Source organism: Malus domestica, chromosome 08 (assembly GCF_042453785.1).
Source record: "Malus domestica chromosome 08, GDT2T_hap1".
Taxonomy (NCBI): domain Eukaryota; kingdom Viridiplantae; phylum Streptophyta; class Magnoliopsida; order Rosales; family Rosaceae; genus Malus; species Malus domestica.
Window position 1 is genome coordinate 1586746 of NC_091668.1, and position 54835 is coordinate 1641580.

Consider the following 54835-nt stretch of genomic DNA (forward strand, 5'->3'; position numbering starts at 1 on the left):
TAAACATGTTAATTGACATTTAAGTAATAACTTAATCATTAGTAATCATGTCATCTGATTTACAAAATATAGTTTAAATTGAGGGTCTCTCTAGCATTACCGGTAACCATGTGATCGAAGTATCGATACTATGATTTATTTTGTTGGTTTTAGATTTTTGGGTAAAAGACTGTTTACTACTTTCATGTTTCGTGGTTTTCAACATTTAGTACATCAAGTTTTTTTCGTCTCAAAGTCATACCTAAAGCGTAAATTTTGGAACAGTCTCATACATCCGTTAGTCAAACTGTTAAATTTGCCGTTAATTGTGACATGGCGCCCATGTGGACAATGACTGGGCGCCACGTGTCAGCCACGTTTTTTCTTTTTTTTCGTTTTTCTTCTTTCTTTTTCTTCTTCTTCTTCCTCTTCCTCCGACTGCAACTTTTTTTTTTCTTCCTTCTTCTCCTTCTTCCTTCCTCCTTCTTCCTTCCCCTTCTTCTCCTTCTTCCTTCTTCTTCCTTCTCCCTTCTCATTCTCCTTCTCCTTCTCCTTCTCCTCCTTCTTCCTCCGAATCTGGGGAAGTTTTTTTTTTTTTCCTCCTTCTTCCTTCTTCTTCTCCTTCTTCCTTCCTCATTCTTCTCCTTCTTCCTTCCTCCTTCCTCTTTCTTCCTTCTTCCTTCTTCCGAATCTGGGGAAGATGAAGGCTTCTTCCGAATCTAGGGAAGATAAAGGCTTCTTCCTTCTTCTTCCTCCGAATCTGGGGAAGATGAAGGTTTTTTTTTTTTTTGAGGAAGATGAAGAAGGAAGAAGGAAGAAGGAGAAGAAGGGGAAGGAAGAAGGAGGAAGGAAGAAGGAGGAAGAAGGAGGAGAAGAAGAAAAAGAAAGAAAAAAATTACAGTCGGAGGAAGAAGAAGAAAGAAGAAAAAAGAAGAAAAAAAAAAGCCGAATCTGGGTAGATTCTGAGGAAGAAGAAGAAGAAGAAGAAGAGGAAAGGAAGAAGGAGGAAGGAGAAAGAAGAAGGAGGAAGAAGGAAAAAAAAAACTTCCCCATATTTGGAGGAAGAAGAAGAAGGGGAAGGAGAAGGAGAAGAAGGAGAAGGAAGAAAGAGGAAGAAGGAGGAAGAAGAAGAAAGAAGAAAGAAAAAAAACTTCCCCAGATTCGAAGGAAGAAGAAAGAGAAGGAGAGGGGAGAAGGAAGAAGAAGGAAGAAGGAAGAAGGAGAAGAAGGGGAAGGAAGAAGGAGAAAGAGGAAGCAAAAAAAAAAAAGTTGTAGTCCAGGAAGAAGAAGAAGAAAAAGAAAAAGAAAGAAGAAAGAAGAAAAAAAAAAACATGGCTGACACATGGCGCCCAGTCATTGTCCACATGGGCGCCACGTCACAATTAATGGTAAATTTAACAGTTTGACTAACGGATGTATGAGACTGTCCCAAAATTTACACTTTAGGTATGACTCTGAGACGAAAAAAACTTGATGTACTAAATGTTGAAAACCATGAAACATGAGGGTAGTAAACAGTCTTTTACCCTAGATTTTTTTATTGTTTTTATTTTTACATAAGTGATACGTGGATTAGAAATTTGAACTCAACACCTAAAATATAAAATTGAGTATTCTTAATCGACAAAACTACAAATTTTTATGGAATAAATTCTAATGTTAACATGTAGCATTAGAGAAGGAGAAAGTTTAATCGGTGAGGGCAAAGAAATGCTCTTTACCAATTAAGTTGCACTGCCTAAATTTGAAATATTCAAAACAATTATTATTTCAATATTTTTCTACTAACTAATGTGATGTATAACATAACAAAGTTCGTTGTATACAAAAGGTGGGATAATAGTTGGTTCTAGGGATGGGCAAAATACTCAGGGGTATGAGTATTGTCACATCCCGGCCCGGGCCCCCACCACATCCCAGGCTCGACTCCGCCGTAGCACGATATTGTCCGCTTTGGGCCCCGACCACGCCATCACGGTTTTGTTTCTAGGAACTCACACGAGAACTTCTCAGTGGGTCACCTATCCTGGGATTGCTCTCGCGCTAACTCGCTTAACTTCGGAGTTTCGATGGAACCCGAAGCCAGTAAGCTCCCAAAAGGCCTCGTGCTAGGTAAAGATGGGAATATACATATAAGGCCTATAGGATCCACACCCCTGGGCGATGTGGGATCTTACAATCCACCCCCTTTAGAGGCCCGACGTCCTCGTCGGCACACTTCCGCCCAGGGATTGGCTTTGATACCAAATTGTCACATCCTGGCCCGAGCCCCCACCACATTTTGGGCTCAACTCCACCATAGCACGATATTGTCCGCTTTGGGCCCCGACCACGCCCTCACGATTTTGTTTCTGGGAACTTACACGAGAACTTCCCAGTGGGTCACCCATCATGGGATTGCTCTCGCGCGAACTCACTTAACTTCGGAGTTCCGATGGAACCCGAAGCCAGTGAGCTCCCCAAAGGCCTCGTGCTAGGTAGAGATGTGAATATACATATAAGGCTTACAGGATCCACATCCCTGGGCGATGTGGGATCTTACAAGTATACAATACTTGAATTCTTGATGTAGATGCTACATAGTTGGTTCTCATCCTCTAGAGATTACGAGTGTAATAAGAGCATCTGTCGACAAAATGATCACCCTAAGATGATCCTCTCATGGCTAACAAACCATAAACCATTTATTTTAATAAAAGCACTTTTCTTAACAGTGATTATGAACATAAGTGCGTTTTGGATAGAAGCGAGCAACTGATCATTTACGCTTTTAATTTTTCCAGCAAAAGTTCAAGAATTGCATGTGTACACGATAGGGAAAGAGGCATGTGTGTTTTGATCAAAACTTTTCCGAGAAAAAAGGCGACAGGTACGAGGCATTCTTAGCTAAAAAATCTTTCCCTTTCTCTCTCCGTGAGAGACCTTCCTTCTGTGTGAGGGTTAATCTCATCGATTTGTGTGAGTGATTCCCGATCGAGTCCATTTCCGGTGTTGCCGATCCTAGCTCCGGCTGAGATTGGTGGGTTTTCTTTTGTTTCTTTCTCCTCTTCTTTCCGTTGTTTTCTTCCCTGGGTTTTTTGGCCGATCTGCCATATTCTCTCCCATTTGATGTCTCTCATCCATTTTCATCCAATTTCCCAGCTTCCGTCACCCTTTATCGCGATTTGTTGCGGTGTTTCAAGTTGGTGTGCTTTAATTTGGTGTTGGCACTGGGTCGGGTGTTCCTTGCACCCCCATCTTCTCTTTGTTGTCTGCTCTTGTTAGCAATGTTTCTCGTGGACTGCCATGAGCTTCTTTCACTTGGCTGCAGGTTCTCTAGGGTCTGTAGTTGTGATGGGCGTGAAGCTTGGAATTGGCTGCCGGTGTTGGTGAGGCGTGGCTTTGTTTGGAGACTGAATTTGACTGGATCGACATGTACTGCTGTTATTTTGGTGGTTGCAGCGGCAATATTGGCAGAGTTTGCGGCGACTCTGGTTGTTATCGTGTGTTCTTTGTTTTGGGCTCAACTTTTGGTTGGGCCTCTGTTGGTTGTTTGTGTTTTTCGTTCCTGGACCTCTATGTTGTAAATTTTGGGCCTCTATGTTGTAGTGTTTGTATTGTTTGTTATTGGTAATGTATGTTACCTTTGCTCCCAAAAAAAAAATATACAACTTCTACTTTGGAGACTATGGTCATATTTCAGTTCGGGAGCTTATCTAACATACGAGGACACTTATATGGCCGTGACTGGAGAAGATATACTCCCATCAATCTCACTTGCTACACTCTTGTGCTTTATGTATGTGTGTGTGTGTGTGTGTGTGTGTAGACATCATGGTCCCTCAACAATCCCTTCAAATTAACTTTACCAACTAATAAATGGGTAAACGGAAAAAAAAAGATAAATAGGTAAAAAATAGTTAAACGGTTACGGTTAAATGAGTACACAGTTATGGGTATGATTAATCGTTAATAAACGGTTATGGGTATAAGTATAATCGTTTAGCCAATTACCCTACAGGTAAATGGTTACATGGGTAAAAACATAAACGGTTATGTATAAATAACCGTGGTTACTCGCCAATCATAACCATTGTCCATCCTTAGTTGGTTCATCATTAATGTTCAGTTAATTTACAATTCACGCGATTATTTGCTACGAAGGTTTCATTTTTTACACTATTTTTACAATTTAACTGGTATGAAATTCAAATGACAAACTAGCTCTTAGTATTACTATAAGAGATTCTGACTTCGAGTGCCTTCTCTTGAACCTAGCAAGTTGACATACCACTATATATATTATAGGTGTTACTAGCACAAATTGAATATTTCCCAAGAAACCACAAGCTTCAATCTAATAGAAATTTCTAGATCAAAATGAGGTTAATTGTAGAGTCCTTACATGTCATCGGTAGCAAGAAATTGAAGAAGTTGAGGTTTCATCATAAAACCAATGGGTAATATAGGGAATTGTCCAACTATTTATAAGCACATGTAAGGTCACTTCTCTCATGCCCCCTCATGTGTGGCTAATTTTCAAGCCTAACAAGTGAACAATACAACTCGGGTGACGTGGAGTACGTGTGACCGTTAGGCTTTACATGTGAGACAACTTGCTCTGATACTAACTACTTATAAGTAGTTGTGAGGTCCATCCTCTCATCAACATGGGAAGTAAGTAACCCAACTACACATGTAAGGTTTATCATCTCATCAATGTGTGACTCATTTTCAATATAAACGTCATATAAGTTACCTTTTTATGTCATATAAAAATGAGAGCAAGAAGCTAAATCCAATTTTAGGAAAATTACATGGAATGAGTTTATCGTCCTGCTTCAAATGACATTACATTATCCGATTGAGAAAGCCACAATCATGATAAACTCGTTACAAGGAAGTCCTTCCCCTAACTTAAGGTGTCGAATAATACTTTATCACGTGCAATCAATATTTAAAAAGTACTCGTACAACAAGTCTACTCGAAACAAGTTACAATATGTCGTTACTTAGTCATTCTCATATTAATCCGAGCCGAGCTCGAGACCTCTTTCGACTAAGTGGAGACCTGATGCCGCTAACGAATGCCCCTCATTACTGGTCCAACCGTATCACTACGAAGAGGGTCCCACTACAATCATACTTCATACCAAAAATGTCCAATTTTTAATGGTCTAGACCCTTGAAGAAACTTCCTCCAATTGGACAACGTCTATACAATACAAGTATACGGTCCTCCATACTTCTAGCTATACAAAGGCAACCAACAACCCCTCGAAACCCCAAACCCAGCACAATGAACCCCTTCGTCTTTCTTTTTCTCCTCCCAACTCTCCTCCACCTCTCCCACACCTGCCTCTCTTCTCCGCCGCAAACCGCCGCCTCCGAGCTCTTCGAAGCTTGGTGCAAACAGTATGGCAAGTCCTACCCCTCACCGCAAGAAAAGCTCCGCAGGCTCAGTGTGTTCGAGGGCAATCTCAACTTTGTCACCCGACACAACGAAATGGGGAATTCTTCTTATACCCTTTCTCTCAATGCGTTTTCTGATCTCTCCCACAGCGAGTTCAAGGCCTCCCGATTAGGCTTCTCGCCCTCGTTCATCGGTCTTAAGCGTGAACCGGATAGAAAACCCGGTTTATTGGCTCGTGATGTTCCTTCTTCGATTGATTGGAGGAAGGAAGGGGCGGTGACGAAGGTTAAGGATCAAGGGAGTTGTGGTAAGCTGATTTTTGTTCTGAATATTTAGGTTTAATTTAATGAGAAGTGCGTAAATTTTTGGGTTGACTTTTGTCTTTTAGTTAATCATTTGCTTTAATATCTATGATTGCAATTTTGATATTGTTTGTGATTTGAGTTTGCCTGAAATCTGGTTTGTTAGCACCAAATGTTATGAGAAATGAGGCAAAAATTGTGGTAACCATTTCGTCGTTTAAGTTTTTAGTTTTCATTTTTGTTAGTAACGATAACGAGAGTACTCGGGGGAATGGAGAGGTGAAGAAGGGTGGAGGCGAGTGTTGAGAGTGAATCCTACATCGGGGAATTACAACGTTGCTTAACAGTTTAAATGATAGTCAACATCTCCCTAACTCCGCCTGTGTAACTTTATCATACGCTGCTGGTCCCAAGCTTGGATAAAGGAGGGGGAGTGCGTTAGGTAGTGTGCAGTAGACACTTTGTTCTTCATGCCGAATTCCTATGATATTGAACCTCGCCCTGGTATTCTCCAACTGGTTCTTGGTTGGTCTCACATTTTACTAGAAGTATGGTTGGAGGGATTGGGGACGAGAAATGTATGTGAAATGGTACGCGAAATGAAAACTCAAAAACCAAAAACCATCCTTTCTGATTTCTTGAAAGGGGTTTGTTTCATGCAGTTTTTACACCTTGTGGTTTTCTTGACGTAAATTCTGAGTAATGCCGTAATGCTTGTTGTATTTTTGCATAGGTGCTTGTTGGGCATTCTCAACTACTGGTGCCATCGAAGGTATCAACAAAATCGTCACGGGTTCACTTCTCAGCCTTTCCGAACAAGAGCTGATTGATTGCGACAGAGTTTATCCAAACAGCGGCTGCAGTGACGGACTTATGGACGATGCATTCGAATTTGTCATAGAAAACAATGGGGTCGACACTGAGGACGATTACCCGTATAAAGGTTCGGATGGCACCTGCAATAAGAAAAAGGTATTCAACTCGTTGGAGAAAAGATGTTTTAATGGTACAGATGCTCTGTTTCTTACATTGTTACTAATCCTCTGGTTATTTCATACATTTTAGTTGAAGAGGCATGCTGTGACCATAGATGATTATACTGATGTGCCGCCAAATGATGAGGAACAACTACTACAAGCTGTGGCAAATCAGCCTGTGAGCGTCGGCATATGTGGCAGTGACATTGCATTTCAGTTGTACTCGAAGGTTCGCCTTAATCCTCTACACCAATCCTGTTAGGTCAATGACGGATAATCATAATCGTTAGATGTCTTAAGTGTGTTAACTCATGTTTATGTTGGTGTTACAGGGAATTTTCACTGGTCCATGTTCGAATTCTTTGGATCACGCTGTTCTAATCGTAGGTTATGGTTCAGAAAATGGGGTGGACTATTGGATTGTGAAGAACTCATGGGGAAAAGGTTGGGGAATGAATGGCTACATCCACATGCTACGTGATCATAGCAATTCCCAAGGGGTCTGTGGCATCAACAGTTTAGCTTCATATCCGATAAAGACCGGGCAAAACCCTCCTCTTCCTCCGCCTTCTCCTCCTCCAGGTCCAACCAAATGTGACCTCTTTACGCACTGCGCAGCAGGGGAAACCTGCTGTTGTGCCAAGAGGTTTATTGGAATATGCTTTGCTTGGAGATGCTGTGAGTTGAACTCTGCTGTTTGTTGCAAGGATCACGATCACTGCTGTCCCCATGATTATCCCATCTGTGATACAGAAAGGGCGCTCTGCCTCAAGGTTTGTACGAATCTTTCCTCGTAAAACATAGAGAAATGATTTCCGCACGCTAATCACTATCATTTATCAAAATGAATAGATTCTTCAATTATTGTACTAAATTTAGTCCATTGTTGCATTGCAGAGTAGCGAACAATCAACGCAATCCCAGGCTACTTCGAACGTAACAACAAAAGCGCTCATGGGCAGAAGCGTTTTGAGGAAGTCGAGCCAGTAACTTAGTTGAGGGTTGGATCCTTTGAACTTCCTTTGCAGAGTGTAGTAGTAAATTTTTAATGACATGGTGAGGCACATTTCTTTGCCACAGGATACAGATTCTGTATATAAATTGCAAACGAACAACTCCTGTTGCACTCGCAAATGCCAATTTTGCCTAAATTATTCATTGTTCATGTAATGTAATATGTAATATTTACTCAGTCCATCTGAATAAAATTTAAGTTCACCTCGCAACAATGAGAGTAGTGACCTCCATTCTGTCTCGTCCGCCTGCTGGCCCAAGAACCAGCAGGCGAGACGGACAGAGAACAAGCAGCAAAGAGTTGTGTTTTCGTTTCTTTGCTTTGTTGAAGGGTCGGAACTTCTAATACAAAATTGTCTTGTCAAATAACATATTTGTTTGATAACCATTTCGTTTTTCGTTTTTTTAGGGAGGGATTATAGATGGTTAGATTAAGAGTTCGGTTTATAACCATTTCGTTTTTTGTTTTTATACGAGATCAACACACATGAATGCCATATAAAGTAACGAAAGTATGTGCAAAATGAACTTGTAATTATATCTAAAAATCTAGGAAAAAAAGAAAGCAAAATTGAAAATTTTACAACTTGATTGCTTTTGTTCATCCTTTATAGAGATTGCAGTGGTACATTGGGTGCAATTCCGAGACCTCAATCCCAATTTCCGTTCATTTTTCACGCCGACGGGAAGACGTCTTTGACGGCGGAGGCCGCCGTCAAGTAATTAAGCGTGTTCCTCAGAGTCTCCTTCTCTCTCTTAAGCCGCGCCGCCGTGTCCTCCAGTTCCAGCAACGCCTGCTGCTCTCTCGGCGCCCCTTCGAAAGTGCTCCCAACGAAAAACGAAAACGGCGTCGGAAACAGGTTCCGCCGCAGGTCCTGCACATCCTTCTCCGGCTTCCCGCCCAACCGATTTGACAACCGAATCACATCCTTCATATACGACTCGACCTCGCTGGCCAACGCCTCCAGGTCCTCCTCGCCGTCGTTCGACGGCCGGTCTTCGAGCCATTTGACCTCGGCCACCAGGTAAGGTTTGGTACGGACGAGGTCGGTGACCCGGAACCGCTCCTGGCCTTTGCAGATGAGGAAGAACCGGTCGTCGACGAGGCGCTCGTGCTTGACGACCTCGCCGACGCAGCCAACGTCGGCGGTGCCGGAGACGGCATCATTGTAGATAACCCCGAATCGGAGATCGGTCTGGAGGAGGGAGTGCATCATGATACGGTAGCGGAACTCGAAGATCTGAAGTGGGAGGATGGCGCCGGGGAAGAGGACGAGGGGGAGGGGGAAGATGGGGAGCTCGACGACGTCGTCTGATTTGGGCTGATTGGTGGGGTGGCGCTCAGAGAATGAGGAGGCGGAGCATCTGAGGGAGCCAGGTCGCTGGCGGCGGCGGCGGAGATGGGGGGAGAGGAAATTAGGGTTAGGGTTTAAGGGGGAGGGGATGGGATTGGGGTTGAAGGTGGGTTTATGGGGGAGGGAGGAGGAGGAAGGGGAGGGGATGAGCTGAGGTAGAGCCATTGGAGTGGTGTTTGGGAGGAGGAGGAGAGAGAAAGTAGTCAGATTGCCATGTTTTTCTGGAAAGAGTGAGTGAGAGTGGGAGTGACTAATTTTTTTTTTCTGTTTTTCTGTTTCTCTCCCTCTAAATTTTTAGAAAATGTGGAAAAATCTGGTGGCTTTGAGGCAGCGAAGGAGAAGTGGATAATATGGAGAGAGAAGGCAATAGAGGGAGAAATTTTCTTAGTGGGTCGGAAATACATTTCGAAGTAGTTAAAAATAATTTTTTTTAACTATTTAATTATTTGTATTATAACATTTAATGTATCGAATCATGTTTTCAGCACATTAAAAATCTCTTCAAGATAGGTGGTCGGCTTAGCAATAGCTTATTTGGTCTATCATTTGGTGAGAAGTACTGGATGGAGTAGGTTCACCACCATATAGGGTTTTGATTTAAAATTATGTTTTTGTGTGTAAGTTTTTCACCACGCGCGGTAATTCAATATTATATTATTGTGTTTAAGTTTTTTGTCATAATACATTATATTATTGAATTACGATGTTAATGAACTCATTTAATGTAAATTGTTGCTGTAATTTGATAGATGGGAAAGGAATTGGAAATATGGAGAGTGTTTGGGATGTGGTTTTAGATTTCCCACGTGGAAGTTGGGCAAGTGGTTTTTATGGTTTGGTCTATCATTTTCATTCAAACACAAAAATCCACAACCCCTTTTTTATTTGTCCTCATTTCCATCCTATAATGTGTTAATAATGTTGATATTGTTAGGATAACGAGATCTGAACTCCAATTTTTTATTTATCATTTTTTTTTCCTTCTTTTGATTCACAGAGGTTGAAAAATTATATATTTGACGAAAATTTAACGAAATGACCACATTAATATGTGACCGTGAAAATGATCATATTGTTGTGTGGTAGTCAGATCGATTGATTTTAAAACTCAGAAACCAAAACAAAGACTTAAGTCTTTATTAGAGATAATTTGCGATGAAAATCTTGATATTTGTTTTTTTTGTTTTTATTAAAAACGTCGTTTCCCCATTTAATTGCCGTTTATGCAATGGGCCTAAGCCGATAATGTTGATAGATAGGCGGAGAAATAAAACGGGCCGACTCTGTGATGTCCAGTCCATTTATATAAATGGGCTGGAAAGTTTTAAGTTTTAACTCTTTTTCTGTTTGAAGAGAAAATCCCATTGTCCAATTTAGGTTTAAAGGAAGTCCTTCTATGTATTTTCTAAAACAAACATTCTGATTTTAATAATTTTTGTTCAACTTTTGGGTATTTGATATTCAATACTACAGTTTGGTGATGTTTTTTTTCGTTTAGAAGTGAGAGGTTTTAGGTTCGAATCTTATGGATGGCAAATTTAATACCAAATTAGGCTGTTTATTGTGTGGCTTAGCTAATCCTTCATTTCCCTAATGTAAAAATATTGATGTACTTAAAAAAAAATTAAAAATAAAATAAACCCTTCTCTGAAAGTTACATTATCAATTCAAAAAAATTTCAATTTATAATTATCATTGTCACCATCAATATCAATATTTAGTAACAAAGAAAATAATAATTGTCAATTACGTACAACTAAGCAGATGTGATTGGATAAGGTTGTGCAGAAAATGTGCTCGCCCTTTTTCACTAAACTTTAAATCCATCTCGTTTTATATTAGAATGGTTTTTAAAAAAATAAAAATAAAAACACCTTTAAACCATGGGAGTTTTAATGAAAAACTTGCGGCACTGTTCATTTTAACAAAAAATTACATTTTTACATTAAAAAGTCAAACCTGTTACTATTCACTTTATCATTTATTTTATCCTTATTGTTAAAATTCAAAATTTTAAACCTTTTTCATTATTTTTCCTTTCAAACATAGCTAAAGTAAAATAAAGATCAAAATCAATCTTCATTTACGTTGCATTTTTTTTATATACAAACGATATTCAAGAAGTAAAATAAGCTTAAAACTTAAATTCAATTTTTAGTGCTAATAAATCACACAATAATAACGAAAATACGGTGAAATGTCCATGTGAGCTCCATTTACGACCGCGTGGAATATTATTCCATTCAACTTGGGCCTATCTGTGCAGGGAAGGATTCCTTTCATCAAATTCGTCGAATTAATAGTTCGGATTCTTAAAATTTAATTCAACGGTTAAAAACAAAGATTTCTTTAAAAATTATAATAACTTTAATTATGGGTCAAATTTCAAGAATTTCGATTAATTGATTGGGTGAATTTGGATCATCCGTCTAGATTTATTCTGTACCTTCCTTCACTACACGACAAAGTACATTAACGTCACTGCGTATGGGTGCTATGCCTCCGCCGCACCACGTCCGCTGTTGACACCCGCGATTACCGTCACCACCGCACACGCTATTCACACCGAGTGGCAAATCCGCAATAAACCTCGAAACATGACCCCTTTTGTTAAGGCCGGCCTATATATACGCGGAGCTCCGATCCCATTCCCAAATCATCGCGAAAGAATTGAGGTCTGAGAAAACCTAGATTCGCTTCGGAAAACATTTGAGAGAAAAAGAAGAAGAAAATGTCGGAAGAAAAAGTCATCGGCTGCCACTCTGTTGCCGCCTGGACCGAGCACCTCGAGAAGAGCCACGTCAGCAAGAAACTGGTATATTTTCAAATTTTCAATCGTTTATTTGCTACTTTTTTTTTTCTCGTAGACGGTAAATTAGTGAATTTGTATTGTTATTTGTAGTTCTGTGATGCTGTGGCTAAAAATCTGTTGGGATTTTGATTTTTGTTTCACCGTTCTGGATTTGCGGCTAAAAATCTTGGTCAAATTTTCAAAAGAAAATGACTGTTCAAACACTTATTTTCACGTTCGTACACTCTTGTTAATTTTTTATGTTTTTCGTTGAATCTAACTGTTGAAAATTAAGAAAATTTAAAAGAGTGAAAAATTGATTTTTTTATCTGACGGCAGAAAATTGAGAGGTGTGTACTGGGAGCTGTGTGTGAGAAATAGAAATTGACGTGTGGTTTTCAAAATCAAGAACAATAATTGGGTTTGTTGAATCTGATGGTTGAAAATTAAGAAAATTTAAAAGAGTGAAAAATTAATCTTTTTATCTGACGGCAGAAAATTGAGAGGTGTGTACTGGGAGCTGTGTGTGAGAAATAAAAATTAACGTATGGTTTTCAAAATCAAGAACAATAATTGGGTTTGTTGAATCTGATGGTTGAAAATTAAGAAAATTTAAAGGAGTGTAAAAAATTGATCTTTTTTATCTGATGGTAAAAAATTAAGAGGTGTATTGGGAGGGGTGCGTGAGAAATAAAAATTGGCGTGTAGTTTTCAAAATCAAGAACAATAATTGGGTTTCTTGAATTTGATGGTCAAAAATTAAGAAAATTCAAAAGAGTGTAAAAAATTGATCTTTTTTATCTGATGACGGAAAATTAAGAAGTGTGTATTAGGAGGTGTACGTGAGAAGTAAAAATTGGTGTGTGGTTTTCAAAATCAAGAACAATAATTGGGGTTTGTTTCATATTCAAGAACAATAATTGGGGTTTGTTGCATATTACAGTTTTGAAAAGATGCAATTTGGGTAATGGTTGGAAGACCTAGGGTTTATGGCTGTTTATTTTGCTCCCTTTATGTTGGGATTGCTTTGGTACATTGCTTAGCCTATTAAATATGTTATAGTTTGTGGTCAATTTTATTCTGAGTCAATAATACAATGTCATGTGTTGTAACGGTCTTATATGACATTCTATTAGTGGTACGAGACTCCATGGTGGCATCCAGGGTGTATATAAGTCTCTCTTCTTGTTTCGTAGCGCTTTTAGATACGTTTTTGGGTTCCAATGTGCTTCCTCAATCGAGCTCATAGATTTTGGTGACGCTTTGGGTTTGAATTTATTAAACTTTTGTCTTAAAGACCGTTTGGAGAATAAAATGTCATTTTTTCACGATTCATTGCTTTAAGCTGCCGACCCCACTTAGCGGGATAGGTTTGGTTGTGGTTTTCATTGCTTTAAGGCTTTATGCTAATGACTGCTTGTGAATTTTTGCATACCAAGTGGTTGATTTCGTGTGTCTTTATACAATGTTTAGCAAATTAAGTTAAAACTAATTTGGTGTATATTTCAATAGATTGTGGTCGACTTCACAGCTACATGGTGTGGACCGTGCCGGTTCATTGCCCCCATCTTCGCGGAGTTGGCCAGGAAGAACCCGGAGGTGACATTCCTAAAGGTGGACGTGGATGAGCTGAAAACTGTTTCCGAGGAGTGGGGAGTGGAGGCAATGCCGACCTTCTTGTTCCTCAAGGAAGGCAAGGTAGTCGACAAGGTTGTGGGTGCTAAGAAAGATGAGTTACAGCTCAAAGTTGCGAAGCATGCAACTGCTGATGAGCCCGCTACTGCTGGTGATCCCGCGACTGCTTCTGCTTAACTTTTCGCGTTATCTTTCGAGAATGTGAACCTCCTACTGTGCTTTGCTAGACGTTTATAACTTTTATGGGTTTCTTCAAGACATATGAATGTTTTATGTATACGACTGATGCCTCATGGCAAGTATCTATGAATGCTTTTATTTTGATGTTAAGATGGCATCACATATATCGCTATTGAGATGAATTTTCGTGACGAATCATATTTAATTGAGATGCTTCGAATTCAATAGTAAGCGTCGGGATTGCCCGTTCCCAATTATGTCGTTTGGGAGTTCATTCGAAATGATAGAAAACGCTTTTATAGAAAATGTCTTCAGGTTTTAGAAACCTGAAGTGCTTTCTATAAGAAGCATATGACTGATGTTTATTAGAAGCACTTTAAGTGTTTTTTCAAGATTCACTTGCATTTTTGCTAAATTGGTACCAAAAATATTTTTACTAAAAGCACTTTTAGCAATTTAAAAGCATGTCCAAACGAGCCATAGGCCGTAGAACGAGTCAAAATCTGAGCCATCTAATCAAACACAAGGTAAAAGCACGTGCTTGTGTTTTAGTACTTAAGGCAAAAGCACTTGCCTATGCACTCATATTTTGTGAAAACCAAACATTAATGCCTTCAATCTGCCTAGATTTGTATGTTTTATAAAGTACATGGTGTGGTGTGCATATAATGTCATCTGTGTGTTGAGGTTTTTCTCCACCTCCTTTTGCAATATCTTCATGTCCTCGAATTGGCTTCATCGGTCGTAACTTCTGTCGAACAAACAGCTTCAACAGACAGCCGCTTGAGTACGTTCGGACATGGATCTGTCTCGAAGGCGCTATTCGATACAGCAACTGAGCAACTCTCGCGGCCGATACAATTCTGCAAAACATGTTAACGGATATTAGTAAACCTGTGTGTGTGGAAGGACAAGAAAAGAAAAGAGTAAAAGATTATAGATGGGGAAATGCCTTCTCCACAACGGCGTGTGAGTTGCTCGAGTGACATGTTCCTTGCTGGAAACTCCCACAAGTTCCGCTAGGAGTTCCGAAACTTGCAAACTTAATGCTCGAGATAGACTGCCCTGGTGCACAATGCAGATGAACCTGAGCCTGATGAAGCGTTTTAGAATCTTCATTAGCCTCGACATCAAAATTTTCAGCGTTCGGGTGGTTCTCATGTAAGTCACCACATACACCGGTCACTGATCTCCTCACTAGGGTTATCTTCGATGGATCTCCGCCTAGTTCCTCAAACACTACCACCAAATTTTGCGTTGGCTTTAACCATGAACGAGGAACATGGTACCATCGTTGAGTTGGTCGGCCACAGTGAAGTTGACATTTCGTGGGTCGGAATGTCCCAATGTAACTGCACGAACTGCAGTCGCCTTTGGCATAAGCCATCCAGTATCTACCGATGCTTTGCCCATTGATCCATACTTGTCCCTTTCCCATCCTCCTCATGTCCAACGCCAACGGCTCGTTTCCTCCAGGTGCATTGAAATAAGCCTGCACAATCCGAGATAACATTTAGTTTAGCTTCCAAAGCCAAATGCTTGACTAATTTTCATCACCATCTCGAGATCCTTACCTTGTACCATTTCAACGTCTGCTTGGTTTGAGTAGCTTGTGACCTTCGAATCCAACCAACCGATGATGCTCCGTTTGGAGAGACCAAATTCATTGCTTCTCCCTTAAGGCCGACCTGTTTGAAAGATTTTAACGAGATCAAAACCTCAGCGAAAGGTAGAGAGGGTAAGAATAACAAGTGACAGAAATGTATATTCGGCAGGTTGTCTGACCTTGTTGAACCACTTATGCAATGTTAAGTCTTTCTTTCCGTTGCCAAGACCATCCAGAAAAACCGGACCTTGGATTCCTGTTTTCCATGACTCATAATGCAACCCGACATTCTTCAACACCAAAACAAAGAGTTTATGAGTTCGTTTACGGGCATCATCATTGAGTTTATGTGCACAAGTTTTTTGGAGTCAATGAGCTATGACTCTATGAGTAAGGCTCTAACCGGTAATCCAACAGCCATGCTGAGCAGTGCAATTCTGTTTATTCCAGCGCGAAGGTTGACTGGTTCAGCAAATGTAAATTGCCTCTGCTCCCTAGTTCCAAACGCCGACCCTGTAGAAAATTATGACAATGTTTTAATTCCAGTGGAGAGTATATTCCTGCTTGCTGTTGGATAACAAAAATTTGACAGCATACCTGAAAACTGTCCGTTGACGAAGACATGGAGGGCATGGCCAGCTGACTGCACAGTAAGAGTAGGCTTTTTTCCTCCGCTGAGGTCTGAAGAACTGATGTCAACACTGAATAGCATGGAAACCGAAAATGTCAAAGTGTGACATAGCTTAAGAAACGATTTTTGAAAGAAAGGATTGCGTGGCTGCTCACTTCGTCATGTACCACAGATAGTCACTAGTATCTCTAGTAACATTTATCTGCTCAATAAGTCCGACAGCTGGTATGCTCGATCTCTCGTGTACAGAAGAGATATCTTCATCGTAAGCCTGCCATGAAAACAACCGACTGTTCGTTGGGATCATCTGCACATGTGATGTTTGAACTCCCACCTTGATGGAAAGCCAGTTGTATCAGTAAATTGAGAGATAGAGATACGAATTTATGAATAAAAGGACTCGCAATACGAGCGCCAACATCTTTGCTTACCTTTGCAGTGTTGTATACTTCATTCCTGCAATCAGGAAGGATGCTAACAGACCAAGGAGGCAAATCATAGTGCTTGTTGTTAAAAGTCACCCTTGCTTCTACTGAATGGAAGTTTGAGAGAAACGCTGCGCAGCTTCTCGGTCCTGAATTGAATACATAAGCCTGGAAGATAACCAAGATATGTAAAGATTTTTCCGTAAGGTTGATAATGTAGCAGGGATCGTGCAATTGATGCAAGAAATTATGCGCATTCAAGAAGCCAAACCTGATGATAGGTTCCGAGTGAAGTGACTGTAGGCTCTGAAGAGAGTAAAGAATGTTCACATAATTTGATAGCCTTGTGAAGCTCCTTCAGATGACCGTATTTCGGTTGTCTGATCAAACCTAAAAACAGTTGGGTGATTAGTTCCATGTACGATCATGAGACAGAAATCGAAAATCAACTGTATTTTGAATTCATCGAAAAAATTTAGACTTTCATACTAAATTTGTACCGTATTCATCAATGGGGGCATCATAGTCGTAACTGGTTGTGATGAAGGGGCCTCCAGCAGTGCGTCCAAAGTTTGTTCCTCCATGATACTGTCATAAACCATAAACGGCGAAACTCAAATTTTCAGCCGGCACTCTTTTAAAACTAGGAACTGATGAACAAGGAAACTAACCATGTAGTAATTCACAAATGAGCCGCCCCTTTGTATGAATCGAGCAACTGCGAATGCTAAATCTTGAACAGGTCGATGGTGAATTGTGCCACCAAACTCCGTAAACCTGATAAAATTTTGTTGCATTGATGGAAAATTAGAAGAATGAGCATTAATACACTCGGCTAAATTCCGAACATTGGTTAAGATCGACTTACCAGCCGCTCCAAGCTTCCGTCCACATGGTAGGCTTGTAAGGTTTGTTGGGAGTGAATCCATCGCAGTAAAAACCGTTGCATGCATTGATCTGTAACCAAGATATAGTAACATCGAGAAAGGATTACGAGCATCAGAGTTATCCAATCCAATCCAATCCTAGCGCACCAAGAAAACCAAAATCAAAAAAGACAGCTAACCATAGGGTCCGGGGCATCATCTTCCTTGCACATCACCCATGGTACTCCCGTATCCAATCCAACCGCCATTTTAGCAGCCCAGTTAATGTAGTTCTGTCCAGCAGCTCCAAGTGCCTTCCGCTCCGGTCCATACTCATTCTCAATCTGCACAACACAAAATTCAAAGATCGAGTCGAACAAGTTCATCAAAGAATTCAAACATTTCCAAGCAAATGTAGTCGAATTCCAGCGGATCAAGTTAATCGAAACTCGAATACATTACCTGGGAAAGGATGATAGGACCACCTTGTGATGCAAATAGCTTCTCATTTTTCATCATCTGGACAATCTTCTGGGTAAACCCTTGCATTGCCATCTTCACCCACAAAACAAAAAGAACAAAGTTCTAAACTACTGTAATCTACGGAAAAGGGACGAGCACACTGCTCTAGCCAACTCACCTAATCCACGTCTGTCTGCGACTAACCCTCTGATTTCATCAAAATCTAACAAAATCTAGATCTTTCAGTAGAAAAATTTCAAGAAGAAAAATACCTTGAATGGCTCATTATCTGTTCTGAAACTGATGCCAGGTACATATTTCAGCCAAACAGGAAACCCTCTGCACAAATGGGAGTCAAAATTTAAGAACTAAAGTTAAAAGATAATAAATATGGAATATCAGAAAAACTAAAATAAATAAACAATTCTGATATCTGAAGCATTTATTCCTCACTGCATCAGACAGAATGCAGATATAACTCTAGCAAAAATAAACTATAGGGATTTATGAATACGGACTGCCAGCTGTCGACTATCTAACGCTTTCTTCCTCCTTTTTTTATCCGGATTTGAGACCAACATCGTAAGATAAACGAAGTTTCTAACAAAAATAGATAAATAAATGAAAGGGAAAGTACGGTACCCAAAATTCCACTCTGCACAAACATAAGGTCCAATGCGCAGATGAAGAAAAAGCCCTGCTTTCTGTACTGTCTTTATGAACCGTACCAGATCGTATCTCCCTTCAAAATAATACTGAAAAATACAAAATTATTAAAAAAGGAAAATAGGAAGAAAAAAAAAACTAAAATTTGAACAATTAAGTGAAAATTAATAGGAGTAGGTAGGAGTAGTAGTAAAAATAGTACGTTGCCAGGAGAAGGTTCATGGCCGTTCCAGAAAACGTAGGTATCGATCACATCCAAGCCTCCATCTTTGGCTTTCTGTATGAGGCCTTCCCACATCTACAGAAAAACCCAATTGCCAATTCATGATTTCTCAAAAAGACCACAAAAAAAAAAATCACAAAATTCACATTTTTATGATTTTGGGATAGTGAAGGACAGAAGTACTGTAAGTGATTTTCGCACTCTTTTTTCTGCATATGCACAATGGCCGTGTTTATTTTTTAAACTTTGTATTAAATAAATCAAACGAGAATTAAAAGACATAAATAAATAGAATTGTGTGAGATGAGAAAACTAGAGTGCAGAAATCATTTTCCAGACAAAAAATGAGAGAGAGAGAGAGAGAGAGAGAAATACTTCAGGGGTACTTCTGGGATAGTGAATGGATCCAGAAATGAGCAATCTTCTTTGGCCATTGATGAGAATGGCCTTCTTGTCGTAGGTGACGGTGGTGCAGTGGATCAGCTCGGAAGCTATGAACAATGTCATCGTCAAGAACAAAACTAAGAGCTTGGAAACCGAGTGAGTTTCCATCTCTGGAAATGTTGGAGGGAAATTTGAACCTAGAAAATGTGTTTGTGTGTGTGTGTGGAAACTGGAAAGAGGAAAGGCAGAGTGGGTGAGAGAGAGAAGTTCTGAGCTTAAAACTCTGAATTCTGATCCATAAAACTGTGCAGTGACAAGATGACACTGACAGCAACACAGGTTTTGGTTTGGATTTTACTTGAATTAGCTGTGTGATTCTTACTTTTAACTACATTATTCAATATTTGATGGGTTCAGCTGGGGAGGTGGAAAATTGAGTTTAATCAAGCAATTATTTGAAATTAATGCATATTACTTTGGCGGATGCATTGAGGGGCAGGAGGGGGGGGTTGTCAGCTGATCCCCGAACTTCAACGTCTATGGATACTTTAGATGCTAACCCTCCGAATTTTTCATAGATAACTCAGGTGATGTCATTTTGAAGATTAGAGTTGGCCTTATACATGCCCTCCAACTGACTTCAGGCCTACCAAGACTTGGTGAATGTCCATGGATATCTTGAGTGCTGCTCCTTTGCATACATTAACAGGTGTGCAATATGTATTTCCAAATGATTTTAGATCTACTAAGATTCGATGAAATGACGATATACATGCTATTTCTGGTAAAAAAAATTTGCGTGTTGCGCGATGCACGCGCTATTCTTACTAACCTCTAGTATTATTTTCTGGAAACGCTACTAACTTTAAGTTTTAGCTTTTGGATTGTTAGGTAAACAGAAATTTTCTGTGCATCGCGTACGTTTAAAATGCATCATTGATATATTTTCTTCATAATTTTTTATGTTTTGTATTTTCTTTAACAATTTATACTGTTTAAATTTGGTTTAGATGTCTGACAGGGACGTGGATGCATTTTTATTGGGAGCTTTATTCTTTTCAATTGCTTCGAAAGCGAAGCTCGTAAGAATAACCACCGATTATCAAACTCCGTTGTGTAATCTTGCTCGCTTAATCTATTAGTGACGCTTTACTTCATTATTGTATAACTTTCCTTATCAATAAAATCACATTAATCTTTAGTAAAAATAATAGACGTCTGTTTCATAAACAGACTAATTAACAGATTAGGTTACTAAAAATAATTTTATTTTGAACTAACAAAACACAAATATATATATTAGTTTTTAATGAGGTGGATTAGGTTCATGATGAAGCCAGCTGTTTTTTAAAAACATGTAAAAACAACAAATCATGCTTTCTTTTCCATGCCAAACAAAAGATGGATGTGAAAATATTTAATAAAAAAAAAGGAACCCCATAAATTTCCCATCAAAACGATTGTGCTTTTTGTTCTGTAATTGTTTGCTTTTGCTAGCACCGACATCAACCTGCCATACCAAAACCATATCTCATCAATTATTTAAGCAAAAGTCTTGCCTTCTATGTCCTATGGGTGTACTGCACCATGTGGGCTGTCTTGTTTTGTCCTCTATTTATAGCATTCATCATGCAAAACACTTTGTCCTTCCACATATCAAAACCCTAACCCATACCTTTTAAAATCCAAATGTGGTGGATGGGTTGGACGATGGTCATGAATTTTGAGAGCAGCTTATATGTAAAAGGTTTATTGTCATTGTAGTGTTTTTTATTTTAACAATACAATATTATGCAAAGAGAAATCTATATATGACATTATAACATTAGATAAGGACGACATGGTGTAAACACATTTCATGTAAGTCTTTCTTCATAAACTCGTGACAAAGAGTTAACAAAAAAACATGTGAAAGAGAGTAGTTCTTGTGTGCCACCATATAAATTGTATTCATATATCTCTATTCACGTGATGAGAAATAATAACACACGAATATATACATTTGTTAAGATTTGCCGATAGCAACTCTAACTTACGCACCTGCATATATGCACCATCACCAAGGCAGATGATGCGGGTTTGATTCCCACCAACTTTCTTTCACTCTAACAACTAAATATTTAATGCATTAACATTATTATTTGTTAAAATATATAAAATATATAATAATGTTTAAGGTATTATAAATTCTGCCCCATTTTATTTTCTACCTGTCTCCCATATATTCAGAAGAGAAAGAAAGGACGTTGGATGGAGGCGGAAATCGAAGAAGGTGCGAGAACACTGAGTCCGTGGGCGGGGCCATAGATGCATGCTGATCGAATATTGTCGACACTGTTCCACCCCTTTGACTCTTGACTCGCTTTCTCTGTAATAAAAATCCTAACCATAATTCTATTTTGGTTTTTTAGCTAAATATTTTTCAGATTGATATAATTCCGCATTTTGTTTTTTGAGATTTGAAATCAATAAAAATACAGTTCATTTGAATATGTTTTTAAAATGACTGAAAACACTTTTGGTGAAAATATTTTTGAAAACAATCATTTGTAAAAATGTTAGTAAATCCTAGAAAAACACTTAAAGTGTTTTCTAGAAGAAACACATAACCGATGTTTCTCATAGAAAGCACTTAAAGTGCTTTTAAAACCCCAAAATATTTTCTTTAAAAATGCTTTCAGTCATTTTAAAAGCACATCCAAACGAGCTTATAGTCTCTGAGTTTGTCCGTCATCAATCATTTTGATCATTTCGTGAAAAATTCTATTAAATAAGGATCAAAATAACAAATATACCCTCATTTTAATAAATAATAGACCGTAATGATATGACAAAAATTGATGGTATTATTGTGATTTGATTCTTATTTAATTGAAATTTTTTACAAAATAACCAAAATGATTGTTGACAAACTCATTTACCAATTCTATTGATTTTTATTATTAAGACAGCAACTCAACCAAATATTAAGACAACAACTTCATCCAATTCTGAGACAACAGATTTACAATATTATGAGCTACATCGAGACACTACCACATCTCAAGTTTCAACATTACAATTGGTGTCACTTTCTCCTCATAATTTTCATCCTATGCAGACTAGATCAAAGTCTGGGATTTTTAAGAAGAAACAGGTCTACATTGCTATCAAGTTTGATTCTAATACATAACTAAAGTCTTTTATTGCAGTTTCCAAATCTATCCAGTGGCAAACTGCCATGAAGGAAGAAATGGATGCTTTGTTACAACAGAAGACTTGGAAACTTGTTCCACTTCCTCCAAGTAAAAATTTGGTTGGCTGCAAATGGATTTATAAAATCAAAAGGAATCTGGATGGTTCAATTGCAAGACACAAGGCTCGGTTAGTGGCAAATGGATTTTCTCAGGAAGCTGGTTTGGATTATTATGAAACTTTCAGTCCCGTGGTCAAACCAACCACTGTGAGGTTAATGTTGTCTTTAGCAGCAACTCATGGTTGGAAACTCAAGCAATTAGATGTCAAGAATGAGTTCTTACATGGTTTTCTTGAAGAGGAAGTTTACATGTCACAACTCATAAATTTATTGACAAGAATCATCCTACCTATGTTTGTAAGCAGAGGTCCTTGTATGGGTTAAAGCAAGCTCCCCGAGCATGGAATGACAGGTTCACCACCTTGTATGGGCTAAACCCTTATATTTTTAATTTTTATTTTAGGCATGCCGATTTAACTTCATTTTCACTCTTTTGGAATTTTATTTAATACAGTTGTGATTAATGTTTGAATTTAGAATCCGTAAAATAATGTATTATGTTTTTCTAGAAACGTCAAACTTTGAGGTGATGGAGGAGAGTCAATAAAGAATCACATTTTGAAAAAAATCTCTTTATCTTTTATCTTACATAGAATATTTTACTTACTAGCAATAAAAGTCCTATCAATTGACGATCAAAATATATATATAAAAACCCGAGTTTTACCAAAAATTTGCTTGTAAAATTGGTTTAACTTTTCTTTTATGAATATAATATTTGTTATAAGCGGGACTAAAAGAAGAAGATACCGACACAAAACTTGCAATGTGCATATAAACGCTCTTAATTAACTAATTGAGTTACAAACTTTTATTTGATGTGTGAATACAATTGTAGTCAACACGCTCGTACCACCTTTTACATGCAGATATGATTAAAGTTTGATGATTGATCATGCTACACCTAATAATTAAGTAGGGTTTCGATACCTTCAAATCACCATCATCATAATTTCAAATTAGCACTTAGAAAAAAATATAGAACCAGCTGTCTACTATCAAAAGAAGTACGAAAAGGCACTGATTTATTAAAAATAAAAAAGAAAATAAAAAAAAAGAAGCAAATACGTTTTATTGTAAAGGAATAAAGTAATTATATTTAAATGCAAATTCAAACTCATTTTTCTCTTGCAAACAACTAATAATTTAATTCACGTTATAATTTGTATAAAAAAAAAAAATTAACGAAAAACTTGTTTACTTTAACGAAAAATCATATTTTTACACTAAAAAATCAATCCTGGTACTCTTCATTTTATCATTTATTTTGTTCTTATCGTTAAAACTCAAAATTTTCAAGTTATTTTTATTAATTTTCTTTAAAAAAAAATAATAGAAATTAAGGTGCACCGAGAGTGGTGGATCTCAATTTCTTATTGCCCTTTTTTTTGGGTTGGAAATTAACAATTTCTTTGAAGCGTGTAACTGGGGCACCGTTGACGGCCGTTTGTCTGCAAGTGGAAGTTGGTCCAGCGCGCTAGATCTCCGTTCCGTTTTCGTCGGTGCGACCATTCATTCAGCTGTCATAGACTTCGGTTCTGGACAAACAGGATTAGAAGGACTTTAATCCGAGAAAATACAGAAAAATTGTGTCATCGTCATTGTCACGTATTGTTACTAATACTTGTATTAAAATATGCAATATATTATATAGTTGGTATTTCATAAACTCTTGATGTAATTTAGATATTGTAAAATTATGTGAAAATGTGTTAGCAAGATACGATACCAATTATCTCACTTAAAAAGTTACTATGGAAAGCCTGGGTGTCTTGGCACAAATTTTTCCATGGATTGTGTTTGGTGATGGCTGAAGAAATAGAAATGAGAGTATTGGTAGAGCACCTCTCGCAAAAGTACGAGAGGTCATGTATTTCGGTCTTATTTGACCTCATGTTAATTGCACTCGGTGTGAGATATGTTGTAATTATGCAAACCTATCAAAATTTCTCTCATCACACGTATTTTTGCGTGATGCTGGCCAGTGAAAGAATAGGAAAGTGATCATTAGTAAGGGTGTTACACAAAAACACGATACGTCATGTATTTTAGTTCTACTCGACTCATACAGAAAAAGAGGAAAGGAACCATTGGGCTACAATTGCCTCTCATGTTAGGGCTTGAAGCCCGAGTTGTATATGGGCTGGACTCACATAAGTGTTCATTCGGGCTCAACTTTTGTATGTCTGTTCAGCCATTCAAGGTTGCAAATACGATTCCAACACCCCGGTCCCTAAGCCCTCCTCCCCCGTTGCTTTCTGCCCGCCACCCTGTGGGTGGAGGACTCCGTCACTGTGGCGGCGTCTCTACCTGCGGTGCTTTTTCCACCCTCCCCTCCGAATCCGATCCGATATTTACCACTTTTTGCTCTCTTTTTTTTCTGCAGAAGGACAGAAATTGACCAGACAAATTGTCCAGGGGCAGAAACAGAAATGAAGGTGATAAAAAAAAAAAAGGATTCTGAGTATCTTAGTAGTAAAAAACAAAAAACCAGAATTACCAGAAAAGAAGAACATCCCTGTCTGAATTCTGAGGAAATAAACAATGATTGGGAAATGTACGTACGTCTCGAAAAGTTTGATTGACATACTGGCATACGCACGTGTCCAATCGACCACGATGCGCCATGCATATATAAAATGCTTCCCATATATTCCAAATTTCCAAGGAATCCGAATAAAGCAGTACTCTTTTGCGTTACTGCGTAATCTTCTGTCCTCCAAATGCTCAGTGAGAAAATTATAAACCCTGGAAAATGCTCTCTAGCTAGGTAAAGATAGTACTCTTTCTTTTCTGGCGAACAACTTATATGAAATGAGTTCAGGTCATCGTCATGTGGCTTTCCAATTTGATATGTAATGACATGTAATGAGATATTTATGTATAATATTATATTATTAGATTGGAATGCCACGATGGTGGTAAATTCCATTCCATGCAGAGTCTTTATTCTTTATCTGAGGTCAGAACTCAGAAGTGATGGGAACGATTGTTTGATTCTTTTTACTTTTGAAGCCATTAGCTCCATAGTGGAGAGAATAATTATCTTCTTCCACACAGTTGTAAGGTGTAGATATAAACTATTGTCATGAACCCACGCACGCTTTGTGTTCCGTATAAATGCTTATCAGCCGTATCATTCTTCAGAGTGCAGCGTTCAAGTATTCGATCAACTGCATTCACAATCTCACCCCTTCTCCATCTCCTTCATTTGGTCACTGATCCAAAATGGTAAGTTGATAACTATTTGTTTTGAAGATATTTTAAGTGCAGGTCGTCCCTTTTTTTAATTACAACATAACGCATATTTATAAATGTGTCGATAGCATGTTAGTAAATTTTGTTGGGGTCAATATATTGATGAAAATTTGACGCCCGTCTTTGTTGTGTGATTTCTTGTATTTTGATCGGAATTTAAACCCCAGTTAATTATATATGACTGACTAATTTGAGGTGAATGTTAACGATGGTAGGATACTTTTGAGGGATACAACAACAAACCCGTGTCAGTTGGGCCATGGGGAGGCCAGAACGGGCTCGTTTGGGATGACGGAGTTTACTCAACTGTGAAGCAGCTGGTGATAACTCATGGAGCTGCCATTGATTCCATCCAGATTGAGTATGATGAGAAGGGGAACTCATTTTGGTCAGACAGGCACGGTGGCAATGGAGGCTGGAAAACTGACATGGTTAGTTAATTTAGTCCACGTTATATATTCTCACAAAAGCATGTGACCTAGTGATCCTCCGATTAACGCTCCCACTTGATTCCATGCAATTTTACTCGGTGTGAGACTTGTTCTAGTTAGGCAGCCCTATCGAATTTCTTCTCCTCCTCTTCAATTCATCCCAAAGTACATGACATAAAAGTCAGCTAGTCACGACTCACGGTGTTATACAAATTAATTGTGTATATATATATATGTCATACTGCTGCAGGTGAAGCTTGCTTCTCCAGAAGAATTTTTAACATCAATTGAGGGATATTACGGTAAGATAAGCGAATGGGGACTGGTCACAGTTCGATCTCTTACTTTCAAGAGCAACAGAACAACTTATGGACCGTTTGGGATCGAAGAAGGAACCTATTTTTCAGTCCCAGAGACAGCTGCGAATAGTAAGATTGTTGGGTTCCATGGCATGTCTGGCTGGAATCTTGATTCAATAGGCGCTTACCTAAAGCCCCTTGATCGGAATGAACAAAACCAACACGCGAAAACTCTGCTTCAGACACAGTTCAATTACCTGACTGTTGATACTGATCACAACCTTGCTGGCTACTCATTAATCCAAAACTGTGATGTGTTTTTCGCTATAAGACCGAAGGACAACTCCACTACTAAACCAGCTGTAGTACCACAACCAGCACCAGCACCAGTACCCAAAATGCTCTCAGGGCAGTTTTCTGATTCCGAATTAAGTGATGCAGGAACCAAACGTAAGCTGGTAAGGAAAATTTCACCTTTTCCGTTTCCTTTTCGGGTTCAATTTGAAAATACGCCATATTAACAAGTAGTTATTTATTTCAGATGACGAATATTGAGAGGTTTCCCTCGAAAGTTGAAGGGGTGGTAGCATATGGCCCCTTCGGAGGGACGGGTGGTACTGTATTTGATGATGGAATTTATACGGGGATTAGACAAATCAAGTTATCAAGAAACATTGGAGTTGTATACATTAAGGTTCAGTATGACCGCAATGGTGAAGCCGTTTGGGGAGGCAGACGCGGCGGGACTGGAGGATATAAAAGTGACAAGGTGAACAATTAGTACTCAAACAAACTTGTCTTACAAGTTAAGTGTATTTACACTATATATTATGGTGTTTTTGAAATTATAATGTTCCGTACATGTATTTGCAGATAGTTTTTGACTATCCGAACGAGATCTTGACGCATATAACAGGAACATTTGCGCCTACAATGGTGATGGGGCCTAGTGTCATCAAGTCCCTCACTTTCCACACCACGAAGAAGCAGCATGGGCCGTATGGAGAAGAACAAGGAGCCTGCTTCACCACCAAGCTTAGAGAAGGGAAAATCGTCGGAATTCATGGGAGGAGCGGTCTGTTCTTGGATGCTCTTGGGGTCCATGCCATAGAAGGGAAGGTCCATGTTGTAGAGACAAAGACACCAACTGTCACAAATACTCCTAATGTTCCCAACGGCCACATTGACCACAGAAATATGACCCCAACTGCCACAAATACTCCTAATATTCGTAACGGTCACAGTGACCACAAAAGTAAGACACCAATTGTCACAAATACTCCTAATACTAGCACTGCAATGGTCCCAAAGGCGCCTGCAGGGGCAATTACTGAGATAGATAATCCTCACTGGACAAAGAAACTACTGATGACAAACAGAGGAAAAGTCGAAGAGGTAATAAGTTCAATCCAATTCCGTTAGTAGATAAGACAATATTGTGCATGTACTAACTGTATTAGTAATTCTGTGTTTGGCCAGGTTGCTTGTGGGGTGATAAAAGAACCAGCTCCGTGTGGACCGGGACCTTGGGGCGGAGACGGAGGTAGACCATGGGATGATGGAGTGTTTTCCGGGATTAGGCAGATTCATTTGACAAGAGCAGCAGAAGGCATTTGCTCAGTGCAGATTGAGTATGATCGAAACGGACAATTCATCTGGTCTGCTAAGCATGGAGGCAATGGAGGAACTTCCCCACATAGAGTACTAATGCTTCATCAACATCTTCATCAATTTGATTATTTTTTCGCGATATCATAAACAACTTTAATCTTGGTAATCTACGGGAAGGAGATTTGAACCTTCGTGCAAGTGGGCGGACATACTGCCCTGACTGACTGGCTTTCTACTTACCGTTTTCATTTGTATATTCTGCAGATAAAATTGGAGTACCCTCATGAAGTGATCACCTGCGTATCTGGATATTATGGTTGCGTAAGCAATGGCGAGGTACATAAAATCATAAAGTCGCTGACTTTTTATACAAGCAGAGGGAAGTACGGTCCGTTTGGAGAAGAAGTTGGGACATTCTTCACTTCGACTGCGACGGAGGGTAAGGTGGTGGGCTTCCATGGGAGGAGCAGCCTGTATTTGGACGCCATCGGAGTTCACATGCAGCATTGGCTTGGAAGTGGTCAGAAAACAAGCTTCAAGCCCTCCCTCTTCAAGAAGTATTGATCAAACGTCTCAAGCAATAACCGGAGTTCATACAGCTGGGAAAATAAATAGTTTTTGACTAGTGAATAATATTTGTTTGATTAAGGGCACATGAGAAGCATTTTCTGATTGTTTTGGGTCATTTTCTTATGTGGTTTAGTAGGTATTGTCAAGTGAGTCGAACTTTAGACTATCTTAATCGAACTATGGTTGTGCCATTTTGTGGAAATTCTGGAGTCATCCTCGTCCTCCTTTGTAGAAAAATAAGAAAGTGACGGTACATGATGATTATTTTGGAGTTGTTAACATTTCTATTGTATATCGATAACTATGGTCATTTTGTGGAAATTCTGCATTATCATCGTTGCATAAGTGAAAAACTTCGGTCATATTATATAACGATCTTGTTAGTTCAATTTGTCAATAAGATAATATTGCGTCATTAATCATTTTGTAATAAAACTTTTATCAACAAGTATATCGACAACTATGTATAGAAATGTGATATCGGTAATATCAACGACACATCGATAGTTGATAACGTATTCCTACACTTGTCAATATTAGATAGTTGGAAGGGGAATTGGATTTGCTTCAAACCTTAATGTTTGGAGCCTAAGAATCAAATCATCTGGGTCACTGATTGGTATGTAAAATAAATAAGAGTCATTGGTTTTGTGTGGTGGGCTAGAAAAATAAGTTAATGGGGACCGTTGGATTCAATTTGTGCGGCCCAAATAAATTGATGCATTGGCTCCAGATACTAAGATCTGGAGGGGGATCCAATTCCGTTGGAAAGGCCATGCTTCTACGTGGCGCAATATCATTGGCTAAATCCATTGCAATTTGCAATGCGCGCGGGTTCCACTTCCAACGGACACAACAAACTCTACAATCTTCTATCCGCGCCTTCCACCTCATCTTCCAGCCATGAACTGAAACAAATAGCGCCCAGAAAAACCCAATCCTTCAAGCTTCGAGCTTTCAGCAATGGAGAATTTTACAATTCCCTGCAAATCAAGCCCTCCAACGGCCATCGTTCCCCCCAAATTTAGCAACCCATCTGAATTCTCACCACGACAAACCAAACCCACAATCTCTTTTTCCAGAAAAACCCTCCCAAAATGCTCAGACTCTCACTTGAATTACCTCTGCAAGAATGGCGAGCTCACCAAGGCCGTCACGGTTCTTGAATCCATTGCCAAAAGTGGGTCGAAGGTAACTTCCACTACCTACATGAATTTACTTCAATCTTGCATTGACACCAATTGTATTCAACTGGGTCGGAAGATCCATGAGCGTATTGATGTAGTTGAGGAATTGAACCCTTTTGTTGAAACGAAGTTGGTGAGTATGTATGCGAAATGCGGGTTTTTGGATGATGCGCGCAAGGTATTCTACGCAATGCGTGAGAGAAATTTGTACTCTTGGTCTGCCATGATCGGTGCGTGTGTCAGAGACCAGAGGTGGAAAGAGGTGGTGGAGCTTTTTTACTCGATGATGAGAGATGGGGTTTTGCCGGATTACTTTCTGTTTCCTAAGATATTGCAGGCTTGTGGGAATTGTAGGAATTTAGAGGCCACAAAATTGATACATTCCATTGTGGTTCGGTGTAACTTGAGTAGTTGTAGTCAAGTGAACAATTCGATACTGGCAGTGTACGCAAAGTGTGGAAAATTGAAGTGGGCAAGGAGGTTTTTTGACGACATGGATGAGAAGGATGGGGTGAGTTGGAATGCAATTATATCTGGTTATTGCCACAAAGGTGAGACTGAAGAAGCACAGAGACTGTTTGATGCGATGAGCAAAGAAGGGATTGAACCGGGGTTGGTAACTTGGAATACATTGATTGCTAGTCATAACCAGTTAGGGCATTGTGATGTCGCTATGGAACTGATGAGGAGGATGGAGAGCTGTGGGATAACTCCTGATGTATATACTTGGACTTCTATGATTTCGGGGTTTGCTCAAAACAACAGGAAAATTCAGTCTTTGGATTTGTTGAAGAAGATGCTTTTGGCAGGGGTACAACCAAATGGGATTACAATCACTAGTGCAATCTCAGCTTGCACATCTTTAAAATCACTCAACAAAGGGTTGGAAATCTATTCTATTGCTATAAAGATGGGTTTCATTGATGACGTACTGGTCGGAAATGCGCTCATTGGTATGTTTTCAAAATGTGGGGAACTGGAAGCTGCTCAGAAGGTCTTTGTTAGGATCCCAGAGAAAGATGTCTATACCTGGAACTCAATGATAGGAGGATATTGCCAAGCTAGATACTGTGGTAAGGCCTATGAACTATTCATGAAGATGCAGGAATCAGATGTGCATCCCAATGCTGTGACCTGGAATGTGATGATCACAGGATACATGCAGAGCGGAGATGCAGATCAAGCAATGGACCTCTTCCAAAGGATGGAAAAAGACGGGAAAGCTAAACGAAATACAGCATCTTGGAACTCTCTTGTCTCTGGCTACCTGCAACTTGGGGAGAAAGACAAGGCACTTGGGGTATTCAGGCAGATGCAGGCCTACTGTGTTAATCCCAATTCTGTTACTATATTGAGTGTCCTGCCTGCTTGTGCGAATTTAGTTGCCACGAAAAAGGTGAAAGAGATCCATGGTAGTGTATTGCGTAGAAATTTGGAGTCCTTAGTCCCTGTTGCAAATTCCTTGATAGACACCTATGCCAAATCGGGAAATATAGCATATTCAAGATTCATATTTGATAGAATGCCATCCAAAGATATCATCACTTGGAACTCACTAATTTCTGGTTATGTCTTGCATGGTCTTTCAGACATTGCACTTGACCTTTTTGATCAGCTGAAGAAGTTGGGCTTTAAACGAAATAGAGGTACCTTTGCAAGTATCATATATGCATACAGTCTTGCTGGAATGGTAGACGAGGGGAGACAAGCTTTTTACAGCATCACTGAAGACTATCAAATCATACCAGGTCTAGAACATTATTCAGCTATGATAGATCTTTTCGGGCGTTCAGGTAGGCTTCAAGAAGCAATGCAGTTTGTTGAAGATATGCCCATAGAACCAGACTCCTCTATTTGGGCTGCCTTATTTACAGCATGTAGGATTCATGGGAATCTTGCCTTGGCAGTTCGTGTGGGGGAGCATTTACTCGACTTGGAACCAGGGAATATTTTGATTCAACAGTTACTGTTACAGGCATATGCACTATGTGGGAAGTCTGAGGATACTTCAAAATTGAGAAAGTTCGGTCGAGATGCTGCAATAAAGAAATTTACTGGGCAGTGCTGGATTGAGTTCAAGAACTCGGTGCATATGTACACTGCAGGTGACAGGTCGAAGTTATGCTCAAACTTTCTAAATTCGTGGTTACAAAACATAGACGAAAAAGCAAAGAGACCTGATTTTTGTAATGAGCTTTGTGTTGAGGAAGAAGAGGGGGGTATTAGCTGGGTCCATAGTGAAAACCTTGCATTTGCTTTTGCTCTCATTGGCTCCCCAAGTGTACCCCGAAGTATTAGGATGGTGAAAAATCTGAGAATGTGTGGAGACTGCCACAGGACAGCCAAGTATATATCTATGGCTTTTGGGTGTGATATATATTTGAGTGACCCAAAGTCGTTTCACCATTTTAGTAATGGCCATTGTTCTTGTGGTGACTATTGGTAGAGAGGTCATCATGGAAAATCATCAAAGGCCAAAGTTGAAAGATCAGGTGCAGCGAAACGGGGCTTGTTAAAGGCACTATTGCAGCTAACATTCAACTTCATTTTGTATAGTCACATCAACTCCAATCCGTCAACATTTTTTAGTTTGAAGCCAAACTTAGGCTTCGCTGTAGCTCTGTAACTCGGCCGCAAGAGCAGATTCAATACCAATGTTTAGAGAGAAGCCTTCGATCCTCTTCGTTGTGCAGAACTCAGCCTGCTCCAATTTGACCAGGCTCACCCCTGAATATCTAGGAGGGGGAAGCCAATCAAGGAGCACAGTTTGCCTAGAGGATTTGTAAGACTTTTGGGTTTAGGTGAGGGCCCTTTTTTCTTTCTGATATTCTTTGTATACAAAAAAAAAAAAAACATTATTTAATTAGCATTAAGCATTGCTTGGACATGTTTCACATTTTCCCTCCCCATGTAACAACTCATTCATACTGAAAAGATCAATTGATGTGAAGCGTATGGATAAACGTATGTGTCAGCTTGTGATTTGCAGGTTAGAGAAATGACCAGCTATGCTTCCCTAAAAAGCATGGCATGAGCTCCTCGGAAGCCCTCCTACTCCAAGGCCAAACTACTCATTGACGGGTTTGGATCTGTTTTGTTCTTCTATTGGGTCAACTTCTCATGAAGTCCGTTACAAACAGCATAGTATCCACAAAGAACAAACTTTTTCCCCAGAATAAAGTTAATTTCTGCGTATGATCTTTGCTCAGCTTAGGTTCCCTCTCTTTTTTTGGTCAATGTTGGAGCTTGGAATCAGATTTCATTTCTGTACAAACCCACTTAATCTTTTTATGGCATATATGTGTCGTTAATCTGCTATCGCCAGTCCAAACCAGTCCAATCCAATCCAATCCTAACCTTCGCTCGACCTACCTTATTTGCCTTGGATTTTAATTTGATCATTGATAGATTACTGCATTTATCCTTGTTGCTGGTTGAAAGTTGAATGCAGGCCTCTTAAGATTTGGAATGCTGAGGAAGCTGTGAAATATACATCCCAAAAACCCAAATCACCACCTCTCACAAGTTACTTGCATGGCAAGCATCCGGATGAAGATTGCCGAGGACATTGCGGAGATGGATCATCCAATTTGGTTTATGCCGAAAACGTTAACAGAAAAATTAAGATTAATCAGAAGAAAGTAATGTACAAATTGTATTGGTGATCCTGTGTTTGTCCAGGTTGGTTATGGGGTGGTAAAAGAGCTAGACGGGCACTTGTGTGGACTGGTACCTTGGGGCGGAGGTGGAGGCAGATCATGGGATGACGGAGTGTTTTCTGGTATCAGCAGATTCATTTGACAAGAACAGCAGACGGTGTTTGCTCAATCCACATTGAGTACGATCGAAACGGCCAATTCATCTGGTCTGTTAGGCATGGAGGCAATGGAGGAAATTCCTCACGTCGTGTAATAATCCTTTATCTATCTTCATTCTATTTGGTTTGATTTTTTACGGGCCTAAGTAACAATCCTTAATTAAGGTGACGGCTATGGAGACCATAGGTTATTTATCTTAATGGGCCAAGTTCTCTTAGACCTTTGGTTCAGTCGTGTCGATATTTAGCAAGGTATGTTGAAAGAAAAAAAGAAAGAATTGTATCCACTTTGAAGGTTAAAAAGTGGATTAATACATAAGGAAACTCACATTTTTCCTATCATTAGAAAAATAGTAGGGTTGAAAGATATATGTTTCATCATGTCTAATCTCCTTTTAATAATTGACAAAAAATAATTCACGTCTTCAACATACATTGAGTTTTATGTACCGAACAAGCTCTTAATGAGTAATCTAATCCAATTCAATAATTCACGTCTTTAACATACATTGAGTTTGATGCACCGAACAAGCTCTTAATAAGTAATCTAATCTAATTATAGAATTGAATAGTAATGTATAACTCATTATTCAAGTTGCACACCAATTTTCATTCGTGACGTAATCCACCATTCCTTAAATGTAATAAGTTATCAAATTCAATCCAATCATACATGACAAACATAATCGGGTCGTCGTTTTGGAAAAGTATGAATGGATTTAGCTAGCTAACCTAACTTTTTAAGAAAAAGTAATGCTGATGGTGAGAATTTCAGGTAAAGTTGATTTAGAGAATGACATATTAGTGAAAGTTTGCTGCTGTGGCTGTACATTCACCAACTCAATGCCATACACAGTTGTAAAGCCAAACTTTAATCAGAAACCGTGCATGCATGTATATGATGTCAAACTGCACCACCATCACAAGAAATTTTTAGTTGTGACAGGAACACAAGTGATACACCATGTGTTTTAATAGGAGTGGTAGGAAATTTTATTTTTTAAATTATTAACTTTTTAGCACACATATCCCATAATTTGTATAATAACACGTGATGTACTATCTCATGTATCGATTACACTGAAAAATCTCTCTACCACCACTAGTGTCATCGCTCAACAAGTGACGCAAAGCAATTGGGAGAATAATATAAATAGAAAGAAACAAATTTGACTAGATCATCAACTGCTTTTGATTAATTAATTAAACATTTTTTTAGGTAAGTACTTGAAGTAATTATTTATCAAAATTTTTTTTTGTTTTTTTCTTTATCAAGTGCTTTTATATTATCTTTCTTAGATTTTATACTTACATATGAAGCCAAAGAGAAAAAAATTATAGAACTTTGGAAACCTAGCTAAAAGGTTTTCCATTTTGTGCAATAAACTATTAGGTTTGTTATAACTTCTTCCACTTGATATTTATATATAATAGATATATGAGTCCACTACTCAACTGCCTTAAATAATAAACACCCCTTTTAAATTAGCTTCCCGGACTATAGCACCAAAAAAAATAATTATTAATATAATTAGAGTAATGTTAATTATTTAGACACGGAAAATTGATATACTCCCTAATACAGATAGATCTCACATAAAATAATAATGTTCATCTAACTAAAAATGTATGCTACAGCGATTATGACAATTCGTGTTTCTAAATAACATTATTTGTATTTCACTTTCAACTCTTTTCCTTCGTCTCAGGTCAACAGATCTTCTCAATTCAAAGATCCCCTAGATCATACACATTCCAGTTGACCGACTAATTCTAATTGTGAGAGACCCCCCTAGAATCTAAGAGTGAGCTACATGTGAAAGATACATGTAAAATGCGGTTGTGTGCATGAGCTGATCAATAACAGCTTATAGCTGACATGAAAATGAAGTGTCACTTAATTTGGTAGACCTAAGTGAATAATTAGGGTTAGGTATCAGATTATATGGCATGATTAGTATAAAAAAAATGCCAATAAATATAAAGAAACATATAAGATGATGCCAAACAAGATGGAGAATTGGAGATGCATGGGACCTATGACCTATATATGTTGTGCCGTATGGATAATTGATATGCCACTTGTTGTGGGAAATTCCAGAACAAATGATGTCAGATGGCAAACTAATAATTAAATTGGATCTGGCAATCTGCTACCATATATAACCCACGAACGATGGACACCAAGATTCTGTGCTAGAGTTTATCCCTGCAGCTTAGCTTTTTGCATGGGGCAATGCAGTTATGCACGTTGATGCAAAATGCTATGTCGACGTAGTAATTAATTATTAAAGAATTTTAAAGAAAAGTTCTTGGTACGGTTTATTTTAACAAAAATTACATTTTTACATTAAAAATTTAATCTTGGTATTATTCACTTTATCATTTATTTTGTCTTTATCTTTAAAACTCAAAATTTTTATGTAATTTTCTTAATTATTAATGTTCATGACCACGAAAAGAAAATTATACATACAACCTTTCAGGATTGCTGAAGGTCGCAGGCTCACACAGAGATGATGAATGAACAATGCTGCAAATTAACAGGCTGCATCTTCTTCCACCGACAAATAAATAGCCCCATTTTAATTGGTTTGTACCGTATCTAGGGGATAACGTCTTGCCTAGTGAGTGATGTGGCTTCGCGTATGTGTTGTGGTTTTAATGTGGCCTCGCTTGCTAGCGATTGTTTGATGTAGTCTTGCTTGTGTGGCAGTGACATTACTTGTGCTTCCGTATAAATCTGCTGAGTTTGCCATCTTTGTTTCTGATTTGTTACGGGAGTGCTTGTGCTAGTGTGTGCGCGCCAATTAGCTGTATGTCTTCTTGTAAAAATTTAGAATCACTAATTGTATATGTATAGGCTACAGCCTATATAGTCGCGCGATAATTTGAAATTTCATCCATATGCATGTTATATATACATAAAAGGCAAGGCCCTTGCATAATGCGTTTATATTTTGGTCTTGTTGGTTTCTCTCATAAGGAAGTTCATGTATGCATACCTTATTTCTTTCCCGTTCAATGAAATTGTTTGAACACATAAAACTGACATAAAATCTTTTAATACAAGTACACTCTTTTATTATATATGAGTTTTGGCTATATTATAGATTATGTCATTAAGCATCAACTTCGCATGTTCAAATCTTTGCATGTTCAAATAGCCAATGGCGAAGCCAACTAGGGTCATTGACTACTCATGACCCCACTTGCTTCATAGCCCCCAAGGAATATTTGTATAATATTTGTTCGTGACTAATATACATAATTGCGGACTAAAAAAATGAGTCAAAAACACTAAATTACGACCTGCTACTTCTGTTGTGTAACTCTATGCATAGTTATTTGTAGTTTTTCTTATTTCTTTGTTTTGTCTTTCTACTAGTATTTCTTGTGTGCGACCCTATGTTCACAACAAGTGTTTGATTAAATGCTTCACTCTACATGCCTTGGCAGAAATCGATAAAATATGCCATAACTCGTCAGATACCCACTAAGAGCTCGACGAAATGATCTAATGAATTTTTTTTAGCTTATAACCTCATTGTTATAAAATTTTAGCTCCTTCACTGCAAGTAGCATCACACTTTCTAATATTTTTCACCTATTTCATATGCATTGAGTTACAAGCACTTTCATTTCATTTCATGTGTAAATTATTGGGGTATTATTTGTGCTGTTTGATGCCAAGCATGCATTGATTCGAAAACCGTTTACTTCATTTCTATTAATGTGTTTCGGGTAGTTGCATCTAATTACTCTGTCTCTCTCTCTGTCCCTCTCTGTCTCTATATAAATATAGCATAGGCAATTATGCATAATGCCAATGCTTATCCATATCTCACTGTTCGATATGCGACTTTAAGCTCCCTATTGCTAGCTAGCTATCTTGCTAGTTTTGTATAATTTGTATTACACAAAGGAGACACACGTAAGAAGCAATCAGCCGTGATGGACGCCTTAATAATGCTTGTTACTATCTGTTTACATTTTGCGCCCTCATCAGTCATCACTGATGTGAAATGTTAATTATTATGTTATCACAAGTGTTCAATCCAGGTACTAATTCGCGTACGTCGTGTAATTTTGGTAGGGAAAATGGGATATGAATTTCATCCGGATTCAAATTGTGGAAATTATAAGGATCTTTATATCTTAATTATTTATCGATCATCGTGTGATCATAAATTATTTAACTTTTTTTTATTTAAAATTAAATACAAATAGTACATGACGAAAATAGATCGTATAATGTACAATAAACGGTTAAAAAGTGAAAATCCCTAAGATCTCCATAAAGTGGATCCAAAGAGGATCCTCTTCCGGGAAAATGAGTCATTTCCTTTTCTCCACTCTCTCGGAAACCCCCTGCATCATGGTTTTCTATACCGCACTTGTGTTTACGTGTTAACTTCTTAGTGAAATTATATAATGTAGCTGACCACGTGTCAGCTCTATCAAAGTTCTTCGATAAGCATACAGCCTGCAAGAGTAGCATAAATCTGTTGAACAAAAAATTAAAGGGCCACAGCATGACCACCTTAATTTGTAGCTCAGCCGCGAATAGTTAAACTATCGCAGAATGCATGTGCAGGCAAAACATGAAAACCTTGGTAGCTCGACCGTGAATAGTAAAACTGTCGCAGAATGCATGTGCAATTTATTGAGTACAGTATTTGCATGCAATGAAACGAAATGAATGGTTACAAAATTAGGTTAGCTTTGGGCCTTGGCCAGCTCTTACGTACGTACTTTGTACTATACATTAATTGTCTTTCGTATATCTTGTGAACTAGAATTGTCTCTCTACATATTGATAGATACGTCTCAATACTGAATCAACTATAAAACTAATTGACACTACATGAAGTAGTTCAACTTTTTATAAGTACTTGCAACTTCTCTTTTTTTTCTTCTCGATGTTGGATATACTCTCTAATTTATGTTGAATACCTCATCATGAAGTAGTCAATACAATGATATTATCTATTCCGCTCCATGTACAGTGCAAGGGGATTCCCCTGGAAAAGATTTAAACCTTTGCCCGCGTGATTCAAGAAGAAATTACAAATATTTAATTTAATATAATACTATATGGTTTAAAAAATTACTAATTAAGCTAGTTTGCATGCACTGCATGGTGCTTGGCAGCTTGCTCCTATTTATAATAAGAAAAACTAATGAAAATAACTTGAAAATTTTGAGTTTTAACGATAAGGACAAAATAAAGGGTAAAGTGAATAGTACCAAGATTGACTTTTTAATGTAAAAATGTGGTTTTTCGTTAAAGTAAACAGTACTGAGGATTTTTCATTAAAGTTCCCTTTATAATATGATAAAGAAAAATGGGGCCAATAATGATAATGAAAACAATAGGGACTGAATGAGCTGTTCATCATGTAATTAAAATCATCAAGACCCGAGGAAAGCAAAAATTTTCTCACTTCTGACATGCATCCTTACAGTCTAATCACGGTTTTAATTGCAATTAGGGTTTAATACGCGATAAAATCTGTGATTTAGCTACCTTTAATTATAATTTTTTGAAGAAAAAAGAAGAAAAAAATTTAAGAATCTAATCTAGGGAACAATTGGTGTCAGGAAGGAAAAGAGGCTGCTATGTTATAAACTAACACAAAAGCAATTGTGTTTGCTTTCTTGAGCAGCTTTGCCTGTAAAGTGACCCTTGTGTAGGACCTTTGTTGCCTCATTGCTCTGCCCTTTGAGGGAGAAAAAAAAAACTTTTTGTTGTAAATTAAAGACGAGTTTAAACTCAAAAGCAAAGACAGCATGAACGAATCATAAAGCAAATAGACAAACTGGCTTTCTCCCTTTTTAGACGCACAAAAGATAGAAGAAGAAAAGAAATAGAGAGCCCCCACTTCCACTTATTTGCCAAACTTTTGTTGAAAAGAGCAATTACAGCTTTCAAACGAACTCCTATCGATTAATATTATTAATTTTATCATTGTCACTCTAGTTGGTGCTTAAAACTGCACTAATCGTTCTTATAGTTTAATCCCAATTGATTATATTGAAGGAGTGAGGAGAGGAATGACCAAAATGGTAAAGTGGGATTAAGTGTTACGTAAAAAATAAAGTGGATTTTTTACACAATAATGTTTAAGAAAAGAATATAAGTTCATATATATTTTGCTTTTTTTTTTCAGCATGTTAATAGAATCACAATTCGAGCAGTTGAATTTATATAGTATTTGATGCATATCATTGAGGCTTAGATAAGTTAAGATATTAGAAGATTAAGGATGAATGTCCATAGTTTAGATTAGAAGAAAATGAGAAGATGATTGTCAATTTGCTCGAGTTGCATGATTGTTTTGTTTTTGTTATGTAGTTTCCGGTTGCTTGATAATTTATATTCCTTATAAAATATTGGCGATTATATTTATAAATTTGATTTTATTTCTAATGTTAAGATAAAGGAAAACTAATGAAAAAAAAATTGAAAATTTTGAGTCTTAATAATAAGGACAAAATAAATGGTAAATTGAATAATACCCGGATTGACTTTTTAGTGTAAAAATATGATTTTTCATTAAAGTAAACAGTATTATAATTTTTTTTAAAGCTCACTTAAGATAATTGGTCATAGTTAACTCTCATTATTTATAAATTAATGGGGTCCTACGCATGCATATATATCTACGTACAGTCCAAATTGGTTGCTGACTAAAACAATTGGCCATTAAAATTGTTAGTACACTTGGTCCCTGGACAGGACTCGTGTTGCAATCCCAAGTCTGAAGGACATTTGGCACTGTTAACACACCTCTTCTTGTCGACAGATTAAACGTGGATTAATTCATTAAGCCAAATTATTTAATGATAATTGTACAACCAAAGCTTCTCATATCTAATCCGGTTGGATTTGGCTACCCGACAGAGACAAGACTTCTTGTCAAGACTCAATCTTGTGAACAGAAAAGGGAAACTGTTGATTTGGATTTAACAATGGGAATAATTTGGAAGTATTTTCCTCGTTTACAACATTGATCTGACAAATGGCCATCAACTTCAAATATAGGTCAAATTTCATTTACAAGTTCTTTAATTTGTATAAAAATACGACAGTGTCATACACATATTTATTTTTATTTTTTTTATATATTGTTCAACTTTTTGTTGTTAGAGTAAATAAATTTAAAAAAATTTAATGATAAAAATTAGTAAAAGTACATGAGAAATAAAAATAAGTATGTAACTATACTACGAAGATGATAAAAGCAAGCAAGGTAGCTGGGTCCAACTATTCACACCAAGAAAGAAAATGAATACACGCGTCCCCATTTCATGTGGGCTTGTTTTGTGGAAGAAAATGAGATTATAGGCACCACTTGATTTTATATTGTCAATGTCATTCTCAACAAAACCCCAATTTTTTGACTCACACAGAAAAATGATTTCTACGATATCCATGTTGATTTATATATTTTTATTCAGGGTCCGTATATGGTATTTTATTGAAAAATAAGGTATTAGTATAATTTGAACGTTGAAATTATAAAGTTGAACTCAAAGTTGTACCATTTAATTTTATACTTATTATTTTTCTGACTCATACAATAGAAAATTTCTACGCACTATTTTTTTCTTTATTATTTAATTCAAAATTTAGAAATTTAGAAATAGAGAAAGGTATTAAGGTAGAAAATGAGGGTGTTTACTTATCAGAAATAGGAATTAAAATCATTTTGATTCTTGATTTTCCAATGTTACTAAATTATGGATAAGGGAATCATTCCACCCCTTAATTTTTTCTACGTTTACTTACACATAAGAAATTAGAAAAGTGAAAATTTCTCCCTAAAATCTGTAATGAAATACCAAAAAATAAAAAATCAAATCGACTAGAGGTGATTAGTTGTTTCGATTCACACTCCTTATTTCTTCTATTTTTAAGCTTTCCGATTCATTTGTCCATTTTTGTTGAGTAAACATATTAAAAAAAGACCTTGACCCAAACATATTTCCAACACCATATTTCCGTGTGCTCGGGTTAACTTATATTTTCACCATTGGCCTAGTTTAATTATTATGAATCCTAATTATTCCTTACTGGCGAATTCCCATTCATCACGTCTGTAGTGAAAGACAAGTGAATTAGACAAGCTATTATTACGTGGTCCAACAAATGTGTATATGTATCAAAGCTCAAAATATGCACTCACTGATTGGATAATCATTTTCATTCCTAGACAAAGGTGGAAGAGTTGTCAATTTGCAGAAAGCCCTCCTAAACAGTGACTTCTTTAACCAGACAACGGTTTTACACCGTAACTATTTCCTTTCTTTGTTCTCTATGGAGGTTTTTTGGTTGTTAATAGCGTAACTTGAATACTTGAATATATATATATTTTTTTTTTTTTCAGATTTGGGTTTCAACCAATTCGCTTAAACAGTATGCACTCTCCACTACTTTCAAAGTTGAATCTTCCTTCACATAGTTTAAATAAAACTTAGTATTGAATATCATTTGGTATAAAAAATAAAAGAAAAATAGAAACTACAATCTTGGTATGAGAATCGTATTCTTATCCAAGAAGCTAGGTGTTCCTAAACTGCAAAGACTTGACTAATCTAAGGGCCACATCCATTAAATTCTTATATTTATAACCAACTAATTATTTGCGAAGACTTGATACCAATCTAAGAAAAATCTAGAAGTGGGTGCCAACAATTCCCACTTGGGAAATTGACATCGATCTATGTCTCACTTAAAAATTAACCTAGAAGACTGACTAATTTCCAAACGCCCACTTGTTGTTTTATGAATGTTTTTAGTTTGGAAAGCATGAAAAACCATAATTAAGTCCATAATTAGTCATTTGCAATCTAAGCTTTAGATTCTGCGATTTTCTTAGATTTAATTTAATTGATTAAACATCTGGTTGTGTTGTGTAGTGTTTGATATGGATTGAGAGGGAGGGAGGGAGGCTTTCACTAAAGCCTAAAGAAACCCTAGCAGCTAAAAAGAAAGGGAAGGGAGAGAGAATCTTCAAATCTTTATTGGTAGCTGCATTAAGCTGAATCGAACATCGTCGCAGTGGTGCGGCACCCATGTGAAGGTTCCCTCCCTCGTGTCCCCACACAGATCCTCCGTATCCACATGTGGGCCCCCACCATCCCTTCCCTTCCCTTCCCTTCCTATCTTCCTCCTCAAAGCAGGATCTCTGGGCAGTGCATTGGGTAATATGGTAATGGGTCATGAGAGAAAATCCTGGCTAGGGTTAACTTATACTTTTTTACCAAACAAAAAAAATTATTACGTATACGTGTCTCTGAACTCTCTCACGTGAACAGACACGTGTCCTCGGACCCCACGCCCCGACCCTTTGTCCTTTAAATAGAGGACCTGCATGTTATAACCTAGACACAAAAGAGAGAGATACAGTCAGAAACTCTGTATAATTTGTTGTTTGTTGCCTCGGAAAATTGTAGGGTGAGAGAAGAAATATTAACATACATATATTACCTGCAGTTATCTGCTAAAATATTATGCAGTATATATGTATGTGAGTGTACTTGCAGTCTTGTAACGTGAAGAAATCGAGTTCTGGAAAAGAACGAAAGAAAGAGAAGCTGAGCGAATCTGTTCATGTTGCGTACAAAATCTTTAAAGCGAAATCAGCCTTACGTTATCTCCACGACTTCCCACATCCCCCTCCTTCCCTCTGCGACAAAGATTTTGTTCCTTCTCATTTTTTGCTTAATAATTTCTCACAATTTTCGTTAATTATTTCCTCTCACTCTGTCCCTCACTATATATATAGCTAGAGTACGTAAACCTAGCTGCCACCACCGCCACCTACTTCTCTCCGCCGTTGTCCTCAGTTTTCTAATCCTTCATCCTTCTAGCCGCCGCCTCCTCCTCCATTATGTAGCCCTATACCTAATTCATCATTTTAAACCAAACAAAGAAAATCAAGATCAAGAACAAGAATAGTAACGTACTCGAATACATGGCCACTACCAAGCTTGTTTTATTAACATTCGCAATCTGTCGACTTATTGTCACGGTTGGTTTAACCGTGGACCCAACGGAGCTTCTCCGCCTCGTCGTCGAAGGACAGCTGAGCTTAGACCCGTCCGACGTAAATACCGCTTCGAAAGATTTCGGCCTGATGAGCAGAGCGGAGCCCTTGGCAGTTTTACACCCAGCCTCCGCCCAAGACGTGGTGGGACTGGTGCGGACCGCATACTCTTCACCGCACGGGTTCACGGTCTCGGCCAGAGGCCACGGGCACTCCATCAACGGGCAGGCGCAGACCAACAACGGTGTCGTGATTCAGATGAGCGGGGGATCGTCAAGATCGGGGACGCCGGGTCAGGCGGCTCGAGTGTCGGAGAAGGGTATGTATGTGGATGCGTGGGGTGGGGAGTTGTGGATAGATGTGCTCAGGAGCACGCTTGAGTATGGACTCGCACCGAAGTCGTGGACTGATTATCTGTACTTATCAGTCGGCGGAACCCTTTCCAACGCCGGAATCAGTGGCCAAGCTTTCAATTACGGACCTCAGATTAGTAATGTTCATGAGCTCGACGTTGTTACAGGTTTGGATTATATATCTATCACTCATTTCTGGTATTTTATTTATCATGGTGTGTTTAATTTTCCTTCTTACCAATATCCAATTGAATATGCAAAGGTTTATTAGTAGAATAAAGTTATTTCTACCACATTTAGGACTCTAAAGTGGATTCTATCTATACATACGAAATTCGACTGTCTCGTATAAGAGAAATTGTCGAACAATATATTTAATAAATATGATTCAAATAGCATCACTTGTTTTAAGATAACTTGTTTATATGAACAGTTGAGCATAACATTATTTTTGTAAGTAATATGGGTATGCTCAATATTTATTTATAATTCTTAATCATTCTCCTAAATGGTGTTTGCAGATTTTATTGAATTCTAAGATTGCCCATTTTACACTTCTGGTCTTCTTATGTCATGAAGGATGTTTTCAGTTTCGGTTTAAACTGTACACATGACCACATAAATGTCTCTTTAAAATGGTTGTTTTTATATTGTTTCATCAGCATCACGCATAAATTGTGGTATTTTATTTAGTTCATTAGTTATTTTCAGCAAATAAATTATACCACTATTTCATCAAATGTTTGTTTTAATATGGGTTCGTTTAAAAGCACTTTCAAAATGACTGTAAGCGCTTTTGAGGAAAATATTTTTGGGTTCCGAAAACACTTAAAGGGCTTTCTGCATGAAGCATCTCACGTGTTTTTTTAAGATTCACTTGCATTTTTACTAAGGATTGTCCCAAAAAAATTATAATAAAAAACGTTTTGATCATTTTAAAAGCATTAACAAACGATTCCCATATAAGCCTCGAAATGGCTAGAAAGGTAGTTTAATTAGTTATAAGTTAGTCTCCTTATTTAGCTTATTAAACTTAAATTATTATATAATGTTACGCTGTTCACATGGCCTCTTTTGTTATGTCTGATATAGTGACGATCTAACAATATTCTCACATTATTAGGTTGTTGTCGTTGTTGCCAATGAAACTGCTTGTCTTATATGATCTCATCATGCATGATCAATATATGGTAAATCTTCGAGTACATATATAATTGATGTATTGAAGTGATCAATATATGTCTTGTTTAACAACAGGCAAAGGCGAGCTTTTGACATGTTCAGAAGAGCAAAACTCAGAGCTGTTCCACGCTGTTCTTGGTGGGCTAGGCCAATTTGGAATCATCACTAGGGCTAGAATTGCTCTTGAACCATCCCCCCAAAGGGTATATATCTCCCTTTCACATCAAGTCAATAATGATGTTTAGACACTTGTGTGTTATGCGAGTATGTTTGTTTTATGTGTCTAAATAGTATTGATCGTTTCTGCTTAATGGGTTTGAAAGTTTTGGTCGGTTCCACCTTACACAATGTGAGTGGAGGAAAGACTTGTATTAAAATCATTCTCAAATATGTTAGTTTTGAGTGTCCAAATAACGTTATTCTTAACCGCTTTGGTCGGTTTCCACCTTCCAAAGTGGGGAGAACTTTTTCAGTGCCGGGAATACGGCCCGGTACAACAACTGTCATAATATACAATTGGTTGAAAAAAAAATTCTCAGGTTTTCAACCAATTAATTGTATGATTACACTTGTTCCGGATTGTTTTCAGTACACTAAAAAATCTCTCCAAAGTGGGAGTGGGGGCACATACTTTGCAAAACTTTCCTAGTATTTGTTAATGACAAAACCTAAAAAAGCAAGGTATCATCTATCATGCATGACCTAATGAAGGGTTTTAAGTCCATGGATTGGAGCTTTTTTAACCACATTCAAACGGCTGTTCTATAGCTGGCAATGTTGTTGATGTGTCCTTTTGCTTCTTTAACGTGGTCTCTTTCCTATATCTTTTTGTTGCTGCTTTATTAAAGAAAATAAAAAATTATTGTCGTTGTTGTCAATAGGTGAGGTGGATCCGAGTACTGTATTCCAATTTTTCGGCTTTTACCAAAGACCAGGAATTCCTCATCTCTCTGCATGGGCAACCCACCAGCCAGAAATTCGACTATGTCGAGGGTTTCGTTATTGTCGACGAAGGCCTCATCAACAACTGGAGGTCATCCTTCTTCTCCCCGAGCAACCCTGTCAAGATCACCTCCATTAATTCTGAGGGTGGTGTTTTATATTGCTTGGAGATTACGAAAAACTACGACGAATCGACCGCCGTTACAATTGACCAGGTATAATTATACTCGTATTTACACTCTAATATGGTTTTATTAGGCGGTCGGTGATGTATTAATTAATCTGGGTTATTAAAAAGTTGTAAGTCCAAGATAGTCGTAAAGTTTAGGCATGCAAGCCTAACTACTTGAAATGGTAAGAAATAAAGAAAAGAAAAACCTATAGAATACGTAACTTAAGAGTGTTGAAAATACAAGAGTCATATATCGAAAATTTGATGAAGTAAAATACAATATATATTAAATAGTTTTACTTATATACTTGTTCATGTTGCGTAAGTGGTGAAATACAAATTATCTAAGTAGTTAGTAATGAGTCATCTGCCATTGATAAGAAAAATTAATATAGAGTAACAAATATGAAATATATAAAAGTAATGTGTCAGGCCATTGTGTCGTGCATGGAAGAGATTTTTCAGTATGCCAGAATACGGAGCAAAACACCACGTCTTATACTGTTAGAGGACACATGAAAAAAAAAAAAAAACTTTCCTCCAATTGTAAGAGGTGGTATTCGGCCCCATGATTCGGGCACACAAAGATCTCTCCGTGCTTGGAGTATGTAATATGCTAAAGCAACACACCAACTTCCAGTAAATATATATTACATTAGAATAAACAGTAAGAGCGATAATTGGTTAGCACACTCGGACTTTAGAGACTAATTAAAATCGTTTATGTGGTTGTTTAAAGTGCTTTCTTACAGTAGCTTCCAAATTCCAACCCTATCATATTGTACGTATTAAAATTTAAAACCAATTAGAGTTATGCTTTGCTAGATTGATTAATTTACAAGGGTGTTCCACTAAACCCTAGATTATATGATTGAGATGATTAGTGTCTTAGTGTACATAATAATTAAAGCTGCTATAAAATATAACCAGACATTCGCAAGAAAACATGGAAGATCTGTTATCTAATATCCTATTCAAACCTAAGATCGAATACACCTTTATTTTTCTAATTTGTTACTAATTGTATATTACTAAATCTAAGCCACGCACCCACCAAATATTCCTCTTGTTAATTAGAAATTTAAACAGAATAATGGAACTTATCCTGACAAAAGTAACAGTTCGGTAGCAGCTTTCTTTTAAGCAGACTGTGATTTTTTTTTTTAGTAATAATACGTGCATTTAAAACCAACAAATAATTAAAAACTGTGCGTTGGGAATATTTTTTTTACTGCAGGAAATAGAGGATTTGTTGGAAAAACTGGATTTTGTACCGACGTCAGTCTTCACGACTGATCTTCCATACGTGGATTTTCTGGACCGGGTTCACAAGGCCGAGTTGAAGCTCCGATCCAAGGGTTTATGGGACGTCCCCCATCCATGGCTTAACCTTTTTGTCCCCAAATCAAGGATTTCTGACTTCGACGAAGGGGTGTTCAAGGGCATTCTGGGAAATAAGACAAGCGGACCCATTCTGATTTACCCCATGAACAAAGACAAGTAAGTTCCACAGCCTCTGATGCATACATGTATGTGTACTCACACACACACACACACACACACTACTGTTATAACTATATAATGTTCTTTCCGCTGCATGCATCATGCATGCATGCCTCTAAATATGACGACATAGCTGTTTCATGCAACATGCTAACATTCTGTTGTGGATTCGATCTCCACCGATCTTCCTGCCTCTTAATATTTAACTATTTAATATACTAATGCTATTGTTTAAGTAAAAAAGAAGATGCTTTTAAGACCTTGTTAATCTTCCTAATTAACAATACTAAAGTGTGAATCTAGGTTGTTGCATTTATTGAGCCTAGCTCTAAACACTGGTAATTATACTATAAAGGCAAATAGAATCTCTTGTGACAGAAGCTGCGCACCTCCTCAATAATTGATAAAGAATGACCGGAGACTATGTAGATGATACCATAGTCTTGAGGATAAAATCCTCCAGATCATAAAGGGTATTAGGTAGGTTGGTAGAGATGCCATTATCTATATATGTGGAGAATAATTTAGGGAACATTAACGAAAAGTTTTTGATACTGTTTATTTTCACGAAAAATTATATTTTTACATTAAAAAATCAATCCTAGTACTATTTATTTTACTTTTTATTTTGTCCTTATCGTTAAAACTCAAAGTTTTCAAGTCATTTCCATTAGTTTTTTTGAAAATTTAGGCAGAGCAATTTGGCTGGATCGTCATGCACTATTTCAAAGATGCATGTCCCGCTGTATTTGGATACCATCTTCGTAGTAGTACTACTGCCAATACACACTTTTTTGAGAGTGACGTGACAAACTAGCTGATCGGGTTGCTCTACGGACTATTTTCTCTTACAAGATTTGAATAATTTAGCACTTAATCTCCATGGCTTTTGCTTGAGTTGAGTGCAATTTTGGACATGAAAACGCATATAATTACCTACAGATTACAGTTGGACTTAGTCCAGGATCCACACAAACAGACACAGGGCTGGTTTCTGACCAAAAAAAACACAGTGCTGGTTTTGTTTTTATGAAAATAGATTTCTCCAGATTCATTCTACTTAATTCTTCTCATTAAACAATCCGAACCCTTAAAATTTGATTCAACTGTTACAAACAGGGGCTCACTCTAAAAGTTATAATAATTTTAGCTATTGTATCAAATGTTAAGAGTCCGGATTGTTTAATGAGGAGGATTAGGTGGAAGGGATTCTGGGAATCCCGTGATTGTGACCGTTTATAGTACATTGTACGGTCAATTTTTATTAAGTACTATTTATATTTATTTTTAAATTTTAAATTTTGAAATCATTTCTAACCGCAACATGAATAATGAACAGTCACGATTATAAGATCCTTACAATTCCGAAAAAAAAAAAACCGACGAGAATTCTTTTCCAAACGTAAAGATTCTCATGTCGGTAGATCCACCGATGGGATGTCCATTGTCGTTGTACAAGCTCAGTTCGAGAAACATTGCCGTTAGTTATCACAGCACAAATATTAACACAGCCGTTAATTCCAAAAACATGTTTCGCTGATTGTCGTTTGTATGGTTTTGATTCTGTGTAGGTGGGACCAGAGTAGCTCGGTGGTGACGCCCGATGAGGACGTTTTTTACCTTGTAGCGCTGCTAAGATCGGCCTTGGATACCGGGGATGAGACCCGCACCTTGGAGCACTTGACCAATCAGAACCGTCAGATCCTCAGATTCTGCGATGATGCCGGGATCGAGGTGAAACAGTACCTCCCGCACTACACTACTCGGGAGGAGTGGATGGACCACTTTGGAGATAAGTGGGACCGGTTTTACCAGAGGAAGATGAAGTTCGACCCCCGGCGCATTTTAGCCACCGGCCAACGTATTTTTAGCCCTTCATCGGGTTCTTCTGGTGGTGGGGTTGGTAGTGCTAAATTGTCAGTTTATTGATGAACGAAACGCACAGCTTCTAGGGTTAGTCTTGTGCATGTAAATATTTTAGATGAATTTTCTATTGGGATGTGATATCTACATCACTTTTTACTTCTTCCACACATTTTTAGTTTTCGATTGTCAAATCGGATGAATTGAAGAGGATCAATAGACATAAATTAACAAGGAGTGTGTGAGAAGTAAAATGAGGTGTGTGGATAGCACACCATTTTTTTTTTAAGAAAAACTAATGAAAAGTTCTCAAAAACTTTAATTTTAATGAAAAATGACAAATAAAGGTGTGAGTTAATAGTAGTAGAAAAGGTAAAAATGTTATTTTTCGTTAAAAGTGAACAGTACCGAAAGTGTTTTTTTATTTTTTATGATCAAATAGGTATTTGTTATTAGAAAGAAAATGAGGGGGCCTTTTTTGGAGTTGCTCAATTTAGATGCTCGGATCACGTGACTGTCTGGCCGAGGCCGTGTGTGACTAGAGACTAGAGAGGGTGGATGGGGCAGGAATACAGTGGTGGGACTGGATGAAATGTTTTTGTGTCTTTGGTTGTAGAGGTGAGGTGGCATGACCATCCGTACTCAAGAATTTCTCGTCTTCTACGGTTGTTCATCGAGGGTGAGAAGCAAATAGTGGGCCCGGGCAGGGTCCAGGACCACAATCTGCATATGTTATGTGTTGCATGCAGCGCCCGTGATCCCGACAGCCCTGTCTGGTTTTGTTCAAGGACTCGGACGTCTTTGTCCTCAACCTCTTCCAACACAAGCTGGTTCCTGTTCCATGACTCCATCATCCTTCATGGTTTGTAAAATTATAGCTATACCCTTCTTAGAGTGGTCTCCATGTAGAAGTAGAAGAACATGTGAAGTACAGAAATGTGAATGCACAGTACACATTAAGCGAAATCTACTCGTAAAATACGTGGTCCGGCGGTCTGCCATTAACATGTAAGGTTTCACTCCTCTAGCTGTGGCTTGCATGGATCTGCATCACTCTGTGAACCGGGTTGCTTCCCGAATTTTTTCAATGCGATTGAATATAAGGTTTTCCTCCGAACTGATGTCCCATCGGCCGCTAATTTGACAGCCTATATACGTACATAAGAGTTGTCAAACCCCTCAACAGTTCATGATCAACAAACGGAAGAAAAAATAATTCTTCGTGATCTTTCAAAACTTGGAAAAGGTGTACACAGTTCTGAGAGAAAGACTAATATCCGGAAACAGGAGTCATTACCGTAGAAAGACTATGCCCACTTGAGATCAAATCTCTTAACTCATCCTCAAGCTGGGACTCTGAAGGAGCTACAACCGGAGAATTTTCTTTTCCTTCAATTAATACTGTAATTTCACCTTTTGGCTGGTGAGTAGAATACGCTTCTGCAGCTTCCCCCAATGTACCGCGCCAAAACTGACAAGGCATCAAAATTAGACACACATTCGCAAGATGAAATCAACAGAATAGCCATCATTTGTGAAAGAACATGCTAGCATTTGGAAAATTAAAAACAAAAATAGCAACTTTATCACTGAATTTGAACTTAAAAGGAAGACAAGGCAAAATGATATACAATATCGAATTAAGGACATTGATACAAGGTGTCCACCTGACCTATTCAGTTATTCCCTAACGGGGTCTGGGTTCCAAGAGGTTCAAATCACATTGCCAAAACATTTGTTAAGTGAGATCGGCTTGTGCCTGCATCGCACAGCCCAAAAGAAATTGAGGCTGTAGTCTACCACATAATGAAAGCCAAATGTGCAGAGTCTGAATTTAAGCCTAAAGACACTCTTGAGCGACAAATTTCTACTAGCATTGGCTGGGCATGCATTCTTGTACACAGAGACATCGCCCATATTATCAGTTACTAGTCTTAGATCGATGCAAAAATTTTAAGTTATATCATCAGAAAGAATCAAATACTACTCATAAAAAGTAGATTTCTTTTCGTTTCTTGATAAATTATGTAATGGGATTTTAAAATGGTTAATGGCATGCGATTCATCACAAATGAAGTAAGGAAAATAATGTGCACATATTCAGCAAGCTGATCACAAGTAAAACAGATATAAATAAAAGACATCACCGTAAACCTACCTCTTCATGAATTTTTGTAATTTCACGAGCTATGATGCATTTTCTGAAACACAATTACAAACTCACCAAATCAGTTTTTCTTAAAACCACTAAGTCAGTAAAAGCGCATAAATCCATACATGGAAGTTCAATTTGTAACTCACCATAACAAAAACTAATAAATAATCATATCAAAGAGTTAGTGAGGGATGAAAGTATGTGATACATGTAAAAAAACAAGCAAAAAAAAAAAAAAAAAAAAAAACAATAAACTCAAACATCAATACATAATTGAAAATGAAAAAGTTGCACATAATTGAAAATTTTCGGCCACAATGACAGTGGCTGGCGACAACTTCTGGCACTGGCACTGGTGGCATGTGGGTCATGTGCAATGGGGAGAAAATATAAATGTTCCTAAGCTTATAGTGTATTTTCCCACAATATGTGGCTTATTCCAAATAGAATGGGAAGGGATTGGTAGCTTTTATTGAAGTTGGTATTTTTTCTTAATAACTTTATTAAAATTGATTTTTAATCTGAAGCCTTAAAAGTATGTACCTTGAAACACCAAAAACTGAAGAAGTCTCTTCAAGAAACTGCTGAAGTTTGTGGGGAGGCACATAGAATATTTGGGTCGTCCCCTCATTTGCTGAAACCATCAACCTCTCTCTTCTAGATCCAGCATGTTTAGACATAAATCCTACTGCAGAAGTATAATCAGTTCAGAGTTCTATATACATCTTGTCCCTCAAGCCACATCCACCAAGAACATCTGCAACATCATTTCCATGGAAAACTTACCAAACGTAAACTCATCCGTGGACAGGCCAGATGCAGAGAGAGCAGCCACAAAAGCAGATGGCCCAGGTATAGGAATAACAGGGATGTTTTCATCCACGCACAGCTTTGCCTGCAGCAAAACTTGTTATCAATTGCACTGCTACATGATACATATATATCTAAATACCATATCCGCAATAATATACACTACATTACTCCAAATTCATATTGTCCCGAATGACTGGAACAATTGACAAAATCAATTCAAAAAGTAAAGAAAATTAAAGAAGATGGGGAAGCACCTCACCAATTCCGTACCAGGATCACTGATGCCCGGCATCCCAGCATCGCTTATGAGCGCCACAACTTCGCCTTCCTTCAACCGTTTCAACACTGTTTGTCCCCTTTGAGCTTCATTGAATTTGTGATAGCTCAGCTGTAATCTAAAAGCATAAATTAAAACCACTAAATCTAAAAGCCAACCAAAATTACCCCCAAAACTCCCAATTCACTTACAAGGGGAGTTTTGATACTGTAATGGTGGAGCAGCTTCCCCGAATGCCGAGTGTCTTCGGAAAGTATTACATGAGCTGATTTTAACACCCGGAGAGCCCTGCATTGGATTCGATATCAAATTAAAAAGTGAAGAGAAAAGAAAAACATGGTTTGTAACTTTGTATGTAGAAATTGAGCGAGCACCGTAGAGTGATATCTTCGAGGTTTCCAATCGGAGTTCCGACGAGATACAGACCGGGTTCAAGAGGACCCTGCAACCGAAACAGCATTCAAAAAACACAAACTTTACGGAAAAGAAGTAAAATCATGCATTTTCATCAACCAAAAAGGAAAAATTAATGATTGAATTCTGCAAAAGCCAAGAAATTGAAAATTAAATTGAAGGGGAAGGACGGTTACTTGTTTCGACGGCGGTTGGGGGATTGAGTCGGTGAGTTCGGCGGAGATTTGAGGGCTGGAAGAACAGAAGGGGATTATGCTAACTTTATTAGGGCAAACGGAGAGCGAGTGGAGAGACGGCTGCGGCGTCGGAGCCGTCTGGGTAGGGAGGAAGTTCGAGAGTCCGGGGCGCCACCATGAGAAGGAAACCGCCATGAAAGGAAGTCGTCGCAATAGCATTTGTTCCCCAAACCCAAACTAAACCTCTCGCTCTCGTCTTTCTTATCGGAGGGAAAACACAGATGAAGCTACCCAAAACGGTTATTTTAGAAACGATAAGTTAACAAAGACGCTACTTTAAAGAACGAATAAGAGAATAAGAAACGATATTCAACACTAATCTTCTTAATTAAGGTCGATGCAAAAGGTTTTCAAGTTTTCAGGAATTTGTAGCTCAATTATTAAGAGTAGTGTAATACCACTACGTTTGTATAAAAAAATAGTTAACTCAATGCGATTATCGCCACCCCACTACCAGGTGTATCGAAAAACGATTAACTCGAGACTGAGAACATATGTGAGACTTTTTTAGAATAGTCAAAAGCCTTTCTGAAACCATCTAACATAAAAACTTAGGATCGTTTGATAACTATTTCGTTTTCAATTTTTTTTTTATATTTCTTTTTGCTTTGAAGATTGTAAACAAAATGATTATCAAACCAACGCTTTATAATCTTATTAGGACCAAAACAACACAAGTCTCATTGATCAACCAAACGGAGCTCACTATTTGTATAAGCAAGGATGGAGACATGATATCTAACACAAGGACGGAGCTAGAATTTTTTTCTTGGGTGGGCTAGCTGAAAATAGCACCATAAAATCATATGTTTATTTATTTTTGCTTATATAAAATTATATAATAATCAATATAAAAGAACAACAATATAATATAAACTATTCTCAAAATCATAACCCTAACCGATAAATTTAAGGACCATATAAATAATGAACCTACTAATTAAATCAAGAATAAGTAAATAAAAAGATTAAGAACATACCAAATGTGACATTTATTGGAAAATCGCAACTGAAAGTAAGGAATTGCGGAGATAGGGATTTAATTGTGGATAAAAAATTATTTCTCTTTTCTTGAGTAAGAAGCACATAGGCTAAATTACATAAGATAAATGGTCTTTTTCTCTATAGAAAAAAGATAAAAGGGGACTAGAGATAAAACTAATTTATCATTTTTAGCATAAAACGTATTATTTACTACCTACCCTTTACTAAATATACATTAAATAATAATATGTATTGAAATTAAGTAGGCTATAAGCATGAGTTTACAAAAGAATAGTTTTATTCACAAACCCATTTTTACCTCCAACACAACCTTATTAATTTTTTGTCAATAATCATCTTCAATTCATTCGATCCAAACAACCGAAATATTGAGAGATGCATGTAAAAAGTAAAAATGAATGCATGGATAACGCTACCCTTACAGAAAACCTCCCTAGGCTACAACCCATCCTAGCCTTGTTGGTGGCTACACCATTGAATTCCGACAGTATTCATAGTTGTAGCTAACG

The 54835-nt window shown here is 37.8% G+C and overlaps 8 protein-coding genes across 11 annotated transcripts; 5 read left to right on the plus strand and 3 right to left on the minus strand.

The window, feature by feature from the left end:
• The first annotated feature begins 5031 nt into the window (after nt 1-5031).
• LOC103410435 (low-temperature-induced cysteine proteinase) lies at nt 5032-7879 on the plus strand. The gene is made up of 5 exons (XM_008349136.4): nt 5032-5678; nt 6407-6645; nt 6739-6879; nt 6983-7423; nt 7548-7879. The coding sequence occupies exons 1-5, from the start codon at nt 5258-5260 to the stop codon at nt 7638-7640; spliced, it is 1335 nt and encodes a 444-aa protein (XP_008347358.3). The 5' UTR covers nt 5032-5257; the 3' UTR covers nt 7641-7879.
• A 302-nt stretch (nt 7880-8181) lies between these two features.
• LOC103440294 (uncharacterized) lies at nt 8182-9682 on the minus strand. The gene has a single exon (XM_008378969.4). It carries the CDS (start codon nt 9182-9184, stop codon nt 8339-8341), a length of 846 nt encoding a protein of 281 aa, XP_008377191.2. The 5' UTR covers nt 9185-9682; the 3' UTR covers nt 8182-8338.
• A 1573-nt stretch (nt 9683-11255) lies between these two features.
• LOC103440293 (thioredoxin H-type) lies at nt 11256-13775 on the plus strand. The gene is made up of 2 exons (XM_008378968.4): nt 11256-11834; nt 13323-13775. Exons 1-2 carry the CDS (start codon nt 11751-11753, stop codon nt 13620-13622), a joined length of 384 nt encoding a protein of 127 aa, XP_008377190.3. The 5' UTR covers nt 11256-11750; the 3' UTR covers nt 13623-13775.
• Nucleotides 13776-14040: 265 nt separating this feature from the next.
• On the minus strand, nt 14041-19480 carry LOC103440292 (beta-galactosidase 5-like). The gene is made up of 18 exons (XM_008378967.4): nt 18880-19480; nt 18484-18579; nt 18258-18370; nt 17888-17954; nt 17616-17708; nt 17354-17497; nt 17156-17244; nt 16959-17064; nt 16788-16875; nt 16559-16677; nt 16294-16455; nt 16018-16196; nt 15829-15932; nt 15635-15744; nt 15411-15521; nt 15200-15313; nt 14578-15117; nt 14041-14488 (listed from the first exon to the last, which is right to left on the minus strand). Exons 1-18 carry the CDS (start codon nt 19054-19056, stop codon nt 14342-14344), a joined length of 2559 nt encoding a protein of 852 aa, XP_008377189.3. The 5' UTR covers nt 19057-19480; the 3' UTR covers nt 14041-14341.
• Nucleotides 19481-24889: 5409 nt separating this feature from the next.
• On the plus strand, nt 24890-28673 carry LOC103440289 (jacalin-related lectin 3). The gene is made up of 7 exons (XM_008378965.4): nt 24890-25414; nt 25657-25872; nt 26123-26629; nt 26713-26940; nt 27045-27566; nt 27651-27872; nt 28047-28673. The coding sequence occupies exons 1-7, from the start codon at nt 25412-25414 to the stop codon at nt 28344-28346; spliced, it is 1998 nt and encodes a 665-aa protein (XP_008377187.3). The 5' UTR covers nt 24890-25411; the 3' UTR covers nt 28347-28673.
• A 509-nt stretch (nt 28674-29182) lies between these two features.
• LOC103440290 (pentatricopeptide repeat-containing protein At1g19720) lies at nt 29183-32489 on the plus strand. Its single transcript, XM_017334017.3, has 2 exons — nt 29183-30612; nt 30694-32489. The coding sequence occupies exons 1-2, from the start codon at nt 29316-29318 to the stop codon at nt 31983-31985; spliced, it is 2589 nt and encodes an 862-aa protein (XP_017189506.3). The 5' UTR covers nt 29183-29315; the 3' UTR covers nt 31986-32489.
• A 10258-nt stretch (nt 32490-42747) lies between these two features.
• LOC103440288 (cytokinin dehydrogenase 5-like) lies at nt 42748-49660 on the plus strand. The gene is made up of 5 exons (XM_008378964.4): nt 42748-43931; nt 45022-45149; nt 45828-46103; nt 47298-47560; nt 49135-49660. The coding sequence occupies exons 1-5, from the start codon at nt 43340-43342 to the stop codon at nt 49490-49492; spliced, it is 1617 nt and encodes a 538-aa protein (XP_008377186.3). The 5' UTR covers nt 42748-43339; the 3' UTR covers nt 49493-49660.
• A 622-nt stretch (nt 49661-50282) lies between these two features.
• Nucleotides 50283-53662, minus strand: LOC103440287 (uncharacterized). 4 transcript variants are annotated; one of them, XR_011583839.1, is made up of 10 exons: nt 53262-53629; nt 53046-53113; nt 52863-52959; nt 52654-52782; nt 52368-52476; nt 52125-52269; nt 51585-51627; nt 51099-51185; nt 50724-50897; nt 50283-50574 (listed from the first exon to the last, which is right to left on the minus strand). XR_011583839.1 is itself a non-coding variant. In XM_070827033.1 (9 exons), the coding sequence occupies exons 1-9, from the start codon at nt 53478-53480 to the stop codon at nt 50443-50445; spliced, it is 1116 nt and encodes a 371-aa protein (XP_070683134.1). In that variant the 5' UTR covers nt 53481-53662; the 3' UTR covers nt 50283-50442. The 4 variants fall into 4 exon arrangements, 2 of the variants coding, with proteins under 2 accessions (XP_070683134.1, XP_070683133.1); XM_070827033.1 differs by lacking the exon at nt 51099-51185 and having other exon boundaries at nt 53262-53662; XM_070827032.1 differs by lacking the exon at nt 51099-51185 and having other exon boundaries at nt 52125-52266; nt 53262-53620.
• Nucleotides 53663-54835: the final 1173 nt, after the last annotated feature.

Excerpts from the sequence above, each read along its gene's own strand:
- LOC103410435 (XM_008349136.4), top strand. The coding sequence starts at position 5,258 with ATGAACCCCTTCGTCTTTCTTTTTCTCCTCCCAACTCTCCTCCACCTC. Across the intron at positions 6,646-6,738 it reads GCACCTGCAATAAGAAAAAG|TTGAAGAGGCATGCTGTGAC; the intron begins GTATTCAACTCG and ends CATACATTTTAG. Across the intron at positions 7,424-7,547 it reads AAAGGGCGCTCTGCCTCAAG|AGTAGCGAACAATCAACGCA; the intron begins GTTTGTACGAAT and ends GTTGCATTGCAG.
- LOC103440294 (XM_008378969.4), bottom strand. The coding sequence starts at position 9,184 with ATGGCTCTACCTCAGCTCATCCCCTCCCCTTCCTCCTCCTCCCTCCCC.
- LOC103440293 (XM_008378968.4), top strand. The coding sequence starts at position 11,751 with ATGTCGGAAGAAAAAGTCATCGGCTGCCACTCTGTTGCCGCCTGGACC. Across the intron at positions 11,835-13,322 it reads GCCACGTCAGCAAGAAACTG|ATTGTGGTCGACTTCACAGC; the intron begins GTATATTTTCAA and ends ATATTTCAATAG.
- LOC103440292 (XM_008378967.4), bottom strand. The coding sequence starts at position 19,056 with ATGGAAACTCACTCGGTTTCCAAGCTCTTAGTTTTGTTCTTGACGATG. Across the intron at positions 17,709-17,887 it reads CAGATAATGAGCCATTCAAG|ATGGCAATGCAAGGGTTTAC; the intron begins GTATTTTTCTTC and ends TTGTGGGTGAAG. Across the intron at positions 17,498-17,615 it reads GTCCTATCATCCTTTCCCAG|ATTGAGAATGAGTATGGACC; the intron begins GTAATGTATTCG and ends TGTGTTGTGCAG.
- LOC103440289 (XM_008378965.4), top strand. Across the intron at positions 25,873-26,122 it reads GAGGCTGGAAAACTGACATG|GTGAAGCTTGCTTCTCCAGA; the intron begins GTTAGTTAATTT and ends ATACTGCTGCAG. Across the intron at positions 27,873-28,046 it reads GAGGAACTTCCCCACATAGA|ATAAAATTGGAGTACCCTCA; the intron begins GTACTAATGCTT and ends TATATTCTGCAG.
- LOC103440290 (XM_017334017.3), top strand. The coding sequence starts at position 29,316 with ATGGAGAATTTTACAATTCCCTGCAAATCAAGCCCTCCAACGGCCATC. Across the intron at positions 30,613-30,693 it reads TTGCCAAGCTAGATACTGTG|GATACATGCAGAGCGGAGAT; the intron begins GTAAGGCCTATG and ends TGATGATCACAG.
- LOC103440288 (XM_008378964.4), top strand. The coding sequence starts at position 43,340 with ATGGCCACTACCAAGCTTGTTTTATTAACATTCGCAATCTGTCGACTT. Across the intron at positions 43,932-45,021 it reads TGAGCTCGACGTTGTTACAG|GCAAAGGCGAGCTTTTGACA; the intron begins GTTTGGATTATA and ends GTTTAACAACAG. Across the intron at positions 46,104-47,297 it reads CCGCCGTTACAATTGACCAG|GAAATAGAGGATTTGTTGGA; the intron begins GTATAATTATAC and ends TTTTTACTGCAG.
- LOC103440287 (XM_070827033.1), bottom strand. The coding sequence starts at position 53,480 with ATGCTATTGCGACGACTTCCTTTCATGGCGGTTTCCTTCTCATGGTGG. Across the intron at positions 53,114-53,261 it reads CCCAACCGCCGTCGAAACAA|GGTCCTCTTGAACCCGGTCT; the intron begins GTAACCGTCCTT and ends TTTCGGTTGCAG. Across the intron at positions 50,575-50,723 it reads GTGGGCATAGTCTTTCTACG|GCTGTCAAATTAGCGGCCGA; the intron begins GTAATGACTCCT and ends GTACGTATATAG.